Below are 65444 nucleotides of genomic sequence, written 5' to 3' on the forward strand. Positions count from 1 at the left end.
TCTGTTTTGAAATAGAGCCATTGGACACACTATGGCTTATTTCGAAATAGGCTCTATTCACTGTCTACACAGCCCCTATTTTGAAATACCTATTTCAAAATAGGCACTATTCCTTTTACAATGAGGTTCACCTCTTTCAAAATAAGATATTTGATATTTCGAAATAGTGGGTGTGTTGTGTAGACATTCGTGAAGTTATTTTGGAATAGCAGCTGTTATCCCGAAGTAACTTTGTTGTGTATACACACCCGTTGGGAGCAAGAGGTCAAGCTGCGCATAGCTCCTGGTTGGTTCCTTCAGCACTTGCGCCGGGAAGTTGGCCCCACGTTCTCCAAAAACTTCCCATGGCACCTTAAAGACTAACAAATGTATTTGGGCATAAGCCTTCTTGGGCAAAATAAATATTACCTGTGGGGTGGGGGCAGAGCAACCACTATACATATCTCTCTTCCATTGATAAAGGGAGCATTGTCTGTCTAACTTTTATAAAGCACTCTGGTTTATTTGGGTGCAGGGTTGGTCTCGTTTGAGGGCCATGCTCCTGGATGCTGTAAAGGCCCTATAGCTAAGACCTCCCAGAGTTGAGCTGGTTGAGCAGTTGTGGTGTTCTTCTGGGGAGCTGTTACCCGAACTCTGTGCCTTTCCTGGGAGATGACCAGAGCTTCAGATCCAGTAGGACAGAGTGACGGAAGCCACAGATGGCAAGTAAGCAGGCTTTGTGGTATGATCACCACACCACGGGATGGCCCCAAGGGGACCTCCATGTCCTAACTCATCACAATCACTACTTGGTTCCTTGAAATATGGAGTACCCAAAATCACTAGTCACTTCTGAAATTCTTGGCCTGGATGTTCACATGGACCTATGGAGCTTAGACATCTTCCTCAAAACTTTGTAATTATTCCTGTGAGTTAAGTCAACAGGTATTGCCAGCCTCTGTGTTCTGATTTGTTGGTATACCATAACACTGGTCCAAATGAATTATCACATGCAATCAAATCTTGCAATAAGATTGACAGGAAAGTAGCATTTTTGTTCTTTCTGTCATATTAAGGTGTCTCTCAATCTAGTTTTCAATAGAAAGTGAGGCATAAATAATAAGTGGAACAATGTTCATCAGTCTTCAAAGAGAGGCTGATTTCCCAGGGGTTTACTGCTTACTGTGTATATTAAAAGATACTTTGCTTTGACAGCTTCATAACCTAACAATAGGCATTTTAAAATACAATTATTAGAACAAAGTCATTTTCTCAGCCTGTTCAGATGTGCAGCTCTGTCGTTTTTTTTTTAATTGTTGGTCTATTGTGCCTCTTATTTTGTTAACGCCCGCCCTCTTTGTCACCCAGATGGTTGTAACATCACGGATAAACTGGAAAACAAATTAAACCCTCTTTTGGGAATCTTTCCCATTCACAGAAGACCACACCTTGTTTGACAAGTACTTAATGGGTGGCTTTGGTCTGAAGAGGAACTGCATAAAACATCACTACCTCTGAGTACACAAGTTGGCATTTTCAAAGGGAGTTCAGCTTTGGAAACTGTGTGCCTAATGACTTTGAAAACCCCAGTCAGATCTGCTTATGTTATTGACTAAGCTAAGCTATCCCACCTCTTGGTTTTATTAGCCCTGCAGCACTAACACTGTTTTGGAACAACTATATATAAAGCTCTCTTCAGACTCATGAGTCTTCAGCAAAATTGTTACCTATCTCTCTTATTGGTGATGAGAAGGCTGGGAAGAACCCAGCCTGACTTTCAGGCTGAGTTTGCAGGGCAGGCTGTCAGGGAAGGAAGAAATCCTCCCCCACACTGGCTATATGTGATATTCAGTCAGTATGAAGACGATTACCTTCAACCACTGATGGCACATGTGACGTCACCAAAGTGTAGGCCAGATTTTCAGCTTCTGTAAATGGGCACAGCTCCTTCTAAGTCAATGGACTTACATCCATTTAAACCAGCTGAGGATCAGGCCCTGCAACAACAATGACAAAGGCTACCCTCATTGCAACAACTGGAAGTTTTTAACTAGTTTTAGTTTTAGATTCAGACTCAGATTTCTAAGGACCATGAGTTACTCGGTGAGGGATGAGACCCTTTCGCTTGGTGGACATTTCTCTGGTGTGCTACTTATTCATTTGAAGTAACTTGAAGGTAAGCAAGCAGTTTCTCCTCTCTGGTGTACTGCTGCTATTCTGTTTACAGCAGCAATGCAGGGGAGTTGCACTGTTTTAACAGAACAAAATTAGAACTAGTGTTTAATTTAACCTCTTCTGTGTGCTCATCTAAAATAGGTGGGATTTGGTAATGCTGCTTATTTGGTTTCAGAATTTTCTGAAGCAGGCCTCCCATTGCAACCTCTTGGCACAGATGGCAAAACTTCCCTGATACTTCCAGAGATTCTCCCTCAGGAGGGATCCAAAACTTGCTGGCTGTGCTGCTGTTGGAGAACTGAATTTCCCTGGTGAACTGTGAACCTAGCATCTCTGCTGTTGCATTTGCTTTGAATAGATGGGGATTGTTGTTATTTATCTCATTGTTGGGATGCAGCAGCAGCAGAACCAACTGGGATAGCTGCCCACAGCTATAACGGCTAATTTCATGGAGTCAAATCTAGAGGAGAAAATGGACACTTACAGCTTAAAGACCATTTCACGGGGGACCAAACTGGAGCTGGCATAGGTAAACCTCTCAGGAGGGACTGCATGCTGAGAGGGCCTCTATGAAGGTTGCTTCTGAACCTCTGACTGAAGAAATATTTTCCTAAGAGCAAATGAGACATAGTAGTGAACTGGGTTAAATCTAAGGATGGTCAAACCCTGCTGCTCACTCTCCCTGCCCTCTGCCCCCGCCCCAAGAGTTCTTCATACCTGGCACACTTCCCAGACTCTAGTGATAAATCCACACACAAGTTCAGGAGAGCCTACAGCCAAGCCAGAGGAGCTGTTCCATGTTTCTAGAAGGGGTGAGGTTGAGGGAACAAGGGGAAGAGCCAAGCACGGCTGGCCCTTGGTACTTCTAGATTGTGGCACTCACCCCTGCCCTGACTGAAGCAAGCTGCATGGCACCTTCTGCCTCCACAGGCAGCCCCAAGAGTCACAAGGAGCACAACAGTGGCTGGCACTGATTTAATGGGCTTGGAGCTCCAGGCACAGCTGCTGCTGCAGCCAGAGCCCCAGATCCCTTTAAGTCACAGGGTCCTGGGGCAGTTGCCCCCTTTGCCCATCTTCAGGCCTGCACAAGTTGTAAAATCTGTATGTGAGCCAAAGCCAGATAAGTCTATGGGCCCAGCAGGCCAAGCCTCAAACAGTAAAATTGGGGGTTGAAACACTTTCAGAAAATACAGTGGGTTATACCCAGCCACGCCCAGGAAGATATTCAAGCCCAAATTCTTAAAGGAATGTTGTGTGTGTGCATATAGTAACAGCCCTGCTTCATTGCATCATCCTGTGGAAGCTACAGAGATCTAGCAACAGACAATGCAGGGGTTCTCTGGAGAAAGACACTGGTTCTGATCTCTTCCATTGGGTTGTTTACTGCTAAATGCAAAAACAGTGAGAATATTGCTCACTGGACACAAGAACGATGTTAATTAAATACTGTAAACAGTGGCTAGAGAGCAGTTCACAGAGAGTAGTTATCAATGTTCACAGTCAGGTTGGAAGGGAAAAACAAGTGGGTTCCGCAGGGGTCAGTGCTGTGGTCAATTTTGCTCAATATCTTCATAAATTATTTAGATCAGGTGTGTCCAACTCGTGGCCCGCAGGCCGCATGTGGCCCCGGACAGCTAGTAATGCGGCCCCACAAGATCGTAAACTTTTAACATTATTATGTGATTTATATACATTAACTATATTATATATTTTATATGCGGCCCAAGACAATTCCTCTTCACTCAATGCGGCCCAGGCAAACCAAAAGGTTGGACACCCATGATTTAGATAATGGCACAGAGAGGACAAAGTCTGCCATGAAGCCTCGAGGGGCACCATGCCAGTCCCAAGCCCAGACGGAGGAGGCATTTGACAGTATAGATCAGAAAGTGACTTGGGAGGTGTTGGAGACGTACGGAGCGGATAGCAGACTGATACAGTTGTTGAAGGATATCAATGACAATGCAGAGGCAGCAGTGAGGATGTGCAGAGAGTTGGGAAGTTGGTTTAGAACAAGTAGAGGTACAAGACAAGGAGATCTGATATCGCCAAGTATCTTCATCGCACACGTAGAGAGAGCGATGGACAAGATCAAGGAAGAAGCAGAAGGGATATCTGTGCATGGGATTAAGAATTAACAACTTGAGGTTTGTGGATGATACAGTTATTGTTGAGGAAGATGAAGAGAGGCTATCGAGAACAGTGCAGGTGCTAAACGAGGGAGGGAAGTGGTACAGACTGATTATGAACAGCCATAAAATGAAAACAATGGTATTTGGACATGAGGAAATAGGAAGGAAGATCAGTGTGGAGGGGATCGAACAAGAGAACATCGAGAAGTTCATGTATCTGTAAGAAGGAAATAGTGACTAGAACAGTGAAAGCAAGAATGAGTTTGAAGGCGATGGATAAGGTCATAGAATCATAGAACACTAGAACTGGAAGGGAACTCAAGAGGTCATCAAGTCTAATTCCCTGCCCTCTTGGCAGGACCAAACACCATCTAGATCATCCCCGACAGGTGTCTGTCTAACCTGCTCTTAACTATCTCCAGTGATGGAGATTCCACAACCTCCTTGTATAACTTATACCAGTATTTAACCACCCTGACAGAAAGTTTTTCCTAATGTCTAATCTAAACCTCCCTTGCTGCAGTTTAAGTCCATTGCTCCTTGTCTGTAAAAAGCAAAGCAATTATCTTAGGAATGAAGCTAGAAAGATCCTGAGAATAGGATGGATGCAAAAGGTCACCAATGAAGAATTATATAGGAAGATACAGCTGAAAGAGAACCTACTGCAGAAGGTTATACAATGGAAGTTACAGCTATTTCGGGCACCCCTGCAGAATGAACGACAAACAAAAAATCAAGACCCTGGTATTTGTCAAAATGGACAGCTCAAACAGGAGAGGCAGACACCACAGAGAATGGGTGGATGGCACAGTAGATTGCTGCGGAGCTAGTCTACAGAAACTAAGTCACTCTGCACTGGGCAGGGAAAGATGGAAGGAACTAGTGAGAGAGGCATTGGACACCAACGGGTACTCAGCCCATGGTTGCTGTTGTTGTTGATGATGATGATAGAAAGGACAAAGTAGATAAATGGTCTGAGGCAACTTTTATGAACTTCAATAAGGACAAATGCAAAGTACTCCACTTAGAGAGGAACAATCAGTTTCACACATTCATAATAGGAAGGACTCCCTCTGAAGGAAGAAGAAAAGGATCTAGGGCATGGTCTCAAAGTGTGGGCGGGAGGCGTGCCCCGCTGGAAGAATCTAAAAAAATTCGGGAGGGGGGGGATGAGGTGACCCAGACCTCCCCATCATTCCTCCCACCTCAAGAAAGAGTCGACCTTTGCTTCTGCCTCTCAGCCCTTGCTATTTTATGTGGGTGACCTGGCGCAGCTGCTATAAAAAGCAGGCAGCCAGCAAAGACCCATGTAGAGCTAGCTGCCTTCTGCAAAGGTGAGTGAGTGTGGGCTGGGGAGGAGGAAGAGGATGGGGTTAGATGTGGGGCTGGGGAGCTGGCTTGGGTGAGGGGTATGGAGTAAGAGCTGGGGGCTGGTGGTGCCTGGCGTTGTGAGAGGGGAGGGCCTCGGGCAGGTGGCTCACAGGGCTTGTGGGGCTTGGGCAGCGGAATGGCTTACAGCACTCACAGGGCTTGGGCGGCTGGCCCCCACAGTGTGGGGCTCAGGTGGCTGGCCCCGGCAGCTGGGGCCTTGGGCAGCTTAGGCTGGCAGGCAGGTAGCTGGTCCCCACAGCACAAGGTTCAGGCAGCTTGGGCTGGTGGGTGGGCGGCAGATCCTGGAAGCGCAGGGCTGGGGCTGGCAGGCAGACAGCTGGCCCCATCTGTGTGGGGCTTGGGCAGCTGGCCCAGGCAGTGTGGGGCTTGGGTGGCTTGGGCTGGCTGGTGGGCCCCAGCAATATGTGGCTCAGGCTGCTGGTCCCGGCAGCGTGGGGCTCAGATGGTTTGGAATGGCAGGCTGGCAGCCAGCCCTGGCAACATGGGGCTTGGGCAGGTGGCTCAGGAGCCTGGCCCATGGCCAGAGTGGGCAGCTGCAGGGTGGGTGGCTGCTCCCAGAAGCACAGGACTCGGGCAGGCAGTGGGCAGGCGGGCAGCTGGCCCCAGCTGTGCAGGACTCAGGCAGGCGGCTCTGGCAGCGCAGCTCTCAGGCTGGCAGGCAGCTGGCACAGGGACTTCTGGTGGCTGGTATGGGGCTCAGGCAGCTGGGCAGCTGGGGCTGCACCAGGCACCCGTGAGGGGTCAATAAAAACTATTTGTGCTTATTTTTAATGTGAAATGACATTTTTATATCAAGGTTTTGTTTATTTTAAATTATGAATTGAATTTTTTGTTAAAAGTGGGGGTTGGATGATGGTAAAGAACGGGGGAGCATCAGGGTTTCTCAAAAATCAAAAGTGGGGGCATGATGCCAAAAGTTTGGGAACCCCTGACCTAGGGGGTCATAGTGACAATGTTGCAAAAAAAAATCAAACATGATTCAGGAGGGATGCAATGACAGAAGTATTGTGAGCAAGACATGAGAGGTAATTCTTCCTCTCTGCTCTGCACTGATTAGGCCTAATCTGGAGTACTGTGTCCAGTTCTGGGCCCCACGTTAGGAAAGATGTGGAGAAATTGGAAAGGGTCCAGAGAAAAGCAACTAAAATGATTAAAGGTCCAGGAAATATGACCTATGAGAGAAGATTAAAAAACTGAGTTTGTTTAGTTTGGAAAAGAGAAGGCTGGGAGGAGACATGATATTAGTTTTCAAGTATCTAAAAGCACCAAATGAGGAAAAAGTTTGGCGTCTAGGTTTCTTCTCAGTCTGCTATACCAAGGTACAGTTAACCTTTCCTTATCCATACTAGGATTTTAAAATTTTAGCTATCACAAGTTGGCTATCATCATAAAAACCCCACATTTTTCACTCAGTGGCACAGGTGTAGTTAAACTCAATGAATAATCTTAAATCAATTTAGCATTCATCCACGCTAAGAAAGAAAAAGTGTGTTCTTACCACATATTAGTTAGCACAAAATAACTAACATAACTTGGGCTCTGAACTTCCCCAAGCTTCAGAGCCAAGCTACAATATCTACACAGCTACCTTTAGCACACTAACACCAGCCTGTGACCTCAGGCTGGAAAGTTAACTATTACACACAATGTAGCTATACCTAAGGGGTCGTAATATTAGAACAGGCATGGCTAAATATGTTCCTATAGCAACCCCGTTTAATAGATGTCCTGCTTCCCTGAATCTTGATTGTTATTTGCAGGATCCCACAGCCTCCATCTACGTCTTCTGCTTCAGCAATCTACAATCTTCTCTGTTTAGAAAAATGACAGTGGTGCCAAAATCACAAGTGTCATAATATACATGTAGCTGCCGAGCGGTAGCCATGGTAGTCTGTATCTTCACAAAACAAAAAAGCAGTCATGTAGCACTTTCAAGACTAACAAAATAATTTATTAGATCATGAGCTTTCCAGATCTGAGGAAGTGGGTCTCTCCCACAAAAGCTAATAAAGTATTTTGTTAGAATTTAAAGTGCTACAGGACTGCTGTTTTGCTTTGTGATATGCATAGTTGGTTTGGTTTTTTAAAGTGCCAGCTACTGCAGTCTGGAGTGTGCAGGAGACTCTCAGCTTTCCAGTCAAACAGATGAATTGCCTGATTTTTAAAGTATTGGAGAGGTAACCGAGTTAGTCCAAATCTTCAAAAACAACAAGAAGTCCTGTGGAACCTTACAGACTAACTCATGTTTTGGAGCATAAGCTTTTGTGGGCAAAGACCTGCTTCATCAGATGCATCTCACAGAATCACAGAATCATAGGGCTGGAAGGGACCTCAGAAGGTCATCTAGTCCAGCCCCCTGCTTCAAGCAGGATCAACCCCCACTAAGTCATCCCAGCCAGGACCTTGTCCACCCGGGACTTGCAAACCTTGAGGGATGGTGAATCCATCACCTCTCTGGGCAACGCATTTCAACGCTTCACCACCCTCCTGGTGAAGTAGTTTTTTTCTAATATCCAACCTCTCCCTCTTCAACTTCAGACTATTACTCCTCGTTCTGCCATCTGACACCGCTGAGAACAGCTTCTCACCCTCCTCTTTAGAGCTCCCCTTCAGTAAGTTGAAGGCTGCTATTAAATCACCCCTAAGTCTTCTCCTCTGTAAACTAAACAAGCCCAAATCCCTCAGCCTATCCTCATAGGTCTTGTGCTTCAGACCCTTAATCATTTTTGTTGCCCTCCGCTGAACCTGCTCCAGCAAACCCACATCCTTTTCATACTGGGGGGGGGGGCCGAAACTGGACACAATATTCAAGATGTGGCCTCACCAGTGACGAATAGAGGGGAATAACTACTTCTCTAGATCTGCTCAAAATTCTCCTCCTAATGCACCCTAGTATGCCATTAGCCTTCTTGGCTACAAGGACACACTGTTTACTCATATCCAGCCTTTCATCCACCATAACCCCTAGGTCCCTTTCCATCATACTGCTGCTGAGTCAGTCGGTCCCCAGCCTGTAACAATGCTTGGGATTCTTCTGCCCCAGGTGCAAGAGTCTATACTTCTCCTTGCTGAACCACATCAGATTTCTTTTGGCCCAGTCCTCCAATTCATCCAGGTCACTCTGGATTCTTTCTCTACCCTCCAACCTATCTACCTCTCCCCTAGTTTTGTGTCATCTGCAAACTTGCTGAGGGTGCAATCCAGTCCCTCATCCAGGTCATTAATAAAGGTGTTGAATAACACCAGCCCCAGAACCGAGCCTTGTGGCACTCCGCTTGAAACCTACTGCCATCCAGATATTGAGCCACTGACCACTACCTATTGGGCTTGACCATCGAGCCAGCTTTCTATCCATCTTACAGTCCAAGGATCCAATCCATATTTCCTTAACTTATGGACAAGAATGTTGTGGGAGATGGTACCAAAAGCTTTACTGGTGAAGTGGGTCTTTGCCCATGAAAGTTTATGCTCCAAAATCTCTGTTAGTCTATAAGGTGCCACAGGACTTTTTATCTCTGATTTTTAAAGCAATCTCAGGATTTTTTGGGGGGGGTCATGATGGTTTTTGAATGTGAGGGAGCTAACCATGCTAGAATGTGGTGCTGTTCCCAATCATACTGCCGTAGTACACTGCTTGGTCTAACCACCCCCCAAGGGGGTACATGGGTCCCCCTTCCTCCTGCTGGTATGGGAGGGATGAGGCCCCCTCTCGGCATTACCTCCACCACATCTGTTTCCCCATATCCCCGCCTCGTAACGTCCCATCGCCTTCCCTTTCTCCCAGGAGATCCCCTGGCTCTGGGTCGCAGCCCCGCCCGGCTGCAGAGGGTAAGCGAATTGCCACACGGCTGCGGCGCAACCGGGACTCGAACCTTGAAGTCCCCAGCCGCGCGCGCCCGCTCAGAGAACGCTGCCCCGCCCGCGGCTTTCGCCAGGCCCCGCCCACCCGGGGGGCGGTCTCGCCTGACGGCTGTTGCAAACGACTTTTTCAGCAGCCGCAAGTGAGGTGAGTCGCGGCTCTTCGGAGCCGGAGGGGAGGGGAGGGTGTTGCGCACCCCGCGGTCACAGCCGGGGCCGGCGCTGGTCTCCCTTTCTTGGCGAGGGGTGAGCGCGGCGGCGGGGAGCGGCTTTGGGCGGCAGGCGCAGGCCCAGGCCCGGGGGTAGTAAGGACCCCCTGAACCGCTGCCCCCTGGGGAAGGGGCTGGTTGCCCAGCAGGAGGGTCCCCCCGGAGCTGCTGCAGCGGGCGGCGGGGCCCGAGAGGGCTGGGGCGACTGTCCGTCCGACGTGTCTGTGGTCAAAGGCAACGCGCCGGCGGGGCCCCGGGAGCTGGGCATCGCACTGGCGCAGTGAAAGGCAGCCCTGGCCCCCAAGCGCTTGCGGGGAAGGGCGGGGGGGCGCTCGACGTAGCATGGCGGGCCCTGACCTATCCAATAGCCAGGGCTCGTCAGGGGCTAGGGGGTGTCTAGGGATGGGCGCACACAGATGGGCCAGCGGGGTGGTCTTAACGCTGGGGACTGGCAGCTCGATGACAATGCAGGGCCCCAGCTTGGATTTCTTCTCATCCTTACAGCAAAATCAGAAGGGATGAGGCCGCTGAGCTTTTCCCCTTCTGGTTTCCAGCCGCTTGTATCTTCCAGTTGCTTATGAACGTCTGTTGTGTAATAGCTGCAGAGGGCACTGATGTGCAATAAAAATGCTGTCCAAACAGACCCGCCCCCAGATGCTTTTAGTCTAAGGGATATATGTAGCCTGGCCCTCTGAAGAGCTGCAGTGTAGACATGTTCTGTAGGAGGAAGGGGTTTTTGTCATCCATCTCTGGGAGGTGCGGCCTATGCCAGGGTGAGCAGACTTCTTATGTCTGGCCCCACTTCTCATCCCTGCAATTGGGAGCCACCCCCTTCCCTCCAACCTGTCTAATGTAATCCAAAATGATGGAAATTTTGGCTATGTTCATTTGTGGGGGGGGAACCTTTTGACACATGTAAGAAAATAGGTATGTGGAATTTAAAAACATAAATGGATGTATAAATGTGAACATGCATGTGTAAAAACAGTAACATATTTCCACACTTTTAGTTAGATGGATGAGCCTGAGACCCAGCAGCCAATCATGCTGTGCACCTGTTATGACATTTCACACTCCCCCCACCTCACCCCCCTTGCTTACCCCTGGTCTACGTTATAGTGTTAGGTCAATGAAAGGCATCTTTTGTCAAAGTAATTATAAAGTATAGCTCCCACTGATATAACTCACCTACTACACCTACTTAATTCCACCACTGTGAGAACTGCAAAGTTTAAGTTGATGTGGTTAGGTTGGCGTATAGAAACTGCGTTGCTCACAGCAAGTATTGCTGCCTTTCAGAAACCATCTCAGTGCTCTACTCTGGCAGTTAAGTTGTTTTAAGCATGCCAGTGAAGATACGCACTGTTGCCAAGCTTTCCACAGGGGGTGGACTTGATGATCTCTCGAGGTCCCTTCCAGCGTTATGGTTATATAATACTGTGGACATGTAAAACTGATTCAATCTCTGCAGTGTCTGTTGGCGTAACTTAGGTCAGTGTAATTTTGTAGTGTTGATTTGCAGTAACTAGGTAGACAGAATAATTCTGTCAGTTTAGCTGCATCTGTATGGGAGATTAGGTTGACCTAACTACTTTGCAAAGGCACAACGTTTTCTGCAACCATGAATGACATAGCTAAATCAACCTAACTTTTAGATGTAGACCAGGCCTTACCTTGGCTCGCATGGGTTCTGAAGCCAACAACAAAGGAGTGAATGGAATAAGATCACAAAGCTAGACGTGAGTCAGGATTTCTCCATCAGTCGGAGAAGGAAGGGGATAATTGCATATTGTTTTGGGCTCTTCCCCGAGAATCAGATGAGGATTGTAAATTAGGTGTTTTTGTCTTGCTCCAGCACAAGTCCATCTGCAGTAACATTGTGATCTACTGTGTGACTACTGGTCCAAAAATCTGGCTGAGCCAATGCTAGATCTGGAAGTGGTTCCCGAGCGATCTCTTGGGAATGAACAATGGGAATTCAACTTGGGTAAGTGCTCACTTGCCTTGTCATCACCTCTTACTGTATTATATTTCTGTATTTCTAAAGAGATGGCCAGGGGCTTCCGTAATGTTTCGAGCATTATTCTGAATGACTAAAGATGAGATTTCTCAGGACTTCTTTTGGTCTCTAGTTTTTGTCAGTTGATTTAAAAAGTTGGAGTAATGGAAATGTTATTTAATGCTGAGAATTTTAATGTGTATATGTAAGAATATTTCATGTTTGTTTTTAAGAATGCTCTTAGACTGACTCATGTTTTATTTATCATCTGTGTTTCCTTATATTCACACTCCCTCCAAAGCCTCTTGCTGCTATTTTGGACCAGTCATTTTGAGTAACACCTACAAGAGATTACCTGGGCGTACTGAATAATTTCAATCAAATGACATCGGCGTGCTCAAGAGCTTACTAATACTTTGCATTTATAAAGGCAATGAGAAGTCCTGTGGCACCTTATAGACTAACAGATTTCTTGGAGCATAAACTTTCGTGGGCAAGACCCACTTTGTCAGATGCATGATATGCCCATGAAAGCTTATGCTCCAAATAATCTGTTAGTCTGTAAGGTGCCACAGGACTTCTCATTGTTTTTGTGGATACAGACTAACATGGCTACCCCTCTGATATTCGTTTGTTTTTATAGTGCTTTTTGTACAAGGATCTCTAAGCACTTTTCAAATACTGATTAAAAGTCACAGTTCCATCTTCATTGGGGTATCTGAATTGTGTGGCACTTCTATTTTGCCCATGAGGAAATGGAGTACAAATGTCTTGTCCAAGGTCACGTGATTAGCCTTTCTCCTTCCAGTGGTTCATACAGTCTTCCTTAGACCACATTTCTTTATATGATTCCCCTTTTCCTTCTCCCCTTTCCCAGCAGTGTATCAAAAAGAACAATCAGCATTAAACATTACTACAGTTTGTCTGCATTGTAAAGCAGTTGAGGCTATGTCAGTGTGTGTGTGTGTGTGTGTGTAGTAGGGTTTTCTGCACCATGCTTTTTTGCCTGTGATTTCCCAGTATTGCTGGTTTTGCACTGCTTAGGTAACAATGGTGGGAAGGCTAGGACAGAGAGAGCTGCAGCTGTCAGTCAAAATTTTCTGCACCATGTTTAAACTAAACACAGATGTTTTTTTTCCAGACATAAAACTGATAAGTGCAGAAAGTTTTGATTTCGTGTATATTAGGTAATTGTCTTTTTCGAAAGTAACTCTTAAATGTGTATATTATGATTGTGGCAGCAACAGTGCTTTTAAGCCCATTCAAAGCCCCACTGGCCTGTCAATGCAGTGTCCTCAATTGCTCTTGAAAGCTGACTTTTTAAATGCTTGTTCTCAGTCCACAGAGTGAAGTTCTTTTTTATATAGTTTTATAAAATTCTTCTTGCTCATTTGAAGTCCATAGGGCATGTTTGAGGGGAAGAAAAGATGCAGAAGGTATTTGTCTTTTTGTCTACTAAGTCAATCTGTTTCATTTTGGCTCTGATCCCACAAAGACTTATGTATATGTTTAACTTTATGATTTGGGAATATGCCTAAATTACATAAATTTAAGCATGTATAATGCTTTGCAGGATATGAGCCTTGAAAAGCTCAGAGATTAGCTTTGTTTGCAAGTCTTGAATTCCTTCATCTGAAAACTAGCACTTTGTGCAGTATTTCACTGTTTACTGTTTTAATTGCATGACTAATTTGATTAATCCTGTTTGTCTAGCCAAAGAATCACTGAAATAAACAGTAACAGAGAGGAAGCTGTGCTAGTCTATACACTATCAAAACAAAAAGCAGTCAAGTAGCACTTTAAAGACTAGTAAAATAGTTTATTATTTATTATTATTTATTAGGTGAGCTTTCGTGGGACAGACCCACTTCTTCAGACCGGTCTGAAGAAGTGGGTCTGTCCCACGAAAGCTCACCTAATAAACTATTTTGCTAGTCTTTAAAGTGCTACTTGACTGCTTTTTGAAATAAACAGAGGACTGTTTTCGCATTTACACAGTTTCAGGGTAGTTGCCGTATTGTATACCTGAGACTGCAGAAAAAAAACGGTCATGCATTTATTTCAGTGTTCAGTGATTTGAATTGTACCACAATGCAAATACATGACTTCTGTCTTCAGATTGGTTGTGTGTGAAGTATTCTGGCTGAGACTCCTGTTATTGGAGCCCTCCTTTTCAGTGTCAATGCTCTTACTATACGAATAACATATTGATATAGCTAGCTCACTACTGGTTAAGCCCTGTTTAACTTCTCTGTGTGTGTATTATCTGAAGTTCAATAAAAGCTGTTTCAAAATAGATCTCACATGGCACAAATTTACTTCAGTGTGTGAGTATTCATTGTTTTTCTGTCCTTTACAAAAACAAGCACAAGGAGATAAAATTTCCCTTAGTGCGCCCTCCCACCATCAAAAATGCAAAGAAACCTGCTAATGCCACCCTAACATTGAGATTGAATTTCTTGTTCCATGTGTATATTGTATAGTTCCTAATGTTAACATATCTCTGACAAATGAGTGTCTAATTGGTAGTGTCTATTGACCATGCATTCTGGTCGGCTTCACAGCCAGATATTTTTCAAATTGGTCAATTTAACACTTTCAGATGTTTGTCTGAATTTTCATGATGTTCTAAGTGTGAGGGTGCTGACCCAAAATGGGATCATGTGGCAGATGGGTGGGAGTGGGTTTTCAAAGCTGCTGTGGGGAGTGGGTCCCAATAATGCCACCTTGACTTTTGGGTAGCCTTCAGGGTAGGGCTAGAGTAGGTTCCTGGAGGTGGCCGATTTATGAACCCCCTGAGGAAAGAAACCCAGAGGCTGTAGTCCCTACTATCTGGGCACCCAAGTGTCAATGGAAGCCATGGTGAAAGAAGCCCTGAGGCCCAGATGGAGCAGTGGAGAGTGGAAGCCTGAACCACATGTGAGTTCCTCGGGGAAGAATCTCTGAACTTCCATACCAGAGCCACACAGGGGCTGCAGGCAGAACCCAGAGCCCAGGCTACAGCTGCCAGGAAACAAAGCCCCAGTGGAGCTACTGCTGGGAAGAAGCCCTGAGCTCCATGTCCTGATCCAGAATCTGGGCTGTCCTACATGCATTTGCCAGGAGCAGATGCCCCCAGCTTCAGCTGGAGCTACTGGGGAAAGAAGCCCTGCATTCTCTTCCCAGAGCAGCCGAGTGGGAGGGGAGCCTGGAGCCCAGATTGCACCAGCTGCAAGTACAGGGAGCATAAATCCCATCCCTGGCTGTAACCATTGCAGAGAAAAAGCCCTAAGCTGCTGCAGAAGCTCTCCAGTGGGGGCAGAAGCTGGGAGCTGAGCTCTCTGACTTGTTCAGTGCAGAAGTGAGGGTGCACTGCCTCTCAGGATAGATCTGATCTTCCCACTGTGACTAACCCTGTTCGGGGAAGAACAACTCTTGTTCCTCCCCAGCCCTCCCCCAGGCTTCTAACAGCACAGGGAGATCTGATTCCATGGTGGGGAGAGCAAATTTCATGGTATGTGACACATTTTTCGTGGCTGTGAAATTGGTTGGGCCCTAATAATTAGTGTGACTAGGTAGATTGGAGTAGGGGACTAACTGGCTGTCAAGACACTTAAGTTCTGTCTACTTTTAAGGGTAACTTGTCAGATTTCCAACCCTTGTTAAAAATATTGCAGTTTCACCACTTTTAGCAATTTTGGGACCCCCTACAAATCGATTGCTGGCTGCTCCTGATATTTTTAGCAACATGTTGACTACATCTATTCTGAGCAAAATTATATTACTGTACACCATTCCTGAAAGTCTTGGGCTCTGAATGTCAAACCACTAATGGAGACGATTTAGTATGAGATATCTGCACACTTTCCCTCGTGTATACGAGACCTTGCATTCTGTTCCTGGCTCTGGTTGACTGCCGAAAAACGGCAAGAAAGAATTACCTGAAAATTGAATTTGCTGGTCCCTTCAACATATGTGTGCCAGTGCACCTCCATGGTCAGCTCTCCTGAAAACTGAAAGCAGCAAAAATAATTGACAGAGGGCCATGTTTGTCTGTATCCACAAAAACAAGAAGTCCTGTGGCACCTTACAGACTAGCAGATTTCTTGCAGCATAAGCTTTTGTGGGCAAAGGCCTGGTTCTTCAGATGCATGCAAGTCTACATGCATCTGACAAAGTGGGTCTTTGCCCATGAAAGCTTATGTTCCACGAAATCTTAGTCTATAAGGTTCCATAGCACTTCTTATTGTTTTTGAAAAACAATTAAGAGCTTTTATGGTGTACTGCGTCTAATGGTACCATATTGTCATCAACTTTGTATTTGATATGCATGGAAAAAAATCACTTTTCTCTTGCATTTGTTATACTTCCTTTTCATTCCTAATTAATGTATTTTCTATCAATCATGGTCCATCTCTTCCTGCATTGACCTCAGTGTCTGTTTCCTCCTCTTGTTGTCTTTGCTTTCCCTCCCCAACCCCCGCGTTCCCTCGCTGAGGTGCGGGCTCAGAAATTTTCTTGTATTTCATAGCCTCTGTGGCACACCCAGCCGCTGAGGATCATGGGAGAGAGCAAGACATTTCGAGTTGAATCTGAATATCCCACACAGCAGCTGAGAGCATTGCCACTGTGGGCCATTTTCTCTGTTCTTACTGAAAATAATTGAAAAGTGATTGAGTATTTCTTTTTCTGTTTCCTGGGAATATAATCTGCCAGTTATGAAGAAATTTGTTCTTCTCTTTGATATGCACTCCAGGGAACAACTTTGCAGCAAGATTTATATCCAGTACTTATGTTTGATCAAATTTACCTGTTCAGGAAAACTTCACACCTATAATTTTCCACCAGAGAAAGAAGCAGTAGGGAGAGGATCGAGACAAAGGGTTTGACAATGTTGTGGTAAAAATGCCTGCATCACATCTCTGTTACAGCTTCTGCTATTGCCGCAGTTTTCAAAATGTGACCCTCAACTCCAAAATGGGTTGCAGCCAGTGTTACGGCTAACTTTTTTCCATCTGTGTGCAGAACAAATTTTATTGTGTCCACCAAGACGTGTGAATGTGCACCACCAATAGAAACATGTTGCTGGCAGCTGTGTGTGCTTTGCTGGTTGGGAGGGTGGCATCTGAACCTCTCCTGGGTGGCTGCCCAAGCGCTCAGCTTACAGGGAACACAGTTTGCACCTACATTTTAATGGGGTCTGTGGGGCTCGGTGAGGCTTGCTGGGGCACAGGGTCCAGCGCTGATTCCCACCACTGAGGATGCCCATTTTGGTTGGATGTGTTTGTGGCGATTTCATCAGAAAACATAATCTTTACTTTAATGTTAACCTTAGATTTCGGGAGTTTCCAGGCCAAGCCTTGAGGGTTGGCAACCCTAACTGCCTGGTGCTGAAGCAGAAGACTGAGGTTTTCAGCCTTGAGCAGCGGAGCTCAGGTTACAGACCCCCTTGCTTGGTGCTGAAGCCTTTGGGCTTTGTCCACCCAGGGTGGATGACTCAAGTGGGCTTAGGCTTTGGTACGAAGTGGCAGGGCATTGTTGGCACATAATGGCATATATAATGTTGCTGGAAGTGCACAAGAATGTGCCTTTGATCTTGTAACTAACATGGTTAGGTCCAGTGATGGTATCCCCAGAATAAATATATGGACAAAGTTGGCAGCGGGGTTTGTTGCAAGGAAAAGTTCCAGGATTAGTATTGCTGTGGTGTAGCCTGTGATTGCTGGTGAGAATCTTTCTTAGGTTAGGGGATTGTCTCTAGGAAAGGACACGCCTGTCATCTAGGGCCTTCTGGAGTGTAGCAGCATAATCCAGAATAGGTTGTAGGTTTTTAATGATGTATTGCAGGGATTTGAGTTGGAAGCTATTGGTGATGACAAGTGGTGTTCTGTTATTGATCTTCTTGGGCCTTGCTGGTTTGGGTGTTTGCCTGGCCCTGTCAATTTGTTTTTTTTTTTTACTTCTTCCGGTGGGTAATTAAGTTTTATGAATGCTTGGTAGAGGTCTTGTAGTTGGTCTCTGTCAGTAGAATCGGAGCAGATACAATTGTATCTAAGGGCTTGACTAAACGATGGAGCGTGTGGTGTGAGGTGGATGGAAGCTGGAGTCATGTAGGTAAGTGTAGCAGTCAGTGGGTTTCCGGTAGAGAGTGGTGTTGATGTGGCCATCAGTGATTTGTACTGTGGTATCCAGGAAATGTATTTCTCGTGTGGAATAGTCAAGGCTGAGACTGATGGTGCGATGCAGGTTGCTAAAATCTCTGTGGAATTCTTCCAGAGTCTCTTTACCGTGGGTCCAAATGATAAAGATGTAATTGATGTAGTGTACATTGGACAGACTGGGCAAGACCTTTGCCAAAGAATAAATGGGCACAGAGCAGACCTCATGAAACTTGGTACACATAAGTTGGTCAGTGATCACTTAAATGGAGTGGGCCATTCTGTTAAAGACCTGAGAATTTGCGTCCTGAAGCAAAAAGAATTTGAAAGCAGATTAGAGTCAGAAATTTGTGAGATGGAATTCATATTCAAATTTGACACATCAACATGTGGCATGAACAGAGACATCAGTTACCTCACGCATTACAAAGACCGCTTCCCTTCCTTTGATGCTCTTCATAATCTCAGGCAAGACAATTAACATCCCCCCCACCTCTTATTCCCCCTCCTATGTATTTGATTTGTCAGTTTTTATTGCAATTTTTTTTTTTTTTGGTTCTCTGTTCTTATAAATGTCAATCTGCATTGGAAATTAGATTGATCTGATGAAGTGGGTCTGTCCCACAAAAGCTCATCACTGAATAAATCATTTTGTTAGTATTTACAGTGCTACATGTCTGCTGTTCTGTTTTGTTGGAGGACAGACTAACATGACTACCTCTCTGCTACTATTGAATGTAAGGTGCAATTCACAGCCATCAATTAAAATTTGTATTTAGATTGTAAGGTAAAATCTGACCAAAATGTTACATTTCATGGTATGTTTTCCAGAATAGGGGCACTTTGCTTTATTTAAAATTTAAAAATGAGAACGAAGAAAATAAGTTTAGAAAGAGGCAAGGAGCTAAAATGAATAACAAATCAGAAATACTAAAGCTAAATTGTCACGTAGCAATCAATTACATTTCTATATGGGTTTGTTAGCTTTTTTTAGCTGCCAAATTGAGATGTGGAAACCAGAAATACGTACAACTTGTTTGCACATAATCCCATTTTATTTAAAGATACAACAAAGGTTTAGGCCGTGTTGCTAAAGAGTTGCTGACACTGCACTGTCCTCTGGTTAGAATTGTCTATGTAACATAGGTGCCCAGTGCAAGAGATTATGTAGTTTAAAATCTATAATTAGCTTTGTTAGAAATTGAAAAGCAGCAGGCTCTTACCATTAGACCAAATACTCCTACTAATTTGCAAGCCTTACTTGACTCTGCAAAAGAAATAGTTTTAGAAATAGTGGTATATAATGGGCTAGCCCCTTGACACATTATTAGAGAATTAAATTCACCAGTGTAGGTGATTCAAATAGAAAACTGCTGTATACAAGTAAAAAAAACCCATGGATTCTTTCTGCATGAACTTTGGCTTTTTATTTTGCCTTTGTTGGAGAGTGTGTATGTAAAATAACTTTGTTTCTTGGGGGATAAGCACAGACCTTGCTGTTCCAGAAAGATGGCTGAGTGCTGAGGTCACAAGTGGATTAGGCTTTTGTTGTTTGCATATCCTTACGATGCAGCTCATTTAATTTATTCAGTGAGCCAGTTCTACCTCACCTTTAACCTGTTGGCCAAATATTATTGTCTTTGTGGACAAATTAAAGAAATACTGTATGTGTTTATTTGCAGGAATGCCATTGGCTCAAGCTGTAGCAATTCTTCAGAAACACTGTCGTATTATCAAAAACGTCCAGGTTCTCTACAGTGAGCAGGTGAGTAGAAAACAACTGGGCCAGGCTGTTAAAGTAATATTTCTGTGATAATTAAACAGTAAGCTATGAAGATGTTTTGATGTTGTGTATGACTCAGCCATGTGCTACGTCTCTTGCTTAATATCACTCATCCTGAAATGTGTGGATTGGGAAAGTGGCTAGTTAAATATCATGGGAGATTTTCAAATAACTCTTTTGAGGAGCGTAATCAATATATTTTGTCAGCTCCTGGGACTTGTTTCTAAGGCATGATACCGCTATAGTTTGGAATTTTCAGGCACCATCATTCTTTGGTGAACTCTTACTTTTTAATGTTGACATGTTTTTGTAGGGTTGGAAATGAGGTGTGGAGAAAGGAGAGTTTATTGCTAAGGTTGCTGTATTGCATAGTTCTGACTCTTGATAGAGAAAAGGATTTAAACAAGTAACTTCTGTTTGAAACTGGGTTTGATTTTTATACTATAAAAAGGGACTTCTGCAGCTCTGCTCTTTAAATAACTGAGCAGTGATCTTCCAGTCTTTTTGCATTATTTCTGTCAAGTATTGAAGTATTTTTTGAGGGCAAGATGCTTCTCATTTTCTCCATTAATGTCTAATCTGATGCAGTGATGATGCTGAGCCTCTTAGAAATGCTGCTTCTGTTCTTCTGAGCATCTGTGGTTGTGCTGCGTGCTTGCAAAAGCAGATGCAGTAATTTAAACTGCCAAGATGTCTTCAATATGCTTTTGCACAATTTAAATATTAGCTTATGTTTGGCTTTTGCTATTCCTCCTGCTTAGCATGCTCTAGTGTGCTACAGGCAACATGTTTTAAGCAGATATTCTAAAATACATTTTTGAACTTCTCTAGTTTTCTGGGGGAGTGTGGGGAAGGGAGATGAAAAAATATAACGAGTTGTCTGTTCTCAGTTGCAAAACGAGGTTGTAATTTGACCTGTTTTTAGGAGAGCCCAGCAACCTGTGGCAGCCTTGCAGGACTAGAGCAAACCCCTGTCCACGGGATGGATGGCAGCTCCAGCCCCTACCTGTTAACCATTAACATCCCTAATACTAAGCACTTACATAGTTAAGCCTCAGCCCTGCAACAGGTTGCTTGTGGGCCCAACCTTGTCCTGGGGAAGATCCTCGTTAATGTCATGGATTCTTGGCGGCAGGGATCTGGTGGTGCAAATTACTTGGTTTAAGGGTCTTAATGAAGTGTCTGTATGTTGTGTGGTCAAAAAGAGTTATGCTCATATGCCTTAATTTAAACATTGAAAATAACTCATCTTTCCTAGGGTGTTTTTCAAAACATACTTTTAAACAATAGGACATAATAGCGTAAAATATTTGAGAATCTAGACTATTATCCTGATGCAGCAAATGCGGTTTATTTCTTTAAAAACTTATCTAAAAAGACTTCTCAAATTCAGCCAGCTCATGTTATGGCTCTGGTCCTAACATATATCGAAATATGTCAGGAAAGCTTTATGAACCTGTCTACAACAGTAAATTGAAGACACAGCTTAATTCTGGGATTTTATTGCTCGTGAATTTTGGTCTGTGGATATTGAATATATTTATTTCTAAACTGTCAGCAGGAGCCGGACTCCTAACTTCAATTTGTGTTTTTACAAATCTCCCTCTCCATCTTATACCATCAGAATGTATTACAACCATGGGCAACCTAGGTTAGTGAGTGGGCTGCATGAGTGGCCCTCCCTTCATCTCAGTGGGCTGCAGAACTGTTTAAACCAAGATGTTCTATCTCAGGTAGGGTAGTTTTTGCAAGATGTGTCAACTGAATTGTAGCAGTGTTTTGATTGGATGCTGAGGGAGCACCTGGCTCTTACAGGAAATGCGTGCAATCCTCACGCACTGCATTTTACATTCTGCCACTTTAGTAATACCGTTAGGAAAAAGAACAACATGGGCAGAAATAAGTCATATCTGGAAACCCTATGTATGAGCAACAGTAAACAAAATGTCTGGCGTGTTACACAGACACCCTTCCCCCACACCCAATGGGTCTCAGGTTGCCCATCAATGATGTCATAATACCTTCCATTTTCCATAGACTTACGTGAGTGATATAATCCCCTCCTTTTGGGAAAGGTTAACCCCAACCACTTCCTGGCATTTTCTGCCATACTTGAAGTTTCACTTTGAGTACTAAAAAGTCATATTAATTTAAGTTGTGTCCCCACCTGTCTTTGTGCTGGCCCCAAAATCTTCCATAAGGGAATATGAGACGCAGGCTGTGGTAATTATCAAGACTTCTTTCAGACCTTGGGTTTGCCTCTTTAATAATATTTTCATTGTTGACAGTAATCCCGAATTAAATTTATGAACATCTGGCCTAAAATCTTCTAACAAATTTGCTTCATTTCCTGGGTATGAATTACTGAAATCTGTAAAATGCAGATCCTGTCACATACATTCAGAAACATATTCATCATAACACAATGGATGTTCTTAACTTAGATGAATTTAGAGATTGCATACTTCTAAACCATCAGACAGGACTGAAAGTGCCAGCAGTAGAGCCTTTCTCTCTCAATGTATAGCATGCTGAAGTATCTCCCAGTTCTAGACGACATTGCATATTGCATGCTTCCTTTCTTCCAGCTACCTTATTGCTTGGATAGTGCTTTACAGGTTTTTGAAAGGGTGGATGTAATACTAGGGAGAGGAAGAATGTTTACTGGGGGAGTTTCTGATGGTTTTCCCAAGTCTGTTTCTGTCCCTCTTACAATAAAGTACAGTAATCCCTCGAAATGCACGAGTTCGAGTTGCACTTAACTTGCATGAACGTGTGTTAAGTGCAACTCAAAATCTGGCTCTCCCTGGCTCAATACCCTCACCCCCTGGCATGGCCTTGGCTCAGCACCCCCACCCCACCAGCGTGGGCTTCGGCTCACTACTCCCCCCACCCCACCCGGACTCCAGCTCACTTCTCCCCCACTGTGTGGGCTACGGCTCAACCCCCTGCAGGGGCACATGGCCCTGGCTCAACTCTACCCTCCCATCCACCCTGCATTCCTAACCTGCCCCAGGCTTAACCCTCTCCAGCCCTCTCCCATGGCCCCAACCCATTGCCAGGCTTATCCCTTGCCAAGTCCCCCCCTCCCCCCCGCAACCACAGGACGTATCTTTCAAAATTTGCTCCAGGTGCTCCTGCTGCTTCCCCAGCTGTAGAACGTGCATTCCACCGGGGAAAAATACCACCCCTGACTTACACGGAATTTGAGTTGTGTGTGGGAACACAACCCTCGCATAACTCAAGATGCTACTGTGTTTTCCAGTTAAAGGGGCACTGCCAATTGATTACAGATCCCAACATGTACCTTTTGTAAAGGAAAATTAATCCTATATGGCATTCCTGGTAAGCATTTTTGTATATTCTTTGATTAGCAGTTAAAACGGATCATGGGGAAAATATACAGTACATGTACATTTTGAACCCTGTTTGATCTAACTACAAAATAATTACGGCGTAAACTGCATTTATTTTGCAACTTTGACTTTATTTAAAAAATAGATTAGATAGAAGAAGGGATTTAAAATCACCCAAGTCTGAGGTCCAGGATTAGCTCTCTTCAGTTATGGATCTGTGGCGGTTTTCAGGTTAGTTTACAAGATACCAGAAAGGGGTAGCAATGAAAGTGATATATCACTAAAGAGTTATGCCTCTGTTTTTCAATGGGATAAAGCACCTATCCTGAGTTTTTCATGAGAAATCTGTCTTTAAAACTATGAAATTCTGATGTATAGAAAACCTTTTTTATCCTGTACAAAAATAGCACAGGTTGCACCTCCTAAAACCAGCACTCTGTGGTCTGGCAACATCTCTCGTCCAGCAGGACCAAGGATGTTCTTGGAGTAGAGAGCTGGGGCAGGAGGGCATCCAGCTAGCAGCACAGTGGGGGACAGGGGAAGAACACTGGCTTCTGCCAGCAGCTACAGGTAGGGGGGAAACGGTGGGACCAGAGTGCCAGCTTCCCTTGGCAGCCTTGGGCGGGGAGCAGGGCCAGAGGACTGGCAGGGTAGCCAGGGACTGGGGGCTTTAACCTCCCATGGCTGAGCAAAACCTCTTATTCTGTACCACTGAGATCCTGAGGGTGCTGGGAGCAGCAGCCTGTACTAATTTCTCTCACCTGGAGATATGTACAGTTGGCTTATTTTAATTATGGAATCTGACTTAAAATCATAGATATGTTTTGGATATAGTTCTGCTGCCATAAGAGTGTTTTCATGTTAGGTAAACTTTTCACTATATTGTCCACACATCTGAGCTCTTCCAACGGGGCAGGATTCACAAGACTTGTGGTGCTGGGCATTATCCCGGGTTGTGAATTCTGGAGTTGACTGCTTTGCCTACCTACCAAGTTTTCCACCTTCAGGGAGATGTTTGAAAGGTGATTTTCTTTGTTTGTACATGTGCACATGGGGATCAGGAGGATGTCATCAGACTGGCTGTGGAAAAGGCGAGTTACTGACTATGGACTATGTTGACAGTAGGGAACTGCTATCAAAACACGCCACTGAAAATTGACAGTCTTAAAAGTCTGAACAAAATTCATTCACTTCAGTGGGCTTTTGCTTAGGCCTCTAGTTGTTATGAATCACAGTAACTAAGGAAACCTGAATTTGCAGCATAAAAATCTGAAATATTCCATTTTGAGCCTTATCCGCATTGGTTATGATATTTTTTGGTATTTGATATGTATGCCACTTTATGTATAATGTATGATCATTACTCTTCAGTTTTCTCTTCTTAGAATGGGCCTACCAGTGCTGAGAGTAACCAGCTGTCCTACACAGTGTTCCACTGGTTCACTCTAAAACTGAAATGTCAGTTTCAGTTGTCCTTTCTCCATATATAAAAGCAACAAGAAAACTGTATTCCTACTTGGTTATGAGTTCACGTGAGGTGTGAACTTACCATCAACACTTTTGTTTCATGAAATAGGAAAGCTGAAGGAGGCTAGTTAAATGTACTTTGGTTTAGACATACGCATAGAGCGAAACGGTTGCTTGTTCATGCCGATGGAACCAACCACTTGGGAAATATATATGTATATATTGCTTTTTATTTAGGAGGTAAGACTCAGCTTTTCATCTGAAGGATTCTTCATTAACCCAACTTCTCTTTTTGTTTTGCAGTCTCCTCTCAGCCATGACCTCATCCTTAACTTGACTCAGGACGGAATCAAACTGCTGTTTGATGCTTTCAATCAGAGACTTAAGGTAAAACAAACTATTAAAAAAAAAAAGTAACTGGGATAGTGACCTATTCTTACACTTAAGCTAACAAATCCTCTTTATTTTTATGTACTGTTCAGATGCCCCCTCTAGCACGCTTGTGGTACAAGACTACCCCTGTGCTTCAAGCTATTTGTGAATAAAGATTACCTTAACATTTTGAAATCCATTGGGCATTGTCAAGACTGCCAGTGATTGAAATGTGACCTGTCTGGCCCACTTTATCCCAAACTGGGTCATATGCTAAAAATGGCTAAGATCAGAGCCTGTGTGATTTCAGTATGGGTGGTGGTTGGGTTTTTTCCATTTGTCTTTTTATTCTTTGCTTCTGTTCTATCAATATAAACATTTAATCATCTCCCCCGCCCCGTCCTTCTTGCTTGCAGCTGAACAAAGTTCATGGTGTATTAATGTAGCCACTGGGCATCTGTACTCATATGGCCTCTGAGAAGGCCAAATTCAAATAAACAGGTGCTCTTCCATGGATTTCAGTTTGCACTGGATTGGCATTCATGCCAAGGACTGAGATCATGAGAGATACTGCAGGGAGCAGTATTGAGCTGAAGTGACACTGAACAAGGGAGGTGCCTCTCCCATGAATGCTTTGCAGTTTTGTCAGAAATAGAAAATGCTGGTATACATGATTCAGTCACGCAAGTGGACAGGAAGTATACATGTGGGACTCTGTAGAGATTTGATTAGGATACTATAAAACAAAAAAGCTTTCTCAAATACAACATCTAACTAGAGGCAACTGAATCACTTGTCTGTTAGTTGTGGGATACTGAGTCTTTCGCTACTAAGTCACCAGTTCAAGTTCTGGACCAAAGTCTCATCAACAGTCAATGTAGTCCATTCAGTAGTCTGTTGAGACAACTTAATGAAACCCCACTACATGCTGTTTCTAGTGGACAAATTTAAGTATAACAGAAAACCCTTATCTGTAAGGCATGGATAAGCACGCTACTTGGCATCACCTGTATAAAAGAGTACTGATGAAGGGTGATATATGGAACCTTGCTTTTTCTACCCAAGGCTGTACCTTTTCTGGCTATAGCAGTGTTTCCCAAAGTGTGACTGTGGCCCACTTTGAGAAAGTCCCTAGTAGGCCCACACCCCTTTGTTTATTTAAAGGGTCCATAACCATGGGACCTTGCAGCTCTTATTGGCTCCAGTTCACCATTTCCAGCCAAGGGGGGTGGTGGGAAGCTGTCATTTCCTGTTGCCTGGCAAATTTTATACACCCTTTAAAGTATTAAATATAAAATCTGTAAATGTTCTGAAATTCTTTTAATACTGGATTATGGTAAAATATTTAAACTACTGATCTTTTTCATGGTGGGGTGGTCAGTTTCCTGGGTCCCACAATTTTAGGGGGGAGCTGGGAACCAAATAGCAGCCTGGTTCCTGTCTTCCCTGGGCTTGCTGGAGCTGGGAAACTGATCACCCCACCAAAGCTGGTCAGTTTCCTGGCTCCCACCAGCCGTTGGGAGACAGGAACAAGGCTGCTGCCCCCTCTTCCCAACACTTTCAGGACCCAGGAGACTGACCAGCACATGGCTGGTTCCCAGCTCCTCTGTACTGGCGGGACCCAGGAAACTGATCAGTTTCCCAAGTCCCACTAATGGCGGGGAGGTGGGAACCAAGTGGCGAGATCCAGGAAAAGGACTGGCCACGTGCTGATCAGTTTCCTGGGTCCCGCTAGCAGCAGGGGTCAGTTTCTCGGCTCCTGCAGCCGCCTGGTTCCCCTTTCTCCCAACTTAAGCAAAATTTGAGTAATGCAGGGGTTGCAAGGAACGCGAGCATCCCGCACGTAACTCAAGGGTGTACTGTACCATTAAACTTGAAGTACTTACCCTAGATGGTGGTGATTTGTAATTTTAATGTACATTATAATAGTCTATATAGAGATCTTTGCAACACCAGTTACTAAAACAAGATTTCCTTCTTGGTTGGTGACATTCAGATTAATTGAAAACCCTATTTGTTCAGTTAATATGCAGCATATTAGAGTTTTTAAAAGTCTCACTAAACTACTTATCAAAACAAAAAGCAGTCAAGTAGCACTTTAAAGACTAGTAAAATAATTTATTAGGTGAGCTTTTGTGGGACAGACCTACTTCTTCAGACCATAGCCATACCAGAACAGACTCAATATTTAAGGCACAGGGAACCAAAAACAGTAATCAAGGAGGACAAATCAGAAAAAAATGATCAAGGTGAGCAAATCAGAGGGTGGGGGGGTGAGGGGGAAGGTCAAGAGTTAGATTAAGCCAAGTATGCAGACAAGCCCCTGTACTTGGCTTAATCTAATTCTTGACCTTCCCCCCCCACCCCACCCCTCCACTCTCTGATTTGCTCACCTTGATCATTTTTTTTCTGATTTGTCCTCCTTGATTGCTGTTTTTGGTTCCCTGTGCCTTAAATATTGAGTCTGTTCTGGTCTGGCTATGGTCTGAAGAAGTGGGCCTGTCCCACGAAAGCTCACCTTATAAATTATTTTGCTCGTCTTTAAAGTGCTACTTGACTGCTTTTTGTTTTGATAGTATATAGACTAGCATGGCTCCCTCTCTGTTACTATTCAAACTACTTAGGATTGAAGATTTTCCTGAGGATTCTTCTTTATCCTTCATGACCTGTAGCATCTAGCCATTTTCATTAAGAGACCATCTCCTTTTGGTAACCGTTTAGTGCCATTTTCATTAGAGATTGCTCAAGAGGAGTTGCTCTGCAGCTACTACTGTAGCCCTCAATCTGCCAAAACGATCCATTCGTGCAGCCCGTCATTGAAGTTAGCAGGTTCTATGCAGATGCAAGGATCCAGCTTTCCAGAGTCAGTTACAGGCTTGGAGGGTTTTTGGTATTTGTTTTAGAAGTATGATAAGATCAGAAAATCAAGACTCACTGATCTTGATTCATTTGCAATGTTGTTGTAACTATCTTTGTCCCAAAATATTAGAGAAATGAGGTGGGTGAGGTATGTTTTATTGGACCAGCTTCAGATCCTGAAGAACTCAGTGTAGCTTGAATCTTGTCTCATTCACCAGAAGTTGGTCCTCACCCACCTTGTGTGTCTGATCTGTCTTGATGTTGTTAAAACCAAACAAGTTTCCATTTGAGAAGGGAAAAAAGTTATTACCGCAAGTTAACTTTGGTCAGTAGTCTGCCCCTAAATATCCTATTTCAGATTTCTGTGAAACTGCAATAATTTTTCTTGTTTTCTGTCTTTCAGGTGATTGAAGTTTATGACTTGACTAAAGTGAAGTTAAAATATTGGTAAATAATTTAAGTTTACTGTATACCATTGAGCCGCACACACTGTTACTTACTACCTCTTTTTCGATCCAGTTGTTGTTATTGAACTGCACTGAATTTGCACCTCATTAACTTTTCTTGAGGAAAATACTTGAATAGTTTTCATCAAAAAATAATGCAGTCATTTAGAAGTAAAATTATAGATGATATTCTCACAGTATATCAAATTAAAGAACAATTTCAACAGAAATGACTTGTGAGTATGTTTTGAAAAGAAGTCTAACTGCTTAAGATTAGTAGGCATGATGTGTGATATTCTAATAGTGAAAACAAAATTCAGATAACCTTGCTAAGCATATTCCTTGTGTACATTATCAATCCTCTTTTTATGCTCTGTATTTATGGTGGTATTAAACATTTATATGTAGGCCCAAAGGTAAGCATGGACCTTTACAAACAGGGTTGTTTCCATCTGTCCCTCAGGAACCCTTAAGGCTGGGGAGAGAGAGGAAGGCTTACGCAAGACAATTGAGGTTTCATGTTTCACAAAGATGCACACTATGTGGGTTGCTTAGGGATATGCTAATTAGATGGAAGTTTGGGTGGTAAAGAGTGGTTGTGTTAGTGACTGGAAGAGATGTCCATTTTTCTGGAAACTGGCTTCTTTTCCTGGTTTTCATTTTTAATCTTGTGTGTTCCAGTTACTGATTGTTCTGCAAGTGTAAATGTGGTAGTAGGAAATTTTAATTAAATCAAATAAACATTATCCCACCTCCACATACAATAGAGTGTATGATATTATATCTAGATGCTTCTTTAGAAAGCCATACTTATCAAGGGCTAGTTGTTAGAGTGAAAAAAAGACCCTTGTAAAATATTTTAGTGGACTACTATTGAAATGGTTTATGTAAGCTGAATGCAGAATTTCTCCAATAAAATCAAAAGCATGTCTTAAATTTGTATCTATATTATTTTAAATAATGACCCAAATAAAAGTCTGCTCATTAATGATTCAGTGGCTTTCGTTTTCTTTTTCAGTGGAGTCCATTTTAACTCTCAGGCAATTGCTCCAACTATAGAACAGATTGATCAATCATTTGGAGCAACACATCCAGGAGGTAGGCTACAGTATTTTTGAGATCCTGACAAATAGATTTCATTTACTGGCCACCACCAAATGAAATTGATCTTCTGGTTAACATTGAGAATGATAAACTGGTCTAAAGAATATCTCTTGTACTTTTGTATTAGAAGCAGACAAACCCTTCTGATCTCAATTCAAATGAGTTCACTTGTTTTTCAGAGAGTTGTCACATTCTTATACTTGACAAGGTATTCCCGTTATATATACATTTGAATGGTGGCCTACTAAGTTTAACTAAAATAATGTCAAATGTTTTGTGGCTCAGTAATAGTATCTTCAGGTAACATTTGAACTCACAATAACAAGGAAATTCTGAGGTCTTTCCTTTAGTCTTGCCTAGTTTCGATGGAGAGAGAATTTTCTCAGGTCATGTCTATGCAAATGCTTACTGTGCAGCAAGCTGGAGCGAAAAGCTCTAACGCGGTGCATGAACTGTGTGGACCCTGTTGTTGTTTATTTTGTCATGCATCAGCAGGTTGTATGCTAGACACCTAACCTTTCAGCTAAGTGGATGTGGATGCACTGGAGAGGGTCCAGCAGAGGGCAACAAAAATTATTAGGGGGTTGGAGCGCATGACCTACAAGGAGAGGCTGAAGGATTTGGTCTTCTTTAAGTTTACAGAAGAGAAAAGTGAGGGGTGATTTGATAGCAGCCTTCAACTTCCTGAAAGGCGGGAGTGGGGGTAGGCTCTAAAAAGAATGAAGAGGAGCTGTTCTCAGTGGTAACGGATGGCAGGAGGAGGCACAAGGGTCTCAAGTTATAGAAGCGGAGGTGTAGGATGGACATTAGGAAAAACTAGTTCACCAGGAGAGTGGTGAAGCACTGGAATGCATTGCCTAGAGAGGTGGTGGAATCTCTATCCCAGGAGGTTTTTAAACCTCAGTTTGACAAAGTCCTATCTTGGATGATTTTGTCAGGGTTGATCCTGATTTAGGTAGGGGGTTGGATGCTGCAGTCCGCTTCTGAGATAACTTGTAGGGATTAATGGGTGTGGATGGCACTGCCATGTATTGGTGCCAGGGATTTAATTGGATAGAGACGCTGCAGTAATTGGACAGCAAATTGGAGTAGGTGAAAACTGGAAGAGTTGTAGCCTTTACACTGCAAATGTCCCTGATTTTTTGTCCATAAATCAAATTGCAACATTATATGAATACAGCTATTGGGAATGTTTGAGAGAAAAAGAGATCTCACAAGCCTACAAAGCCAGACCATGGATTATAAAAAATATTTACACAGCTGCAGAACTTTTGTCTAATAGCAAGTTGCAGTTTGTGTGGCTATGTAAATCTGCATTCAGGCTCTTCAAAAATGCAGCAAACGCATCTTGAGCTTGTGAAAAACCACATGCTAGTTGAGAAAAATCATGTACCAGCTTTGTTTAGTGCTAAAGATTGCTAAAGATCATCATCCAGTGACCCTAAATGCACTTTTGTGCCTATCTGAGCTCTTACCCAGTACAAAGTACGGCATTCTTGCTTATATTTAGATAATTTGTTTATTCACTGCATTTAAACTCCTTCCAGCTAATACCATGTGTTCCATTAGCAACCTGTTTAGCATGAATAAACATTTTATGACAAACCTTCTGAATGCATTAGTTGGCTTGGCTTTATCATGTAGAATAGTTGCATTAGTATTTTTCTGCTCTTTTTAACACAAAGTGAGCTAACATTTTTAATAGTACGTTCTTATTAAGCACTGCTACTGGCTGGGAAGCCACAGTTCTGCAGAAAAGGACCTGGGGTTGACAGTGGATGAGAAGTGGGATGTAAGCCAATAGTCTGCCATTCTATCCGAGAAAGCTAACAACAAACTGGGGTGCATTAGTTGGAGCATCGCTAGCAGATCTATTCCCATTTATTTGGCACTGATGAAACTGCAGCTGGAATATTACATCCAGTTCTGGGCCCCCCCATTACTCTCCAATATGGACACATTGGAGAGAGCCCAGTGGAGTGCGACAAATATTATTAGGGTTCCAAAGTACATGACTTGTGAGGAGAGGTTGATGGATTTGGGCTTCTTTAGGCTACAGAAGAGAAGACGATTTGATAGCAGCCTTCAAATACTTGAAGTGTAGTTCCAAAGAGGATTGAGAGAGGCTGTTCTCAGTGGTGATAGGTGACAGAACAAGGAGCAATGGTTTCAAGTTGTGGAGTGGGAGGTCTCGGTTGGATATCAGGAAAACTGTTTCACTAGAAGAATGGTGAAGCTTTGGAATGGGTTACCTTGGGAGGTGGTAGAATCTGTTTCCCTGGAGATCTTTAAGTCCCAGCTTGGCAAAGCCCTGTCTGGGATGATTCAGTTGGAATTGGTCTTGGTTTCAGCAGGGGGTTGGGATTGATGACAACCTGCAATCTCTTCCAACCTTATGATTCTATTATTATCACAACATTTGCATCTTTAATTTACTCCAAAATGCATATTGGTGGTTGGGGTAAACGTCACGGATGAAACTGGAACCTTTTGAAGAAAACAGGAATTTTGTCATTCAGTGTGTCAGGATTTCATCCTGTCTTTTCATCTTGCATTCGTCAGGGCTTGACTCTACCACCCTAACTCCTTTTTTATAGCACTTAATCATGCAAATGAATTGTTGATGTCACTTCATAGTCCAGGGGTCAGCCACCAAAATGGTAAAAAGAGCCATTTTTTTCAAATTTGGTAAAAATAATAATTCAAGAGCTGCAATGCATATGAATAATACCTTATTAGCAGTTAAATCAAAACACTAATACAGTATCATATCCCACAATGCAATGCATGTATTAAAGGGGGAATTATCCAGTGTTTCGAGATCATATATCATTTGCTATTTATATATGAGTTGTTAGTTGTTGGGCATTTAGACATTCACTGTTTTGTGAAAATAATCAGGAAGAGCTTTTTTTTGTTTTGGTTTTGGTTTTTTGTTTTTTTACTTTGTGGCTCCCAATGGTAGAATTGCAAATAAATCCTTAAAGAGCCGCATGCAGTGACAGAGCTACAGATTTCAGACCTCTGTCCTATCCTAAGCTCAATAAATAGGACTAATGTAACTCCTTCCCAGTGAAGGTAAGGACCGTGGAATTCGTCCCTTTATGAGGGAATGAAAAGTCATATTTGAATGTCGTCATCAATGGAAAATGAGCTCTTTATACCACTTACCATAGCCCTGTTCACATTGAAATGAAACTAATGCAAAGAAATGTGGCAGGTTTTTTTATTGTTATACACTGCTTTCGATCCTCTTAGCTCTGACCTATGCTTAATAAAACTGACGCAAGATTTTTTTCTAAGCTGCCTCTCAATGGCATATGCCCTGCAACCATAGGAACCTTCAGTGCCTTTTTTATATCGGTACAGTATACCAGCACCTTGGCAGCCATGTCCGCGAGATCCCTGGTTGGGTGAGGGATATCTCAACAGCCCCACAGAGGGGAGCTGGCTGGGGCACAGAGCCCCTCTGGCAGCCCCAGCTGGGGGACCAGGGGATCCTGGCAGCGTCGTGGCAGAGAGCCAGCTGAGTTACAAAAAAAAGCACTGGAAACTTTCTTCTTGTGATAGAGAGCATAATCTCACATGGAACCTCTTCCTTGCCATGGTTGCATTCACAGGATCTGGTGCTGACACTTGTGCCTGAAGCTGAGCAGCAAGGTTTGTGATACAAGCCTATTTAAGGTTGTTGTGTGTGAATTAAGTATACAGGGAATGTTGCTATTATATGCAACCTTAAAATTCCACATCACATTGAGGTGGTTTATTCTTGTCAGATATTTTGGTGAGTCAGGAGCGTGCAGAGAAACATCAGACTAAAGTGATGCAATGCTCTGCTAATCTGAATTAGAAGAATTACTGCCTGTTTCTATAATTTCATTATTTTTTTTCCAGTGTACAACTCAGCTGAACAACTCTTTCACCTCAATTTCAGAGGGCTGTCTTTCTCGTTTCAATTGGACTCGTGGGCTGAAACTCCAAAGTACGAGGTCAGGAATCATTTTGAGTTAAAAGATAATTATCTTCCTTTTTGGTTTTTGTCTTTGTAACCTTTGGAAAATATTACCTACAGTCTGCCTGGCTCGCAAGCAAAACAAACCCTTCATCTGGGTGAAATTTAAATCTTAAATTACTTTCTGACTCATTGTGCATAATCATTTCAGAGCCAAAGATCATGCTTAACTTTTCACAAAAGGGTATAGATGAAGGGTTTGCTTCCAAAACTAATAGTATTATTGCCATTATTGAGCAGAATCTCCTGTCTTCCTTCACAAATGTGAACACACAATTAATATCCAAAATGTTTCCGTTAAAGTCTTGCTTTTGCTTTAGTTAATTGCAAGTGATCTATAAATTCTGTTTAAATGTCTCTCAAAAATCTGTGCAACTAATTAGGATAGAGTGAATAGTAAAGTTCTTGAGCTGGGAGAGTCTGGAAGTCAAAAGAAGTGTGTTGTGCAATGTGCATTTCCTTATTCACTAAATATTTTGATAGGTTACTGATAGGATAATGATTAAGTGAGCCTAATCCTATATTCATTGAAGCCAGTGGCAAATATCACACTGACTTTACTGTGGCAATGCTAAAGGAGGCATAAGTGTAACTCATTTATGTGTTAATTGAAGTACCTCTGTTGTATGTGAGATTCATTCTCTTCTAAAAGCAATACATATTGTACAGTTTCTGATCCCATGACAAAAAATGGAAAGAAGCAGGAGGCATAAGTTAGTCAGTATAGGCTGTGTCCACGCTTGGCCAAAACTGCGAAATGGCCATGCAAATGGCCATTTTGAAGATTACTAATGAGGTGCTGAATTGAAATTCAGTGCCTCATTAGCACTAGGACTCTTCCGGTCGCGGCGCTTCGAAAGCACCACTTTCGAATGCACATGCCTCGGCGTGGCTATGCAGGGGCCCTTTTCGAAAGGACCCCGCACCTTTCAAAATCCCCTTATTCCCCTCCCCGGAGAGGAATAAGGGGATTTCAAAAGGTGCGGGGTCCTTTCGAAAAGGGCCCCCATGTAGCCTCACCGAGCCGTGAGCGTTCGAAAGCGGTGCTTTCAAAGCGCCGTGGCCGGAAGCGTCCTAATGCTAATGAGGCGCTGAATATTCAATGGCCATTTTGCATTTTTGGCCAAGTGTGGCCACAGCCATAGTGGCATATTTTCTCACTGGATCACCTAATTCCTAGATCACTAGACATTTAGAGGTTAAGAGCATTGCAAAGAAGCTTAATGACTTTTGTATGAGGCCTGGTCTGCATTAGGACATTAGTTTGAATGCAGCAGACTTAGATCATTTTTCTAAGCAATCAGTCCATACTACACGCGTCGTTCTGCCAACTTTAAGGGAGACTTTGGCGCTCCTGCTCCCAGAATCACTATTGGCATCTCCACCATCTTCAGTGGTGATTTTTCTGGTCTGGGAAGAGAGTTCCATTCAGCAGCTTTCCTGAACAGACCAGAGTTCCTACAAAAGGTGCCATGCACCTTTCCCAGCCATCCCATGTTGATTTCCACTAAGTGGCCGTTGTGACTCACCAACCCCTGTAAAACAATGGAGAGGAACCCATTGTGGTTTGTGCACTTTGTGACAAGGTTGTCTGGTGCCAGATACGGATGTGCATTCCACCTATGACCCCGACACTATTAGAGAATCCCATCGCGTCAAAACCGTCCACTATGTCCTACACAGTTCCCAGAGCCACTGTCCTTCATAGCGGAAGGGTGTTGATTTCGTTGGCTACCTGGATCACGACAGCCTCCGTTGTAGACTTGTCCACTCTGCACTGATTGCCCCTCACTGGTAGCTATCTGGTATTGCAAGTTTCCACAGAGCTATAGCCACACATTTCTGAACTGTCGGAGCAGGTCTCACTTTGGTATTGCTGTGCTTCAGGGCAGGGGAAAGCAATACCCAAAGTTCCATGAAAGTGGTCTTACGCATGCGGAAGTTTTGTAGCCACTACTGATCATCCCATACCTGCAGAACAATGCAGTCCCACCAGTCTGAGCTTGTTTCACGGCAGCAGAACCAGCACTCTGTAGTGTAAAAAGTATCGAGCACAGCCAGCACCTGCCCGTTCATCCTCTCCAGTGTTTCACACTTGTATATGTCTGTGTCCTCCTCAGAGTCTTAATTGCTCTGAAGGTTGCTTTAAGCTCTGCACATACCACAGCAGAATGCATGAGATGTTCACAGTACTTGTCACTACAGTTTGAAGTTGTATGGGTTCCATGCTAGCCTTGCAATGGCATCTGCATGGATATGGAAAAATAAAAACCGTTTTTGTCTTTGCTCCCTAAAGGGAGGGGGAGGAGATAAGTGCACTATGGGAAGCTGACAACATGCACCCGTGGCACTTCTTTGTCCTTTCAGCTACTGGGAACTTAACTAACAGTACCAGCAAGCAGCAGGAACTGTGGGATAGGTACCCACTCTGTGTTGCTGAGAAAGTTGAAGTGGTACGCCCTAATCGGGAGCCCCTCTGTCAACTTTATATGCCAACGTGGACATGCGCCCTTGACTTGCAAAATTGGGTGCTGCAAAATCAACCTTTGTAAAATTGACCTAATTTCCTTTTGTAGACATACACTCAGTAAGGCAATAGGGAGTCTAGGCAAAAGGTGTTCTTTCTAGATCACGAAGATAGTGTCAGTGAATAAGGTGTCAAAAAGCATGAAAACAACCTTATAGAGTAAATTGCAATACACTGCCAGGATCAGAGGGTATTCATCCAAGAGTTTGGAAGGATTGTAAAAATTGGCTGCCAGAGTTGCTTAATGCAAAATTTAAAAAAAAAAAAAAAAATCAGGTATTATATACCAGAAGCCTGGAGAATAGCCAATGTTGTGTCTATTTTTTACAGAGCTTCTAGGGAAGAACGTAATTATTGCAGACGGATGCATCTTATTTTAGAACAGGTTGACCCTCTCTAGTCTGGCACACTCTTGTACGGCAACATCTGTAATCCCGGCATGATTTTAGATAGTTGGATGACCACTTATCATGGGTGTGGGCAAGGTTCCCGTGGTCCCATAAATTTGTTTCCAGTCACCAGTCCTGGCTGTCAGTGTTCTCTGCTGGTATTTAGCTGTAATTTACCCCTAAATGTCTTCTGAGAGCCCAGTAGTCAGTGGAAGTGTTGGTAATGCTGCTAGACAATACTGACCTCCCACTGTCCAGCAAATTCTCTAGTTTGGCACTGGTCAGATCCTGAGGGTACCAGATTAGAGAGGTTCAACCTCCACAAGATTAGAGCAGCGTTATATTTTTGTTGTGCCGTATGCAATAGCCTGAATTTTTTCATATATCCACAGCCTAACTTTGCTCATGGCTTAGCTTCTCTGCAAATTCCCCATGGTGCAACTGTGAAACGTATGTACATCTACAGTGGAAACAGCCTGCAGGATACCAAGTATGTATAGCTGAACTGTCAAGGGATGTTAACCAATATCTGGGGTTTTTTTTCCCTCCTTCATGTATTTATTGTTTAGACTTGATGGAATGTCAAATGCATGAGAAATTCAGTGTCTGTTTCCATTTGTTCTTTTCTTTGGATGATGCCAAATACATCTGTTTGTGGTAATGCTCCTTCAGATATCTCTAGATATTGGACACAGAGCACATACTCGTGAATGAAATGGCAAAATTCTGATTTACTTACACTGGTGTGAATCTGGTGAAAATGCATTTAGATTAGTTGCACTAAGCTAAGCATGTGACTACATTGTGCTGCAATGCAGACTGTGAGGATGTGAATTCCAGAGTGCAAACAAGTATTGTACTTAACTGCCACACATCAGTGCTGTTGACATGGATTAAACACTGATGGGCAATTGAGAATAGTGGCCCTCCTGCATTTCAGTGGGCTGCAAGATTGATATCCAGTGGTTGGTAATCTACGGCCTTCAGGCTGCATGCAGCCCATTGGGGTTCTACCTACATCCTGTACATCCGCCTGCCTGCTTCCCCCATGCCTTTTCCGCACTGGGGCTTTGGAGCCCTGCACTTACTCCTCTTCCTCCCAGAATTTTCAGAGCACTGTGAATGGGCTGATTCAGGTTCCATCCTGGCTCGTTCCCAGTGCTTTTTATCTTAAGCTCAGAGGATAGGCCAGGTAGTGTGGAAGTTGATATTACATGTTCTCCAACGGTGACATTACCCATTCCAAGAGTGAGGAGACAAACTGTAATTTGGAAAAGCCACTGTACCTACCCAGCTTGAATGTACATTGATGCCCTCTGTTTAGGTAAGTCAAGTTGACTGGGGCATGGACCAGTATTTTTGGTCTGTGTTTGTATATTGTCTGTCCCAATGGAGCTTCAATTTCTGATTAAGGCCTGTAAACTCTACTGCAATACAAATATTAAAATTGCAATCTCTGTGCTTATTTAGCATATGAATGTTATGTCATATATGACTTATTTGCATTCCATTGATGCTCAGGGTATTTGCATGTCTAACTCCCCTGAGTATGAATGGGAGTTACTTGCAATCAGTCCTTGTCTTTTTTTTTCTGTCTAAATGAACTATTATCTTCAAATTTGACATGGCATTTAATAGCCCCATATAAACCAATATTATACTGTTACTGTTTCTTCAAGGTTCAATATTTTTGAAAGTATTTATTTTCCCTGGAGATTTCTAGACAAGATCAGAAATAAAGGGGTTTCTGTAAATTGTTACTTCATTGATAACATCATTTGTATTTCTGAAGAAAGTATTGTTATTTATGCCAGGAAAATACTAATGCACTGGTGGATTAATGAGTCGGAGAAAAGTATAAATTATAATGGAGCATGTGTATATGGACATTGTACTCCACTTTTGAAAACATTTCCTATATCCAGCTGTGGCGTGGTGGGGTTTAGTGCATGCATGTGTGCGCACGTTTAAAAGCCTTGCTGAGAAGTCATGTATTCACTCAGGCACAGAAAAACATCACATTATTGGAAAAAATTAACTTTAAGTACACATACTCTCCTGAATGTAAGTTGTATTCTTTATCTGCTATTGTTGCAATTAATTAGGTGAGTCTAACAAAGAGATTTTTAAAAGGAGAATTAGTGAGTGAACTGAGGAACAGATGGTGCAGCTTTTAAACTTGTTCAACATGTCCCTTTAAAATAATTGAGATGCTTTCATATTTAGAGGTGGTAACAAATGACAACATGATTCAGTTAAAATCCACAGACTAGGAGACACATTTTGTGATCTTAAAATAGACTTTGTTAGCTCATATCAGCAAACTACTGCAGAAGTCAGTAGACTTGGCCATCTGTCTTCAGAAATGGTTGACGACTGAAGTAGTAGGAATCCTCTAACTGAAGCGTGATTGGTGTTTGCCATATCATGTGTAAAAGCATTCACATTGCACCCAGATGTTTGTCCAGTTCTAGCAATAGCTGTGAATTAAGCATGTATAAGTGCATTATGGCCCTTATTTTCACAAGAAATACATTTGCAACCAAAAATTTTCAGAAACATCTTCTAGTGTAATATGAAAGTTGAGTGTCTCAGAAGTTACTTTAGCCCTTTCATTCTAGGCAAGTTAGATTCTCCCATGTCAGCATTCATATGCTTTACTCTTAATGTATTCTACTAGCGTCTGTCATTGGAGAGTTAGTGGAAAGTTCTGAGCTTAAGCATTTCCTGTGTTTGTTTTGTTATATCCCACCTAACTCTTCCAGGGCTCCCGTCATGCCCCTCAGCTGTTTCCTTGGTAACGTGTATGCTGAGAATGTTGATGTTCTGAGAGATGGAACTGGACCCTCAGGTTTACGGCTCCGCTTACTCACTGCAGGTATTTTTGAAAATGGATGATGTGCTGTCCTCACTTTTGGTCAGGAAAGGAGGGACAAACTTGAATGAAATAAGCTTAGCTCACTTAGAGTATTTTCATATGTGGTTTCAAAATGTTGTGCCCATCTTCTTTTAACCCTGGACCCCCTCTTTGAAATGGTATCTTGCTATTGCTGCACATCCACACCCATGGAAAAATCCCAGATGGCCATGGAAATGTTTTGTGAGTCCAAGTTCATGGAGTTTCTTGCTGGCAGTAGAATTTGGTTTTTTTCTGTGTATATGCCCAGAAAAATGAACAGTTGCTTTCTCTTATAAGAAAATCCCTTAAGAATAAACTCAGGTAGGTGTGATCTGTACCTTGTAATACCAGCAGCACACTGCACCACTGTCACTCCAAATACATTTCATTGTTAACTTACTCTGTGTGTGGAGGCTGTAAGTGACATCAGTTGATGAGGTCTTTGCCCCATGTTTCCTTGATGGCCGGACTTACAGAAGAAGGAGAAAAGTTTATTGCCTGCTAAGAAATGTCAATAGGTGACTGCTCCTTTACAGGGCTTCTGAAATCTTGTCAAAAACCTGTAGAGTTTATTTCAAATTCTTCTTTTGAGTAGCAAGGCCCATTTTCTGAGCCCATGTCAACACTATACGATAAAGCTGATCTTTAGGCTCGATTTTACAATGTCACTCTCTTCACACTGTTACGGTCGATTTTAGCGAGTGCTAAGGTTGATATTATTACTCTGTCCATGCGAGTCAGCCTAGTGCCAAGTTCAAATTTAAAACGTTGGATTAAGGCTACTGTGGACATGGCATTTATTTAAGTCGACCTCCTGAGGTGTCTCGTATGTATTCCGTAATGCACCATGGTTGTCCACTGTGGCTGCTTCCATCTCCGCTACTCTCCAGGTGCACAGGAAGTAGCTAGCAGGAAGCCTGCAAATTTGAATTCAGCAGCAGGGAGCCCAGGAAATTGAAGTGGGCACTTGGGCCCATTTTGAATTCATTTCTTTATGGGCAGCACGATGATCACATCTAACTATGGAAAAAATAGCTCCAGTACCAGGTGATGGCTTCTTCCCTGCACAGGACTTAGCAAGAGAGCCTGAGATTTTTTTTCAGGGCTGGCACAAGTCCCTACCCCACCGTACCACATGGTGGCTAGGCTGTGGGGGTCATGCTTGTATGAGAGGCTCGGAAACTTCTTTTCTTCAGTTCACATTTGTGCATGGGCAGCCCCTCCCTCCTCCACAGGCACCAGGAAGTCGGGGCTCTATCCACTGCCCAACTTCATCACATGGCTCGCCCCCGACATGCAGACTGTGCTTCCAGACAGCACCATGTCCTGGCTTGCGCACGGTGAAGGCTCCAGAGGTGTGATTTAGGGGGTTGGTTGTCACTGGGGGGAAGTCTCCCCCCACAGCAAAGATGTTTGGGGGCAAGTCTGGTTCCTGCACCATGCTACCAGGAGCCTTTTTGGGGCTGGATCGCCCCTCAAAAGGAACACAGGCCAGGGAGCTTGGTTTCTGCTATGTTTTCAGTGCGACAGCACACAACGAGGGGCTGGAAGAAAGCCCCTGAAGAGACCACGTCAGCTGGTCCCTCAGCTACAGCCTGCACCCATCAATGTATTTCAGGGGGCCAGCCCCCTCAGTCAATGATCTGTGGGGCTGGCCCCGTGCTGGAGAAAGCCCCTACAGGGACTATGTCAATTGGTCCCTCCGTGTCCACCCTCACCCTATAGAGTGAACCATCATACCAATAGCAAGCTTCAGAAAGTTGGCTCCCTTTCAAGAAAGCACTTTTTGTTGTCAGTGAACTGAATTGTTTCCATTATTATTTGCAGTTCAACCAGTGAATCTACAGCATGTGATTTTTAAACTGGTTTAACAGTTACTCCATAGCTTTCTTTCAACCAGTAACTCTCGGGAAACCCAGACGTGTTTAAGTGAGCACCCTTGCTTTTTTTCTTTTCATCTGCTTTTTGTAAAATCTTTGTTAAGTCAGTTACAAACACAAGAGATTTCAGTTAATTTGGTGATCATTGTTGATGCTTTCTTTCCAATGTTCATTTCTTTTGGCAAATTCCTTATCAAGTGTCTTCCTTAAGACAGGTCATACCATACTGTGGTTTCAAGGGGGTAAAAGTAGCTGAGGAACCAGTTGACATGGCATAGTCACCTGTGTGATCCCAGAGCACATACACTTTGTGGTTTCCTACTTTTCCTTCTTTCCTTCGGGAAAAATGGCCATTTGCTTTCCACAGGAGGGGAATGAGGGGAATGCAGCATGTGAAGGGGACATCACAATCCCACAACCACTAGCTGTGCATTTTTTTTCCCGTACTGCAGCAGAGAGAAAAACCCAGAATGCTTTGGGGCTGAGGGAACTGTGGGACAGGTTCCCACAATGCACTGTTGCAGCAGTTGATCTTTGGCAATTTAGTGTGGCAGCACTAATTCGATTTTGTGTGAAGGTGAGGATGCTCAAATTCAAATTTATAAAACCCAGCGTTACAAAATCAAATGTAATACATTCAAACTTATCTCAGTGTAAACATTGCCTCAGTGTTATGACTTTTTCAGATGTGGTCAGGTTGAGAAGATTCTCATATATTCCTAGAACACATAAGATAAAAAATCGGGGGGCGGGATAGCTTTAAAAATGAGGAGTAAGAAACACTGAATAAAAATGTAGCGGATTTCTTAAAGTTACTTTGCTTCTGTCTTTGCAGAGGAAGATAATGGAGAGCTGCCTAGGACAGGGATCATATATCCTGGTGTAGTAGGGAAGGAGTTAGCTATGTTATCCAGATAATATAAATGGTTTTGAAAAATTGGATACTTTTTAAGGTAGAGTGTCATGTCCAGATAACATACATGCTGAGATTTAAAGGAAATTGTTAGCAACAAATAAAGTCTTAATTTAAAATGTTATATTAGCTGTCACACTTCTGGAACTTGCAAAAGGACAAACTTGCCATGTATCATTCCCAGCTGAACCTAGTTCCTTCAGTTAATTCATTCCCCAACCTTCTAGCATTAGAGTTTCTATGTAAGTGAATTAACTTACAGTAACTCTTGCTGAAGAAATCAAACTTGGCTTGATTGGATCTCCATCTGTTGTAATGCTTATGAGGTACCATAGACCAGGAAGCAGCATCAGCTGGTCTTCTCTTGGCTCTCAGAAAAACTTTCTCAATTATGGGGAGAGCAACTGAATTCTCTATCAATTAAAAAATCACTTGGATTACCCTCTCAGCATTACATTTGAGACTTTTCTCTTAGAAACAAGGCATGTTTATCCTTGGCTTACATCTAGGGGTTCTCAAACTGGTGGTCAGGACCCCTCAGAGGGTCACAGAGGTATTAAATGAAGGGTTGTGAGCTGTCAGTCTCCACCCCAATCTCTGCTTTGGCTCTAACATTTAGAATGGTGTTCAATATATTTTTAAAGTGTTTTTAATTTATAAGGGAGGTCTTACTCAATAGGCTTGCTGGCTGAAAGGGGTCACCTTTACAAAAGTTTGAGAACCACTGCTTATATCACTCCCCATCCACTATCTAGACATAGAGATGATATGTCAAAATGGAGAAAAGTGTGGGTGTGTGAGAGGGGGCGAGAGAGAGATGTGTCAGCACTTTTGAAAAGCCCTGTTCAGTTGCACCCTCACACTTCTGAAGCCATGTTAGCTGGCCATGTTGTAGCTTAAACTCTCCATGAGGCCAGTGAAGACCTAGTCAAATAGCAAAACACTGTGTATAGCCTCTCTATCGGTTCAGCACCTTTTCACCTTAGTTAACTGATCTTTGGCAGCGAAGGGCTAGAACTTTAGGGAGTTTCTGGTCATGGAGACACTGGAAGTGTGGTACAATTAATCTTGCAATATACTTTTCCAGCAACCAGCTGAGTTAAAACTTTAATTCTGGTACATTGCACTTCAGTGTCCTCTAATATATAAATTTTCATTTCCTGATTTGCTAATCTGATTTTTGTTTGGTGGTGGTTTGTTTGTTTTGAGTTAAAGGTACTTTAGTTGAAAAATATACCTTAAATTGTAATGCATAGCCAGCAAAGTAGAGGAATGGGTCACTATATATAAGGTGACTCTTTTCATAACTTCAGTGGTTCAACCATATAGCTGTGATTCAGTGCACTTATTTAAAAAAGCATTGTGTATATACGAAGTTACTTATTGTGTCACTAGTAAAAGCTAGAAACTCTCTAAGATTGGTGAGAAAGCGCTATATATTTCTTAGTCTTAAAACAGTACCGATGAAAAATTTTTGTTTCAGAGGCCTTACTTGTTTGGCTGGTCAGATTACGCACTTTAACCTTTAAAACCACACTGATTCCAATATGCCTCCAGTAGTGCAGTTAACCCTCTTATGGACTTTGCTAACTGCTGTCATTTGTACTTGATACCAATTGATTAAATTTGAGACTGCAGTGCAAATAAGTTGAAAATGCATTTTGTAAAATGAGAAAAGCCATAGGGAAAAATTCATCTTAATCTGCTTCTCCAGGAATAGCACTGCTGAATTTAGCCACTAAGATAGTGGTCTCTGACAGTTAACAACCGCATTGCCCAGATGTGACCTTCTTTCATGTAAACTGACATCCAAGTTCAGATCTGAATACAGTACCACAGCATTAGCATCTAAAAGGTACTTGTATGCACTCCATTCCCTTCACTAGCTAGGTGCTGGGGTATGTGATTATTCATTCATTGTGTGGTGCTGGAATCTGGGAGTCTTGTTCCCCTTTCTTCAGGCTGTGGCCCAGGTATATTAGCTGATGCCAAGATGCGGGTATTTGAGCGCTGCGTGTACTTCGGTGATTCATGCCAAGATGTTCTGAGCACTTTGGGGTCTCCGCACAAAGTCTTCTACAAATCAGAAGACAAGGTAGGAAAAGACTTTCCTAATTTTAGGGCCAGATTTAAACCTGGTTTATGTGGGTTTAGTTTAATTTAGTAAAGAATCAATTTAAGTATGTATATGAACCTAATTTAAATCAAATTACAGGTGTCTACGCTGTCTTACATTAGATTCACTTTTAAATTAAAACCAATTGAAACTGTTTGCAACTTTGAGTATGCACAAGTCTTACTAACCAGGTGCTGGTTTCTGGTTTATTTTTTCTTTTTACTGAAAACGAAAGGTAACTTCTAGGTTGATCATTTTATATATTTATATAATGCAATTTGTATGTGTGTGTGTTTTTTATGTGTTTCAATATGAAAAACCCACAACATTTATGTGTATAAGATACACAAATGCACTTCATATCAGATCAGCAGCTGGCAGTCCTGGTGCAATCATGAGGCTTTATATTTTTAAACTAATTATCATTTATATTTATTTAAAACTACCTCCACCACAGTTTCCATTATTAAATTCTTCGGCTACATCTACACTAGAAGCATCTGTCTATAGAAGTTACTATCAGAAGAGATGTTGGACAAAACTTCAGTTGACATATCGTGTTTACACATAAAAGCAGATGGATCTTTTGACCCACTCTGTCGACAGAAGGGTCCCTTGGAGCATCTTACATGGCTTTTTTTATTGACACTTTGCGTCAACATAATGCATGTTGTATGTCGACGCTCCGTGGGTTTTGTCGACAAAATCCTCTAGTGTAGACGTATCCTTTGTGAATTACTCCTGCTTAATCCCTTATTTCACTGAAAGGTGATATGAACTTTTTTTCTATGTTAGGTGTTAGAATAAGTTTTCCAGTTAGCAGGAGGTCTTTGTCCCTTTCTGACTTTGTGGGTGCATGGATATATGGTGTGTTAACATTATGAGACTGGAGTATTGAAAAGTGGATACTACCAATTTTATTTGCTTTTTGTATAATGCCTGTAGTTACTAAAGTCTAGCATCTTTCTGTGCTAAGAAATCCCAGCTCATCCTGTTGAAGATGTTGGGAGCTGATGGCTACATAAATATTCCCATAAAATTCCCTTATCTTCTAATTGAAATGGAAGCTATCAAGTAGTTTAGGTTGTACCTAGTCCAGACTGTATAGATGACTCATAGCGGTAAAATATAAGATAATGTATGCAAAGATAATTTGGAATTTTAATCAGGAGAAAAATGTATGGACACTTGTGTGTAACTGGACCATGGTAAACTGTTTGTTTTAAATCAAATTAAAATAGCGATAATACTTTAGATATGGGAAGCTCTAATAAATCTGTGTGTGAGTTTCTTTGCAGATGAAAATTCATTCACCCTCCCCACATAAGCAGGTTCCATCAAAGTGCAATGACTACTTTTTTAACTACTTCACACTTGGAGTGGTAAGTTGGAGACTTACATAAATAAGGCATTTTCTGTTGAAATCAGATATCCCATCTACTACCTTTCAGAATGACTGAGTAGCTCAAGCTGGCGTTTGAAATGAGTGCTACCACTGTGCAAAACTCAGTGGCTTTCTGCAGAATCTTTAACTATGAAAAATGGGACTGCAAATACTTAAACTAAGTCAGACTAGAATAATTATATTTCACCATTTCCCACGATCCATGGACTGTTTTTTTGAGTGTTTGTTCTGGCAGCTCCCCAAGGCTGTGATCACACGCTACCCAGAATGTGTGGGAACTAAGGCCCCTGCTGCTGAAATCTAGCATTTTCTATGCCCAGCAGATAGTACACTAGAACAGCATTGTGGAAGAGGAATTCAAAGATTGTCAGACGTGTGGTGGTTGTCTTTCCATATTCACCACATACCCCACCCCGTGCTCTAAATAAATTCCTTCTCTTTCCCCCGGAGCCAGACTCTCCCAAAGCCAGGCATCTCCAGCCCCCCCTTTCAGATTCAATGCCAGCGACTTACCAGAGCCACCACCATGCCCTTCTCCCACCAAGTGGTGGGACACACACACAGAGCAGGTGGACAGCACTCCCCCTGTGCGGCTGTCAGGAAAAACCGCGTTTAAAGGCTTCAAGAGCCGTCGGTTGGCCACCCCCCTATTGGCCACAGTGCCATGTCCTGTTCGCCAGATGTGGTGAGTGCCGAACATATTGGACACCCCTACACTAGAACCTCCCTAATCTGGGCATCCCCATTCTGGGAACCCCATTCAGATCCTGGCGGGAGGGAGGAGCAAGCAGCTCTGTGTGCTGCCGCTCCCACTCCTCCCCAGCTGGGGAGCAACAGTACAGCTGCTTGTCCCAAGGCTTTTTCTCCCACCACTCCCATAGTGGTGGGGTGTGGTGCCTGGGAGCACTGGGGTGCACGGAGATGCGTGTGTCCTCCAGGACATCAGTCCTTCCCCCATGCCCAGTCCCGACAATGTCCTCCCTGGCCTGTAAAATTCCCTAGTCTGGCACACCCTGTTTCACAGAGTATGCTGCATTAGAGAGGTTCATGTGTATTTCTCCATTCCCATGCCTGACTATATTTTGTATTTCCGGGGAGTTTGTTACAAAGTTTCCTACCGTGTTCATCTGCATGTTCATACCTCGTGTTACTTCTGTCATAGGCACGTTAGCTTTCCATCTTGTCCCAGTGTAAAGGGAACTATAATAGTATGCACTTTCTGGAAGAAATATGAATTTGAATTTATATGTAGAATCACACTTCTGTTGTAAAGGCTATTTTGTTTTGTGTCCTTTTACTTTTAGTATGTAACTAGAACTCATTGCATATTGAGGAAAAACTACATTCCCTCACTGAACTGTTTTGCTCTTGTCTGTCTCATTTGTCTTCAACAGGATATTCTTTTTGATGCAAATACGCACAAGGTGAAGAAATTTGTCCTGCATACAAATTATCCTGGCCATTACAATTTTAACATGTGAGTGTATAGAGGTAGCTTGTGAAACCTTCACCTTAGTGGACTGCAACAACCTGTAGCCCATTGGGGTTCAATCTGCAGCCCTGTGGCTCCCCTGTCTACTCCCACTCATGCATGAGGGCACCTGAGCCCCACACCTATCTGCTCTTCCCCCTCCCTCCCAGCACTTTTGGAGCATGTGAATTGTCAGATTTGTGCTCATCCCTGCAACTCCCCCACCCTCCCAGACTTGGAACACTGTGAACAGCTGATTCATGGTATTCCAGCTCTGGAAGGAAGCAGGAGGAGCATAAATCAGGCAATATGTGTGCTCCAAAAGTGCTGGTAGGGAGGGGGAGTTGCAGGTAAGCGTGGGGCTCTGGTACCTCAGAGTGTGAGATGTGCATGAGGAAGGGAAGCACCCACAGAGTCCATGGGCCACAGGTGCATCTCCAGGGGGCCACAGGTGCCCACTGCTGATTTAACCCGTAATTGGGTAGTCTACCGTAAATGTTCCTTTTTGGAAGAGCTGGTGGTGCCCACTGGCAAACCTTGTTTAGAAATGGGTATATTTTGTTTTGTAATTTTTTTCTAGCATTTTGCATTTCCTTCCTGTGTATGATGAAAGAGAATGGTTTGCAAATACTCTTCCTTTTCCACTGTTTCTTTTCCCCATCTGGGCTACGTCTACACTACAGAGAGCTTTCAAAAGAAGCTCTTCTGGAAGATCTCTTCTGAAAAAACATCTTTTGAAAGAGAGCGTCCACACAGATCCCTGCTCTTTTGAAAGAATGGGCCAGGGATTGAAAATGAAGACTGTTCTTTCAAAAGAAGGGCCCTGTGGAGCATCTACGCATGTTTTCTTTCGAAAGAAGGCGCTCTTCCTGAAACGGGAAAGGAAGGGTGATTTCGAAGGTAGCGCCACATTCTTTCAATTTACTTTCGAAAGAATGCTTTGTGGCTACATCTACACTTTTGAAAAACTTCAAAATGGCCATGCTAATTGCCAAATTGAGGAATACTAATGAGGCACTGAAGTGAATATTCAGCACCTCATTAGCATGCCGCCAGCTGCAGCACTTCAAAAGTGCCACGGTTCGCTCACCCGCGGCTCAGCTGCACGGGGATCATTTTCAAAAGGACCCTGCCTATCAGCTGATAGGAATAAGGGGATTTCGATGTTGGCAGGGTCCTTCTGAAAAGGATTATGTAGATAAGCCGCAGGCGAGCGAACTGCAGCACTTTTGAAGTGTCGTGCCCGGCGGCATGCTAATGAGGGGCTGTATGTTCATTGCAGTGCCTCATTAGTATTCTTGAATTTGGCCATTAGCGTGGCTATTCCAAAGTTTTTCTTCAGTGTAGAGATGTCCTGTGTGTGTAGATTCGGGATTGCCAACCTGTGGGTTGGGACCCAAACATAGGCCCCCATTAGATTTTCCAAGGGTCACCAGCTGGGTGTCTGAGCCATACATGGCTCTTTAAGGAGCCATTTGCAGCTCCCACCACTGCCACCACTCACTCCTACACCTCCCAGTCCCTGCCCTAAACTCAAATCTTCCAAAAGAACTTGCTAGTGTAGACGCAGCCCTGATGTCATAAGCCTTTGACCTGTTTTCCATGTAGTCTATTTCATAGGCTTTGTCTACCCTAGGAAGGGTATCTGCTATAGCTATACCAGTAAGCCCTCCTGGGGGGACACATTTTATATCAGTTATTTTGCCAATACAGCTTTTATACCATCTACCAGCTAGCTTAATGAAATAAGATATAGTAGCAAAAGGAATTTTTGTAGTTACAACTTTGGCTAGGACTTTTGCTGATATAGCTGCTTCAGTTAGTGGTGTGGATTTTTTTTCCACACTTCTAATCTCTGTTGTTATCTTGACTACAGTAGTGCAAACTTGGGACATTTTAAGCTTGTGCCCAAGGCATCCAGGTGGGAGTGTTACAGTACAGCATTGCTGGGGGCACTGCTATTTGCACACCATGTCTTAACTATAGGGCAGTGCAGAGAGGTGCCCTTAGTCACACTGAAGCATTTCTAGGTCACTTTGTACTACCTACTTTCTGTTGTTTCCTCTCTTTTGTAACAGCTTTACAATTTCAATGTTCTAGATACCATCGTTGTGAGTTCAAGATTCCATTAGCTGTCAAGCGGGGTGAGTAACCCATTGTCATGCTCCATGGATTCGTGAAAGAATCTTCAACAACAGAAGATAATAGAAGTGTTGACAATAGTGGGGAAGAGAGATCTTAGATTTTAGTTCTCTAGTCATTCCAGCTTCGTTTTTAGGCTAACTTTCTGTACTCCAAGCAAGCATATAGCTGTGTGGCTGTAACACAACATTGCTAGTTTCTTGGAGAAGTGCTGCTGCATTCTTTGATAACATCAACTATGTTGTCCATTAAGGTCCAAAAGTTATAAAGCAATGTGAATCTGATCTGATCCTTCCAATCTGTCTTTAATGTTGAATTTTTAAACTCTTGTTTGCTAATCATTCAAAACACCTTTCCCTTTATAATGCTCAAGGGGCTTGTCTATACTACCACCCTCCTTCGAAGGAGGTGCAGCACTTCATTAAGCAAATCACACACATGAACACACACACACACACACCCCCCCCCCGTGGCAACTTCGAAGTTGCCACAGGGGCAGAATTTGCTTAATGAAGTGCTGCACCTCCTTCGAAGGAGGGTGGTAGTGTGGACACGGCCAAGGTCTGTTTATTATATTTAATGTAATTTGAATATGTCATAGGAATAACTGTTACCCTAAGCTATGTGGCATATGTCTCCATGGCTACGTCTACACGTGAAGCCGACATCGAAGTAGCCTATTTCGATGTGGCAACATCGAAATAGGCTATTTTGATGAATAACGTCTACACGTCCTCCAGGGCTGGCAACGTTGACGTTCAACATCGACGTTGCGCAGCACCACATCGAAATAGGCGCTGCGAGGGAACGTCTACACGCCAAAGTAGCACACATCGAAATAAGGGTGCCAGGCACAGCTGCAGACAGGGTCACAAGGCGGACTCAACAGCAAGCCGCTCCCTTAAAGGGCCCCTCCCAGACACAGTTGCACTAAACAACACAAGATCCACAGAGCCGACAACTGGTTGCGGACCCTGTGCATGCAGAATGGATCCCCAGCGGCAGCAGCAGCAGCCAGAAGCCCTGGGCTAAGGGCTGCTGCCCATGGTGACCATAGAGCGCCGCAGGGGCTGGAGAGAGAGCGTCTCTCAACCCCTCAGCTGATGGCCACCATGGCGGACCCCGCTATTTCGAAGTTGCGGGACGCGCAACGACTACACGGTCCCTACTTCGACGTTGAAAGTTGAAGTAGGGCGCTGTTCCCATCCCCTCATGGGGTTAGCGGCTTCGACGTCTCGCCGCCTAACGTCGATGTTAACATCGAAATAGCTCCCAACATGTGTAGCCGTGACGGGCGCTATTTCGAAGTTAGTGCCGCTACTTCGAAGTAGCGTGCACGTGTAGACATGGCTCATGTCAGTCATATGGAATTCTCCAGGCTTAGAAAAATATTTAGGACTTAGGATGCAAAGTTTTTTTTGTTGTTGTTGTCCATAGGCCCTGACTCAGCAAATGCCTTAAAAATGTACCTAACTTTCAAGCATATGATTAATCTCAACATATGGGGATACAACATACTTAAGGATTCATACATTTTAGGGCCAAAACAGTCCTTTATGATAGTCTAGTCCAGTGTTTCTTAAACTTCTTGAGACCATGGAACACCAAACAATACTTTTTTATGCAGAACACCTATGAAAATTTTCTTAAAAGAAAATATTTTCAGAAAAAAAGCCAACAAACAAGCATCAACACATACAGCTAAAACAAAGCTAATTTCATCTGGTAACATAGAAATGAAGTAGTGACATTGTATCTGGTTTCAATAACAGAAAATTTATACCATCAGTGTATGATAACAAAAAAAAGTATCAGACGCTAACGGCACACCTGTGAGTTGTTTGTGGAACATAATTTAAGAAACACTTGTCTAGTCTATCTCCTGCATAACATGCCTAGACCTGTCTACATGTATCTTGTTGAACTGGGCCTTTTCTATCCTAGAAGATGTACAGGATGCTTGCTAAATTGCAGTGAGAGATCCCTTTGTCATATTGTCCATTTGCAGTATTAAGTTTCTCCCTTGAAAACACTCTCCTGAACAACACACAGTGCTTTGATGGAAGTCACATTAGCAAAAGTCTGAGTTGGGATAAAAGCAAGGGAGAAGAAGAGGAAGCTGTGTTAAACTGTGCTGGTTATTGGGTCACATCAGAGGGTTTGCCAAACGTGACTTTTCTGATGCATACAATGCTTTTTGCCTTTGCAAAGTAGCTCAACCACAAGAGTTGATTTGTTGCTACTGCTGTGCATAATAACTGATGCTGTACAGTTTTGACAAGTCAATTGAGCGCTCAGGGAAGTGAGTGTTCTTTCACTACTGTATGTTTTTCTCCAGTTCATTTAAGCTTTAATGCTTACTGTTTTAGCATAGTGAATGAGCCATTATGTCTCTGGTTTTGTTGTTTAATCTGGTTGATTTATGTTTAGTCAATGTTTTTGTTTGTTTTGTGTTGTCTTGACTTCTTTAGTTACTAGTAAATTTGAGTGCTCCGGTGTGGTGCTTTCATGTTCTCTAAACTCTGAAATAATTTTTCAAACTCTCATGTTGCATTAATTTCAAAGAAAGTACTGGCTCAAATGTAATTTCCAGAAGTGTCTTTTTTGTTTACCCTCCACAGATTGTACAGATTCACAGACTGAAACATGCACAACTGAAACATGCACAACCTACAGCAAGGTGAGTCTTAAAAAAACCAACAAGGACACTTGCCACTATAACAGGGATGGGCAACACACAGACCACATGCCACAGCCAGCCCTCCAGACCATTTCATTAGGTCCATCCCTGCTGCTCCTTGCCTCTGTGCTGCAGAGGGAAGGCTTTGCCTTCTGCCTCTGCCCCCAGCAAAATCTCTCCGCTCCTAATTGGCCAGAAACTGGACAGTGGGAGCTAAGAGATTTTGCTGGGGGCGAGGGCAGTGCAGTCTAATTTCTCACTTCCCATTAGCTGGTTTCTAGCAAATGGGGGCTGAGATTTTGCTGGGGGTGGTGATCGCATAAAGCCCTCCATCTTCCCAGCTCAGAGAGACACATGGAGCCACCATGGGGCTGCTGACAGACAGGGGAACCTGCCTGAGAGTGCTCCTGGCCAGGAGCTGCTTAGGTAAACACATCATCCCAGAGCCTGGCTCGGCCACTGCATCCCACCTGCCTCCCAGATCCTGCGTCCTGCTCCTACAACCCTCCCCTGGCTAAAATCCTCTCCTGCACCCATGCCTCCTCCCAGACCCTGTACGCTAATACCTTGCCCCAGGTCACAACCCCCTCCTGCATCGGAACTTCCTTGTCAGACTCAAAACCCTCTCCTGCACCTGAGTCATAGAATCGTAGGGCTGGAATGGAGCTCAGGAGGTCATCAAGTCCAGCCCCTTGCCTAAAGCTGGACGAACCCCAACTAAATCATCCCAGACAGGACTTTCTCAGGCCAGGACTTAAAAACCTCTAAGGATAGAGATTCCACCACCTCTCTAGGTAGCACATTCCAGTGCTTCACCACCCTCTTGGTTAAATAGTTTTTCCCTAATATCCAACCTACACCTCCTGCTCTGTAACTTGAGATGATTGCTCCTTGTTCTGCCATCCATCACTACTAAGAAGAGCGTTTCTCCATCCTCTTTAGAGCCCCCCCCTTTAGGAAGTTGAAGGCTACTGTCAGATTTTCCCTCACTCTTCTCTTCTACAAACTAAATAAGCCCAAATCCCTCAACCTTTCCTCAGAGGTCATGTGCTCCAGCCCCCAGTTGCCCTCCACTGAACCTCCTCCAATGCATCCACATCCTTTCTGTACTAGAGGGCTCAGAACTGGATGCAGTGCTCCAGATGATGCCTCAGCAGTGCTCAACAGAGCAGAATATAACTTCTCTAGATCTGCACAGGTCCTAAGGCACCTCAATATGCTATTAGCCTTTTTGGCTATAAGGGCAATTGTGGACTCATATCCAGCTTCTCATCCACTGTAGTCCCCAGGTCTTTTTCTGCTGCACTGCTACTTAACCAGTCGGTCCCCAGCCTGTGACAATGCTTGGGATTCTTCCATCCCAAGTGCAGGACTTGTTGAACTTCTCAGATTTCTTTTGGCCCAATCCTCCAATTTTTCTAGGTCACTCTGAACCCTGTCCCTACCCTCCAATGTACTTACCTGTCCCATAACTTAGTGTCATCTGCAAACTTGCTGCAGGTGCAATCCATCCCCCCATCCAGGTCATTAACAAAGCTGTTGAACAATCCTGGCCCTAGAACTGATCCTTGGGGCACACCACTTGAAACCAGCTGCCAAACAGACATACAGGTGTTAATCACTATCTGTTGGCCCTGATCATCTGGCTGGCTTTCTATCCACCTTAAAGTCCATTTATCCTATCCTATCTTCCTTTACTGGCATATTGTAGAATATTGTGGGAAACTGTATCAGAAGCTTTGCCAAAGTCAAGCTATACCACACCTGCTGCCTTCCCCGTATCCACAGAGCTAGTTACTGCATCACAGAAGCTAATCTTATTGGTCAGGTATGGTTTGCTCTTGGTGATTCCATATTAATTATTTCTGATCACTTTCCCCTCTTCCAATCGCTTCGCGATGGATTATTTGAGAATCCCAGCGACTGAGGTAAGGCTGACCTGTCTATAGTTCCCTGGATTGTCCTCCTTTCCTTTTTAACAGATGGACACTACATTTGCCTTTTCTCAATCGTCCGGGACCTCTGCCAGTCTCCACAAGTTTTCAGAGATAATGGCCAAAGGCACTACAATGACATTTGCCAGTTTCCTCAGACCCTTGGGTGCATTTAATCTGGACCCAAGCATTTGTATATGTATAGCTTTTCTAAGTGGCTCTTAACCTGTTCTTTACCCACCAAGGGCCTCCCACCTTCTTCCCATAGTGCATTGCCTAGTGCAGTAGTCTGGGAGGTCAACTTGTCTGGGAAGATGGAGGCAAAATAAAGCATTGAGTGCTTCACCTTTTCCCACGTCATCTGTCACCAGGTTCTCTCCCTCATCTAGTAAGGGCCCCACACCCTCCCTGATCTCCTCTTATTATTAGAATAACTGCCTGTAGAAACCTTTCTTGCGATCTGTCACATTCCTTACTAGCTACAGTTCCAATTGTGCTTTTGCCTTTCCTGATTACTGCCCTGCATTCTCGAGCCATATATTTATATTCCTCCTTAGTCATCCGTCCAAGTTTCCAATTCTTATACGCATCCTTTCTGAGTTGACACTCACCAAGGATTTTGCTGGTAAGCCAAGCTGGTTGTGTAGCATATTTGCTTTTGTTTCTGCTCATCAGGATGGTTTGTTCCTGTGCCTTCAATAAGACTTCTTTAAAATACTGCCAGTTCTCCTGTACTCCTTTCCCCTACATATTAGCTTCCTAGGGGCTCCTGTCCGTCAGTTCTCTGAGGGAGAACTGTCCAGTCTTCTACCCTGAGCTCTGAGCTGTGTCCAACCTCCATTCCAGACCCCACACTCCATCCATTGAAAAGTGTGGTCTCTTGACCACTTTACAAAATCTTGGAGCGTCCCCTCATCAAAAATTATTGGCCAACCCTGCAGTATAAACTGCTGGGTGCTGAGCCGTGCTCTCTGTAAGCTGAGCGCTTGGGCAGCTGCCCAGGAGAGGTTCGTGTGCCGCCCAGCATGTTGGCAGAGCACCCACAGCTGGCAGCATGTTTCTATCGGTAGTGGAAATGCCTTGCAACACATAGCAACATCTTTTCTGCATAAGAATGTTAAAAATTTGAAGAAACATTACAGCTGCATGTCCACAACTCTTACTGTGTATCACAGAAACCATAGCACAATGGAAATGTTTTAAAATACAGGAGTTGTAAAATACTGGAGTTCAAATTACTCTCTTCCCACCAAAATTTAATTTCAATTTTTTAACAGATTTGGATTTTTTTGTTGAATTGTTCTTCAAACAGTTTATTCTTAACACAGTAAATAATATAGTGCAATCAAACCTTGCATGTTGAACCAGCCAGGCTTTTGTGAGAGAAGACAGTGTTGCTAACTTGATCTCTGTTCCAAGACAGTGCCTTTCTGCAGTAAATTTCACATACTTTATTCTTTAAAGTACTTCTTTAAAATGATGGACACAGAGCTTTGTGTTTCTGCCATCAAACCCACAGAGCTTACAATAGCATTTCGTTATTTTTTTTCAGTCTAAAATGGAAACTAGTTTTTAAGTTGGGAATAGTCTCCTAGCTGCAGATTCTGCTGAGTAAAACTGGCTTCAGTCACAAAACACTTTCTAAACATAATCTTTGTAGTTCATGGGACTCTGTCCTGTCTTTGGCTGTAATGATGTTGCAAACCACAAGTGCATACGAACCACCTCCTACATATAAGAAAGTCACATAAAAGCTAATACCCTTTTAATCAGAACAAAAAAGCAGTCATGTAACACTTTAAAGACTAACAAAATAATTTATTAGGTGATGAGCTTTCATGAGACAGACCCACTTCAGATCAGTTTATTTTATTATCAGATTATTTCGTTAGTCTTTAAAGTGCTACTTGACTGCTTTTTTGTTTTGATAGAATACAGACTAACGCAGCTTTTATCTCTCTAACACACTTCTGATGTGATTACAGTGGGACAGTATTCAGGATCTTCTGGGACATCCTGTGGAAAAGCCAGTGGTACTTCACAGGTAAAGATTCTGTCTTTTTTTTTTTTTTTCCTTGAAGGAAGTGAGCTGATAGCAGATGATTATCACAGGCATAGCTCTGGTCATAATTATCAATAGGAATCTTTCCTTTGATTTCAAGGGGGCTTTGGATTGGCCCCATCTTGATTAACTGTTTCATTTATCTTAAAAACAAAGCAAAATAATATTTAGTTTTTCTATAATCTAAATGTGTTTGAAATATATGTGAAAATCAAGAAATGCATTAATTTTTAAAGGTAAATAAACTAATTAGGTATATCAGTTCAGACATAATTACTTTGCTAGAGTTTCTGTATATTAAAATGCTAGATTAAAGATGTCAGCCTTGTTTATATTAAAAACAGGTGATTTTTACTTAAAGTGTGGAGAAGAGATGCATGCAGATGTGTGTGCACAAAAAGGTCCAGTTTAAAAATATCCTTTTTCGGAGCTCATTCTTCTTTGATGCCTGGATTGCATTCTGTTTGTCTTTTCCAGCCTTGGGTGAATAAAAGTTGTCTTCTGCACAAAACAAATAAAAGCAGTCCTGTAGCACCTTAAAGGTTAACAATATTATTTATTAGGTGATGAGTTTTCGTGGGACAGACCCACTTCTTCAGATCTGGAGAATAACTGATAACTGAGAGAAAAAAAACTGATGGAAAAAAGCTGATGATAAAAAGTGGAAAAAGAAATGTGATGAATCAGCTAGATGGGGGAAGGAGGGTGGGAACGGGGTAACCTCTGCAAGTGTCTATTAAGTGGGATGTTGCTATCACTGCGAATATCAAAGGTGGGGAAGTTGTCCTTGTAGTGTGTAAGATAATTGAGATCTTTGAGTCCACTGTGATAAGTATCAAACCAGTTCAGATGTCGTCCTTTGTAATCTGGTGTAATCTGACTCTATTAAATTGGCAGTAATGTGTCCTGCTAAGTTGAAATGCTCACTTACCAGTTTATGGATATTCAGATTCCTGATGTCTGATTTGTGTCCATTCATTCTTTGGTGAAAAATTGTCTTTTGCAATCATTAACAACTGCTTTTTTGTCCCTCTAGGTGCGCCTCACACCTATTTCCCCACCTTACCCTCTCTGCTATTCTATTCTGGGAATGACCAATTTAAATCCAAAAGCAGCATAGCATCACAGTACAAAGAACTATCATCCCTCCCAATTTAATAACTTTAGCATGAGAGAAATGTGACAAACTGTCTACGTAATCATGGGTAGCTATTTCAAATTGAGAAATTTCAACCTCTTATACACCAGTATATTTTTTTCTCTTTTAAAGGTCGTCCTCTCCGAACAACACTAACCCATTTGGATCAACATTTTGTTTTGGACTGCAGCGAATGATCTTTGAGGTTAGGAGAAAAGAGTTTCAAGTGTGTTTGGATGAGAGGAGATGGTGTGGAGTTTGCTTCTGGATTTTAATGTAGCTTTTGGTCTTCCCTATACACTTATGGCTGTAATATCAGGAACGCAAATGGGACTTTTACTAACTCTTTCCTCAGGTTTAATCTATCTTTTGTGTTTAAGGCTGGTGTGTCTGTTACCCATGACCGATGCTATTGGGGTATATGCTTACTTACCACTAAATGCTTTTGGGTAGCGAATGCCCTTGTTAAACAGCAAATGTAATAAAGCCTCGGAAGTGAGTAATAATTTTTCAGAACTGACAAAGGTCTTTGTTTTAAATTCCACCTGTCAGTTACTTAATTTCTATATATAGATATATGTACATACACATGCAGGCACAGAAATACTATAATTGCATCACTGGCAACTTTCCAAGTTCCCTTTGTCCTCTGGGATTTTTATTTGTTTTTAAATTTCTCTTTTTGTCTGGCCTCCTTTTGCAGGTGATGCAGAATAATCATATAGCATCTGTTACTTTGTATGGCCCAACAAGGCCCAGCAGCCAGTTGAAAACATCAGACCTTCCACAGTGAAGCATCACTTTCAAAATCAGCTAATCGAAATGCTACAAAACTCGTACAGTGTGCCTTCATTTGCTGCCAATTATATGGAAACCATGGTATGATTTTTTTTCAAAATAAAGTCCCTCCGTGGTGCAGAGGGGAAAGTCTCTCAATCCTTCATCGTAAAGCATGGAACTAGTGATGGAGGAAAGCAACTAGGTGCCTGTGTCGTCGTTTTACTCCCCTCAGTAGGCCATCTCCTGTGCAGCACAGACCCGAAGAGACTGTCTATCCTTCCTGAGCTGGCAGAAGGGGCATTATTGATTGCAAGAATTAGAAGCACAAACTTTCTGAGCCTTGGAGTATCTGGAAGCAGGTATTGATATTAGTTTGTGTTTGTGTTATTGAATTGATGTGGTCATATTTTAAGAAACCAACTATATATACATACAGTGTGTGTGTGTGTGTGTATATATATATATATATATATATATATATATATATAATATGATTCAGACACACACACAAATATAAACACATTGATATTTCTGTGGCTTAGGACATTGTAGCAGGTGTGACAAGGGTATGCATATGTCCATGATTTCAGGCACCACATCTTCGTGTAACTTCAGATTAAGCAAGTAGCACGTGCGTAATACTTGGTTGTGTAACATTTGCACTACATACACTTTAATTACTTGATAAACGTTATTTTCACTGAGGAGCATCTGTGTACAGGGTGTGTTGGTTATTTAATGTACGCTGCACATTAAGCTTATTTATGTGGTGGATTGAATAGTTCACCTTCCTGCACTAATATTTACTTGACATACTGAAGCAATTGTTTTTCTGCCATGCCTCATTTAATAACTTTCTTCGTATGCCATTAAAAAGAGAGAGAGAGAGAGATTATTCCTATGACTGAAAGATGCTTTTCTTTTATACCATTTTTCTCATACTTAATAAATTAAAAAAAAAACCCATACCATAAAAGTATATTCAGTTGCCTCATCTGCAAATGTATAGCAATATGTTTGTTCCCAACTCCTAGCTCCTCCCTGTTTCTGATAGAACAAGAAAGAAAACTTGTAGTGCGTGTATAGATAATTAAAATTCCCCAATTCCTCCAGCAGCAACAAACTTCTGTCCCCAAGACTTCTGAAGAATAACTTTTATTTAATGCCAAAGTTTTAGCCAAAGATATATCCTCAGTCTAGTTTTGCCATCTCTGTATATGTAAAATAACTGCACACCCACCCTACTCCCAGGAAGCAGGTTTTTCTCTAGTCAGGAAATGCTGCTCAGTGCATTTTATCTGAAGTACATGCTTTCAGTTTATAGTTCTCTTACAGTCTTATCGGGGAAAATAGTGTGTGTTCTTTGAAATATTAACGCTTTTTAAAAATGGAAAAGAAAACATATAATTTTGCCCCATTTTTAATATTTTGGTGTAGCAACTTGTGATACATAGACAACAATTTTGTGAGTTTTACAATGTGTGTACAGATTTTGTAAATACTACATTTTTGTAATTTTAACACCATGTACAGTGTAATCCTGTATAGTTTATCAATGAATGGGAGATAGGAAATAAAATGTTAACTAATGTTTTGGATCCTGGACCAGTAGCAGGGATAAATGTGATATGGTGTGTTATGTGAGTGTGAGAGTATGTGCATATGATATTCTTTGCAATTTAGTCTTCCTGTATACTGTGACATTCTAGAGTATTTTAATAAAACAAAATATTCCCTGGTGAGAATTTATCTAAGGAAAAAGTTACTTTTTACCTTTGTTATTTTTAGGTGTTACTCCTGTTCTGTCTGTTTCCTGTGATTATTGCTTGCTGAGAAAATACTACATCTCAATCTGTTTATTTCTTCTCCCATTTTCATGTTGGTTTACATAGCCCTTTAAATTAAATGGAGCACATAACTAGCATGTATGCTGAAAGACAAATAAAATGTGACTCTCAGTTACTATCCTGTGTTACGTACAGCCACTTGGTGTTTTTGTAATAAACTGGTAAATGCCCTTAGTTTACTTTGTATAATTTACTTATTGTATACAAAAATAAGGAGAAGTCCTGTGGCACCTTACAGACTAACAGATATTTTGGAGCACAAGCTTTTGCAGTCTGCCATGAAAGCTTATGTTCCAAAATATCTGTTAGTCTATAAGGTGCCACAGGACTTCTTGTTGTTTTTGCAGTTACAGACTAACATGGCTACCTCTGTGATACTTATTATATAAAGGTTAATTTTACCAGGGCTACAGAGTATTAATCATTGACTGTATCTTAACAGAGTTTATTTTCTGACATTCAATGCAGTGCATTCTCTTAGGACGCAGTATAATTAAAATAACTTGGTCTGAGTCCTACCAGGTATTTGTAAGTATTTTTTAAACACTTTCATTTGTTGAGCTTGGGGCAGGATTCTGTGAACTCATGGAAAGGAGTCCTGTGAAGTTCTTGGAGTGGTTGCTCATGTGTATTCCATCGTGTTCCACCATGTGTGCGTAAGCCACAGGCACAGTTGCTAGAGGGCTTTCTGTAGCAGTATTCGGCAGGTCAGCTACTATGCCCCTTCTGGAGATGTCTCCTGAGGTGGCCTATATATGCCTCCGCCAACCGGCACATAATCAGTTCCTTCTTACTAGAACAATCTGACAGAGGGCAGGTGGACAGGTTTGGAGTGGACATAAGCAACATGTCCTGAAGAACAACAGTTACACCTAAGCAACCATTCTTTCTTCTTCAAGTGATTGCTCGTTTGCATCCCATCTTGTGACTTACCAGCTGTTAGCTTGGAGGCAAAGTCAGACTGTTACTCGCTGCTAAATGAAGCACCCCTGTGTCGAATGCTGCATCCTTCTGGGATTGCTGGGTGAAAGTATAATGAGTCATTAACATACACACAGACGACCCCATAGCCACCCTGCAGATGGCCTGAATCGGGAAGTACGCTGGGAAGGCTGATGATGAGGCTTGTGTTTGAGTGCGGTGCACTGTGAAAGGTGGGGGCAGAACTTTAGCCAAGTCATAACACAGCTTTATGTACATTATGATCCACAATGACAGAGGGTTGGGAGGAGATAGGGAGGCCCTTTGTTTGGTCTGCAACCAAGAAGAAGAACTGTATTGATTTGCAGGTTTACAGGAATGGACATGGGCAACACCTCTTGGAGAACATAGGAACAGCCATATTGGGTCAGAGCACGGTCCACCTAGCCCAATGTCCTGTCTTCCAACAATGGCCAATGCCAGATGTCCCAGAGGAAGGGAACAGAAAAGGTAATCGAGTGATCCCTCTTTTGTCATCCATTTCCAGCTTTTGACTAACAGAGACCAGGGACACCATTCCTACCCATCCTAGCTAATAAGTACTGATAGACCTAATCTCCATGAATATATCTAGTTCTTTTTTGAGCCTTGATGAAGTCTTGGTCTTCACTTTCTTTTGTTTCATTTAAACCTACTACCTATTAATTTCATTTGGTGACCTCTAGTTCCAATGTTATGGGAACAAGTAAATAACATTTCCTTATTTGCTTTCTCCATACCTGTCATCATTTTATAGACTTCTATCATATCCTCCTTTAGTCTCCTCTTTTTCTAAGCTGAAAACTCCCAGTCTTTTTATCTCTTTTCATATGGCAACCATTCCAAAACACTAGTCAATTTTAGTTATCCTTTTCTTTATCTTTTCCAGTGCCAACATATCTTCTTGAGATGAGGCGAACGCATCTGTATGCAGTATTCAAAATGTGTCTGTATTATGGATTTATATAGAGTCAATACGATATTCTTTTTCCTATTCTCTATCCCCTTTGTAATGATTCATAACATTCCGTTTGCCTTTTTGACTCCTGAAGCTCATTGAGTGGATGTTTTCAGAGAACTATCCACAATGAGTCCAAGATCTCTCTTGAGTGGTTATGGCTAAATTAGCCCCTGTCATTTTGTATGGAACAAAAACTACAATGTACATTACTTTGCATTTAATAACATTAAAACTCAATTGCCATTTTGCTGCCCAGTTACCTAGTTTTGTAAGATTATTTTGAAGCTCTTCATAGTCTGTCTTGTTCTTAACTATCATGAGTTGGTAGTATCATCAGCAAATTTTGCCAGCTCACTGTTTACTGCATTCTCCACATCATTTATAAATATATTGAATAGGATGGGTCCCAGTCCAGACTCTTGGGGGACACCACTAGTTAACACTATCCATTCTGAAAACTGACCATTTATTCTAAACCTTTGTTTTCTTTCTTTTAACCATGAGGATGGCAATCCATCAGAGATCCCTCTCTCTCACATCACAACTTATTTTACTTAAGAGCCTTTGGTGAGGAACTTTGTCAAAGGCTTTCTGGAAATCTAAGTATCTCCACTAGATCCCCTTTGTCCACATGATTTCTGATCCCTCTCAAAAAACTTCAGAAGATTAGTAAGGCGTAATTTCCTGTTACAGAAACCCTGTTGACTTTTTTCCCAACAAATTATGTTCATCCCTTTGTCTGTGAAAATTCTATTCATTACTGTAGTTTCAACTAATTTGCCTGGTACTGATGTTAAACATACTGGTCTGTAATTGCCAGGATCACCTCTAAAGCCCTTTTTAAACATTGGCATCACATTAGCTGTCTTCCAGTCTTTAGGCACAGAAGATGATTTGAGGAATAGATTACAAACCACATTTAATAGTTCTGCAATTTCACATTTGAGTTCTTTCAGAACTCTTGGGTGAATGCCAGCTGGTCCCAGTGATTTGTTACTGTTAAGTTTATCAATTTGTTTTAAAACTTCCTCTAATGACACTTGACTATAGGACATTTCCTCAGATTTGTCACCTAAAAAGAATGGCTTAAGTTTCGGAATCTCCCTCATGTCCTCAGCCATGAAGACCAAACAAACAATTTATTTAGTTTCTGTGCAATGACCTTATAATCTTTGAGTGCTCCTTTGTCATCTCAATCTTATGGAGGCCCCACTGGTTGTTTAACACACTTCCTGTTGCTGATACACTTAACGTTTTGCTATTACTTTTTGAATTTTTAGCTAGCTGTTTTTCAAACATATTTTTACACTTAATTTGACAAAAAGTATGCCCCTTTCTATTTTCCTCACTAGGATTTAACTTCCCCTCTTTAATCAATGCCTTTTAATTTCTCACTGCTTCTTTCACTTGTCTGTTAAGCCATAGTGGCACTTTTTTGTGTACATTTAAGTTGAGCCTCTATTATAGTATCTTTGAATATTTTCCATGCAGCTTTCAGGGATTTTACTTTTGTCACTGTCCTTTTTTAATTTCTGTTATACTAACCTTCTACTTTTGAGTAGTTCCCCTTCTGAAATTAAATGCCACAGTGTTGGGCTGCAGTGGTGGTTTTCCCACCAAAGGGATGTTAAATTTTATTAAACTGAAGTCACTATTTCCAAATAGTCCAGTTACATTCACTTCTTGGACTACATCCTGTGCTCCACTTGGGGCTAAATCAAAAAATTATTCTCTTGGTTCTAGAACCAGCTGCTCCAGAAGGAAGTCATTTAAGGTATCAAGCTTTATCTCTGCATCCCGTTCAGAGGTGACATGTACCCAATCAATAGGGGGAAAGTTGAAATCCTCCACTAGTATAGAGCTTTTTTATTTTTATTGCCTCTCTAATCTCCCTTAGCATTTCGTAGTCACTATCACTATCCTGGTAAGGTGCTCGATAATACATCTTTACTGCTATATTCTTATTAGAGCACAAAATTGCTATCCATAGGGATTCTGTGGAATGTTTTGGTTCATTTAAGATTTTTCCTTCATTTGATTCTACATTTTCTTTCACATATACAACCTGTTCTCTCCTTTGGATATATTTTATTTTTCCCTGGTCTGACTGTCTCCCGCTGATTTCCCTCCCCTCCCCATTCCACCAAGTTTCTGCGATGCCTTTTATATCAATATCCTCCTTTAATACAAGGCACTCTAGTTTACTCATCTTATTATTTAGAATTCTAGCGTTTGTATATAAGCACTTTAAAATTTGTCGCTATTTAACTGTGCCATTTCCTGATGTGTTTGAATGGCACTCTTTTCTTTATCTCCTTCTAGCTAATTCTCCTTAACTAGAGCATGGGAAATCTCTATTTGTAGGCCCTGCGGTAAGCGATGTCTTTGTCCAGTCTATGTGTTTTAGAGATCCCTTTTGTACGTTTCAGTTAACATTACAGACATTCATAGTACTATAAATAACCTTTCATATGAATCGTTTGTGCTCTCAAGCCTTGATGTGGTAAAGCAGCAATGTGCTTAACTATAAATACATGTTTAAGTCAGATTAGCTTTGCACTCTTGTACATCTTAACATATATGTATTTTAAGAGGAGTGAGCTAATGGTTAGAGCAGCGGTTGTTGAATAGGGACTTAAGGGTTCTGCTCTGCTACCATCTCTCACACTGACGTGTAAACATGGAAAAAGTCAGTAGAACTATCTGTGGTTTAGTCTGTGTCTATATCAGAACTTAAATACCCAAAACTCAAGTTTTTATAGAACACTTGAAGGTGTTTGAATAAAAGGTGCCGTATAAATTTGTGTTTGTTCCTAAATATAAAGCAAAAACAGGTTTTCTCATTATTACACTTAATTTTAAATCTCTTTTGAAAATTGACCTGCATGAGACTGCAGATTGGGAGCTCTGTCCTGGTATGTGTGTGTTAGAAAAACTCTCTCCATCCTCTAGAAGAACAGTGAGCAATAAAAAGGCGGTGATTAGCCCCTGGCAGGCCTCCAGTGTTAGATTTACCTGTGCCTGCAGGGGTACAGATGTTTGTACATACCATTGGCCATAGATTGTCGTTCCCAGCCAATGGGAGCTGTGGGAAGCTGCATGGACTGGGAGGCTGTTTCCCACAGCTCCCATTGGCTGGGAATGGTGATCTGTAGCAAACAAGAATTGCTGTTACCTGTCCCTGTGGAAGCACAGGTAAATGCGGTAGCAGGAGGCTGCCAGGAGCTACCCCGTGGGAACCGGATCTGCCCACCCTTCTTCAAGAGTAATATAGACTTTTGTTCTTTGGCTCCTCTTTCTGAAAGGGACAGAGGCGTCCTTCTGTCACCCTGACATGGCTCACAAGGCATGCTGCCTACCTGCAGCCCACATCCCAGATGTTATAGAAGGCATTTTACTGAGGCTCATCTGTTGCTCTCACTACTACCTCGTGCTGCTCATCCACATGAGAAGATGCTGCCAGGTTTGACCCAAAGCAGATCAGTGGTGACTACTTTGCTCTGTTCTCATGTTCTCATCCATCCTTCCATTTTGCGGGTAAGGTACTTGTGTGGATGCACATATTAATGCGTGGCTGTTCAGATGGTGTCAACAGGAGAGCGTTGGCTTTCTTGGCTCATGGGATGCTCTTCTGAGAAGGTCTGCTGGGAGGAGGTGGATTCCACCTGACTAAATGGCGAGATAGGATCTTCACTCATCAATGTGCCAGCCTGGCGAGAAGGACTTTAAACTATATTCAAAGCAGTCACAGGTAAGCACAAAAAAGTGACCTTAAAAGCAGTCTTAGATGGTTGAGGGAGTGGGGAAAGAACATGAGAAACTACATTATGGCCATAAGTCACAAAAGGGAAGTTTGTGGCAGAATTTGCTCAACATCTTAGATTTCTGTATGCAAATGTTAGGAGTATGAGGGATGAGCAGGAAGAACTAAAATACTAGTACCATAAGCTAAATTTTTATTTAATTGGCATCACACAGACTTGATAAGCTAGAATTCATGACTGGCACCCTAAAATCTAAATAAGACGCAATTTGCACTATGCAGATTTTGGAGTTTATT

At 42.5% G+C, this 65444-nt stretch overlaps 1 protein-coding gene across 3 annotated transcripts; it reads left to right on the top strand.

Moving 5' to 3' along the window:
• Positions 1–2630: 2630 nt before the first annotated feature.
• On the top strand, positions 2631–59973 carry PHAF1 (phagophore assembly factor 1). 3 transcript variants are annotated; one of them, XM_075008854.1, is made up of 17 exons: positions 2631–2683; positions 11601–11732; positions 19564–19646; positions 24791–24874; positions 28122–28165; positions 29183–29262; positions 33163–33257; positions 36589–36686; positions 38962–39074; positions 43850–43983; positions 45303–45386; positions 46804–46886; positions 48981–49024; positions 51644–51702; positions 55622–55680; positions 56969–57041; positions 57540–59973. In XM_075008854.1, exons 2-17 carry the CDS (start codon positions 11669–11671, stop codon positions 57627–57629), a joined length of 1287 nt encoding a protein of 428 aa, XP_074864955.1. In that variant the 5' UTR covers positions 2631–2683; positions 11601–11668; the 3' UTR covers positions 57630–59973. The 3 variants fall into 3 exon arrangements, with proteins under 3 accessions (XP_074864955.1, XP_074864953.1, XP_074864954.1); XM_075008852.1 differs by lacking the exon at positions 2631–2683 and adding an exon at positions 9701–9782; XM_075008853.1 differs by lacking the exon at positions 2631–2683 and adding an exon at positions 10968–11484.
• Positions 59974–65444: the final 5471 nt, after the last annotated feature.

Source organism: Carettochelys insculpta, chromosome 14, assembly GCF_033958435.1.
Source record: "Carettochelys insculpta isolate YL-2023 chromosome 14, ASM3395843v1, whole genome shotgun sequence".
Taxonomy (NCBI): Eukaryota; Metazoa; Chordata; order Testudines; family Carettochelyidae; genus Carettochelys; species Carettochelys insculpta.

Excerpts from the sequence above, each read along its gene's own strand:
- PHAF1 (XM_075008854.1), top strand. The coding sequence starts at position 11,669 with ATGCTAGATCTGGAAGTGGTTCCCGAGCGATCTCTTGGGAATGAACAA. Across the intron at positions 29,263-33,162 it reads TGGAGCAACACATCCAGGAG|TGTACAACTCAGCTGAACAA; the intron begins GTAGGCTACAGT and ends TTTTTTTTCCAG. Across the intron at positions 55,681-56,968 it reads AAGCCAGTGGTACTTCACAG|GTCGTCCTCTCCGAACAACA; the intron begins GTAAAGATTCTG and ends TCTCTTTTAAAG.